Below are 60948 nucleotides of genomic sequence, written 5' to 3' on the forward strand. Positions count from 1 at the left end.
ACACCCGCAAACACGAGCCTAATTAATGAATCTGTTTGTAACGGTCGAAGCGGAGAGAATCCGCTGAGTGGACATAACGATGCAGGCAGAAACACCCGCAAACACGAGTCTAATTAATGAATCCGTTTGTAACGGGCGAAGCGGATAGAATCCGCTGAGTGGACATAGCGATGCAGGCAGAGACACCCACAAACACGAGCCTAAAATTTGAATCTGTGTACCGGGCGAAGCGGATAAAATCCGCTGAGAGGACATACCGATGCAGACAGAGACACCCGCAAACACAAGACTAAAATTTGAATCTTTGTACCGGGCGAAGCGGATAAAATCCGCTGAGAGGACATACCGATGCAGACAGAAACACCCGCAAACACTAGCCTAATTAATGATTCTGTTTGTGACGGGCGATGAGGATGGAATCAGCTGAGTGGACATAGCGATGCAGACAGAGACACCCGCAAACACGAGCCTAAAAATTGAATCTTTGTACCGGGCGAAGCGGATAAAATCCGCTGAGAGTACATAACGATGCAGGCAGAAACACCCGCAAACACGAACCTAAAACTTAAATCTATTTTTACTAGGCGAAGCGGATAGGATCCGCTGAGTGGACATAGCGATGCAGGCAGAGACACCCGCAAACACGAGCCTAATTAATGAATCTGTTTGTAACGGTCGAAGCGGATAGAATCCGCTGAGTGGACATAACGATGCAGGCAGAAACACCTGCAAACACACGCTTAAAATTTGAATTTTTGTACCGGGCGAAGCGGATAAAATCCGCTGAGAGGACATACCGATGCAGACAGAGACACCCGCAAACACGAGCCTAAAATTTGAATCTTTGTACCAGGCGAAGCGGATAAAATCCGCTGAGAGGACATACCGATGCAGACAGAGACACCCGCAAACACGAGCCTAAAATTTGAATCTTTGTACCAGGCGAAGCGGATAAAATCCGCTGAGAGGACATAACGATGCAAGCAGAAACGCCCGCAAACACTAGCCTAATTAATGATTCTGTTTGTAACGGGCGAAGCGGATAGAAACCGCTGAGTGGACATAGCGATGCAGGCAGAGACACCCGCAAACACGAGCCTAAATTTTGAATCTTTGTACCGGGCGAAGCGGATGAAATCCGCTGAGAGTACATAACGATGCAGGCAGAAACACCCGCAAACACGAACCTAATTAATGAATCTGTTTGTAACGGGCGAAGCGGATAGAATCCACTGAGTGGACATAGCGATGCAGGCAGAAACACCCGCAAACAGGAACCTAAAATTCGAATCTATTGTACTGGCGAAGCGGATAGAATATTATGTAAAAACCACATCAAAATTATCCCACTTTTCAGGGCTTCAGCAAGCGATTAAATTAACAAATGATCGAAAAAAATTTTGCAGGTAATACGATGAATTAACCTTGATGATTATATACAAGAAATTGCGAATTGTGAATTGTACTAGTACTTAGTTTTCAACAAACACCAAAGATTTAATAAAAAAAATTGAATAAAATTGCTGCACGAACACAAACAACGAAAACAAGAGTCAATCAAATTAGTGCAGCTGATGTTCTCTCACAACTTAATTCATTGCACAAGCCAATGCTTTTCTACCTTTCAAATTAAGGTGGACACCGTCACTCAGAAACAAATCGCTTTTGTAAACTTCTTGATATAGTTTAAAGAAGGGCAGCTGCGAGTGCCTTAGCACCGCATTGAATCGTTGGATGTTCCAATGGCTGCAATTCTTTTTCAATGCTGAGCACACTATCACTTTTGGGCGATTTTCAAGGCCCCTGATGGCATTGTACAAACTTCTCAGTTTATCAACAACAACTGATGGATCCTCTCCGGGTTCACTCCAATTTGACAAATTGTTGCCACCGACAGCTAAGATGACGTTCCTATATACAGAAAAGGTATCGAGTAACAGGTGAAATTGTTCGATTCGTCCGCCTGACAATGAATATGTGACGCAGTTCCTTATACAAACACTATCAAAGAGTTAGTCCCCTACTATTGCAGTATGCACACTTTCACCAACGAAATTGTTAAAAATGAACTCAGCGTTCCTCCCGTTGGGCTGCAACTTTATTACCGTGCCATTGATTTTATCATCTGCGAAAAGTGGCTTGAGGGCTTTTATGGGAGGTGCATTAGCGGAAGCATAAGGTCTGCCGATTCGTTTACGGTCCATGTTTTCAACAGCAATAACTAAAAACGATACACAAACTATAAACGCTAAGCGACTAATACATCACATTAGAAACTTCCAGCCAATAGTATAATAGTACAGATATAGTATAGTAAGCGCGTATTGGGTGATGCCATATAGCCTAACGAATTTGCCTTGACGAGAGCTTTCCAACGATATAACTTTTGTATGGGTTACAAGGGGGGGGTGGTGGTGAGGGGGTGAGGTCGCAACGTGCTCTAAGGGGACATGCTCTGGTCGCAACGTGCTCTGGGGGACGTGCTCTCGTGTTCTGGGGGGGGGGGGGGGAGGTTCGCCATCCATCAATCTTCTCATTCTACTTCCTTTCGTTCCCTTCGTTCGACGTTCGCTATGTGAGCTTTCGGGAATTTCTATTTCATTTCACCTTCATGTTTATACATGCTTACCTCGCGGAAGTGAGGCATTCAACGACCCTCTCTCTGCTGTCACTTGACGGGACAGCAGACGAATAAGCATGTCACGTGACCGGATGGAGGCGGCAAACGAAAGTTTTACTTTGTCATCTGGGTTAGCCGCTATAACTATGAAGCAAATTTTCAAAGTGATAAAACTAATACATTCGTGATGCTCTATAGCTGACAAATTTAATGCAATCATTCGAAACTCTTAATTCGAACGATAAGTCATTAAAAAAGAATTGCAGATTGGGGGGGGGGGGGTTGGTGGTTATTTGCGGGACCATGGGCCTGGTATCTGTCAGAAAAAGGCTTATATTTCAAAAGCTACTAAACCAATTTTAAAAAATGAATTTGTTTTGGAATCAGCAAGAACTGGGGCTTCAACCTAGTGTTAAAAACAGTTAAAAAAACAAAGGAATCAAAACAATTTGGATAATCGAAAAATTAGGCAATGAAATAAAACCGAAACTTTTCAACCCTTATATATTTGTAATGAGGATTAGATTGGCAAGAAAATGATATAATATACTTTCAAATACGATGTGTAACAAAAAAGTTATTCAACTCAACAACTTTGAAAATTCGAAATTTTTGCGAAAATCGACCCTGATTTCGGTCTCTACATTGCCCTCGCATTCTCTTGTTTGGCAATAGTTCAAAAAGATAATTATATGGCAGTTGGAAGCGTAAATTTTAGTTTACTTTGCTATCAAAATTATGTATGTTTGCCTCTAAAATTTGAGAGAACTTTGTCAAAGTTCGACAAAAATGACTAATTTCTGACCACGAATCGATAGTTTTCTTGACATTTTGCATAGAAATAAGGAGTTTCAAAAACGGTTCTAAAAAGTTCTGAAAAGTACAATGTCACGGCAACAAAATAACCTATTATACATTTTCTAATTCGTCTTCTTCAAAAAGTTATTAACAAACGTTTTTAATGAAGTTGAACATTTTTTTCACATACTTGGAGATTTCCTTAAAATTCCGTATACAAATCAAACTATTGGCTTTTATTTCTATATAATTTCAAAAAGTGCATTATCGAGGCAACAAAACGGGCCAATATAGATTTCTCAACTCGTCTTTTTCAAAAAGTTATTAACAAACGTTTTTGATGAAGTTGTACATTTTCTTCACCTGTTTGGAGGTTTCATTGAAATTCCGTATATAAATCAAACTATTGGCTTTTTTCAAATATTTAAAAAAATGCATTATCGGGGCAGCAAAAGGAACTAATATAGATTTCTCAACTTGTCTTTTTCAAAAAGTATTTAACAAACGTTTTTAATGAAGTTCGATATTTTCTTCACCTAATTGGAGATTTCATAAAAATTCTGTATACAAATCAAACTATTGGCTAATCAAACGATTGGCTTTTATTTCTACACAATCTCAAAACGTTCAGTATCAGGGCAACAAAAGAGCCTAATATAAACTTGTCAATTTGTCTTTTTCAAAAAGTTGTTTACAAACGTTTTTAATGAAGTTCGACATTCTCTTCACCTAATTGGAGATTTCATAAAAATTCTGTCTACAAATCGAACTATTGGCTTTTAATTCTACACAATCTCAAAAAATTCAGTATCAGAACAACAAAACGGGCTAATATAGACTTCTCAATTTGTCTTTTTCAAAAAGTTGTTAACAAACGTTTTTAATAAAGTTCGACATCTTCTTCACCTAATTGGAGATTTCATAAAAATTCTGTATACAAATCAAACTTTTGGCTTTTATTCCTACACAATCTCAAAAATTTCAGTATCAGGGCAACAAAACGGGCTAATATAGACTTCTCAATTCGTCTTTTTCAAAAAGTTGTTAACAAACGTTTTTAATGAAGTTCGACATCTTCTTCACCTAATTGGAGATTTCATAAAAATTCTGTTTTCAAATCCAACTATTGGCTTTTATTTCTACACAATCTCAAAACGTTCAGTATCAGGGCAACAAAAGAGCCTAATATAGACTTGTCAATTCGTTTTTTTCAAAAAGTTGTTTACAAACGTTTTTAATGAAGTTCGACTTTTTCTTCACCTAATTGGAGATTTCATAAAAATTCTGTATACAAATCAAACTTTTGGCTTTTATTCCTACACAATCTCAAAAATTTCAGTATCAGGGCAACAAAACGGGCTAATATAGACTTCTCAATTCGTCTTTTTCAAAAAGTTGTTAACAAACGTTTTTAATGAAGTTCGACATCTTCTTCACCTAATTGGAGATTTCATAAAAATTCTGTTTTCAAATCCAACTATTGGCTTTTATTTCTACACAATCTCAAACAATTCTGTATCAGGGCAACAAAACGGGCTAATATAGACTTCTCAATTTGTCTTTTTCAAAAAGTTGTTAACAAACGTTTTTAATGAAGTTCGACATTTTCTTCACCTAATTGGAGATTTCATAACAATTCTGTATACAAATCAAATTATTGGCTTTTATTTCTACACAATCTCAAAAAATTCTGTATCAGGGCAACAAAACGGGCTAATAGAGACTTCTCAATTCGTCTTTTTCAAAAAGTTGTTAACAACCGTTTTTAATGAAGTTCGACATTTTGTTCACCTAATTGGAGATTTCATAAAAATTCTGTATACAAATACAATCTCAAAAAGTTCAGTATCAGGGCAACAAAACAAGCTAATTTAGACTTCTCAATTCGTCTTTTTCAAAAAGTTGTTAACAAAAGTTTTTAATGAAGTTCGACATTTTCTTCACCTAATTGAAGACTTCATAAAAATTCTGAATACAAATCAAACTATTGGCTTTTATTTCTACACAATCTCAAAAAGTTCAGTATCAGAACAACAAAACGGGCTAATATAGACTTCTCAATTTGTCTTTTTCAAAAAAATTTGTTAACAAACGTTTTTAATGAAGTTCGACATTTTCTTCACCTAATTGAAGACTTCATAAAAATTCTGAATACAAATCAAACTATTGGCTTTAATTTCTACACAATCTCAAAAAGTTCAGTATCAGAACAACAAAACGGGCTAATATAGACTTCTCAATTTGTCTTTTTCAAAAAGTTGTTAACAAACGTTTTTAATGAAGTTCGACATTTTCTTCACCTAATTGGAGATTTCATAAAAATTCTGTATACAAATCAAACTATTGGCTTTTATTCCTACACAATCTTAAAAAGTTTAGTATCAGGGCAACAAAACGGGCTAATATAGACTTCTCAATTCGTCTTTTTCAAAAATTTGTTAACAAACGTTTTTAATGAAGTTCGACATTTTCTTCACCTAATTGAAGATTTCATAAAAATTCTGTATACAAATCAAACTATGGGCTTTTATTTCTACACAGCTCAAAAAAGTTCAATATCAGGGCAACAAAACGGGCTAAAATAGACTTTCTAACTTGTCTTTTTCGAAATGCTATTAAAAAAAGATTTTCATTAAGTTCTACATTTGCTTCACCTAATTCGCTCAACAGTGTAATAAAGAGTGGAATAAAGAGTGTAATTATGGTGTATTTTTAAAAGTGTAATAAGGGTGTACTAAAAAGTGTAAAGAGTGTACATTAAATTGTAATTTTCTCAAAATTACACTCTTACACTCTTATCCCTGCCAGCTAAGAGTGGAATTGGCTTTACACCCTTATTCTCGCTTAATAACGGTGGAATACGGGTGTACGCCTCGGCCCGGGTTTCTCTTGTGGTTAAACCAGCTAGACCATCAACCTCCCCAGTTTCCCTTTCTAGCCCACATTCGACTAAAAGCTACACTGCTATGGAAGAACCGAAATAGAGTAAGATTAGAGCTACAGTAGTGCTGTAAGCTGTCTGTTGAACACCGACAACATTTTCATCACTTTTTTGTGACTACACAGAGAATTGGCAATACTTTTTAACTGTACTCATCAAATACCTATTTCTGCTGGCTATGTGTTACACCTTTCCAATAATACTCTGCCCAATATTCCCACTTCCATTGAAGTTTTTCCTAACTGTATGTATTCTTAAAGGTGTAATGAACTGCGGTTTTTCTTGCAAATGCATGCGTTTATACATGTAAAAACATGCAGTCTTTTGTTCTGTACCAATTTCAATTATTAATATGAATTGTAACGCTTATTTTTCATTCAGATGTCATAGTTCTCCTCTCGAGCTGATGTTTTAATTGTTTACTTTATCAGTTTTTTAGACTCTAAAACTTACAGTTTCAATATAATTAGATTGACCTTGTAAATAGAAAAAAACTGACGGATAATCTCTGATTACATATTTGTAGATCAGTTTCGCACTGCCGTCTCATGCCTTGCTGAGGTTTTAATTGTACGAGCTTATATTGGAAGTGTTCTGCCAGATTGTTAAAGTAATTTTTTCAGAGGGCACCGCTCTATGAGATTAAAATTCTCATGGTCTGCAAGGTAAGTATTTAGGTGTATGGTTTTCAGTTGTTATTTTCAAATATCTCCGGAAAAAGTTTGATGTTTTTTATTTTGGAAATTGGATCTCGGGTGGCCATTTCTTTTTCCGGAGCGTTTATTTTATTTGAACTCAAGTTTTGTTCTCAACGGCAAAGAACTTATGTTTGTTTGTTTTAAATGTTGTAGAATTTTAATTACATATTTAATTTTATATATATATATATATATATATATATATATATATATATATATATATATGTGTGTGTGTGTGTGTGTGTGTGTGTTAGTGTGTGTGTGTTAGTGTGTGTGTGTTTGTTTGTGTTTTTTGCCTGTTTATAATTGTTTCTTTTGTCTGTATGTGTGCATGTGTGTTTTTGCCTGCGTTCGTGTGTATTTTTTTGCATCACCAGAGGCTAGTTTTATATTTGTTAAAGGTAAAATTAAAAATTTGCAATGTTTTTTGCGGCTAATCACGTAGTCAAAAAGTGACTGATTTAAAGGAAGTGGCACTTTTGTGCTATTGCTCAGACTTTTTCTGATGTGACTTCACTTTGCGTTCTTGCATATTATTGTTTTTTTTCCAAACAAATTGTTGTTTATAGTTTATAGCCTAAGAAGATAAAATTGTTACAGCTCGTTGATACTGGAAACAAACTGAAGGTACATCGCGCGGAGAGAGCTTGAAAGAAATCGATAACATAAAAAGTAAATGACTTTCTGATTAAAAATAGAAGCCTAATTTTGAGAACAGACTACGGAGCAAACTTTTTTTCAAGGAGAGATCTGTAGGCTGTCCTCGAAACTATTTTCACTTGCAAGAATTCTCTCCGTTCATAATTGATAATTTTTCATTTTTAAATATTAACATTAGTGTTCTGTAGTAACGTTTGTAGTACATCTTCGTAGTAACTTTTTTCAATTGGTCTCTCTGAATAGTCCAGAGAAACAGTTGACCTTGCATCAGACAAATTTTTTTACACTTGTGTAGGCAAAATGGAATCTTCTTCTTTTTATGTTTGATTTATAAGTTTGTCGAAGATAAGGAGCGTTGGTGTTCTTATCTGTTTTTCATTTTTATGCCAATTTGGTTTAAAGTTACTTAGAAAAGTCAACCTTCCTACCAAAATCTTATTGAGCTTATAATAGGGAATGCCATTTAATCACGAATTCCTTTTTTGAAACTTGGGCTAATAACAATGAGTGAGGTCCGATCACGATAATATTTGAACTTTTGCAATTTTTTGCCTTCTTGCCAAGAAACACAATCTTTAAATCTGGTATATTCATCACTCTAATACACTCTAAAATATCATACACTCTAAAAAGTTGAGAAAAATATACCTGAAAAAAGCATACACCTTAACAGTTCAGGTAGATTTTTGTCACCTGTGCCATACAAGAACACACCTAAAAAATACCCAAAGTATACCTGAAAAATTCGGGTATGATTGCCTGAAATTCTACAGAAAATTTCAAAAATTAATTATAGGAAAACGAAACTATTTTTTATCAAAAAAATCATTTTTAAAATCACTTATTTCCATGTTTGTTTGATTCTACAACTTTTTAATATATTGACCGTAACTTTGCGAAACCCCTTGAAGTTGTAAGTATTTTGGTTTTAGTTCAGTTGTCCTTGAAAAACATATTTTTTGCTGTTTTATTGCTGAGTGCGATAAAAAGAGTTCAGTTGTTTACATCTGAACTTGTTCGGGTAAAAAATTACATGAACTATAGTTTAGATGTTTTTCAATTGTTTAGACAGCTGAAATGAATCTGAACGTCTGGTTATTTGAATACGGTTCAGGTCAATTGAAGTGAACTTCTATTAAAGTGAAGTGATTTTTCCCCTTATAGCGCCTGTAGGGAACAAAATCATGTTATGGAGTTTGCGCAGTAAGCCAAGAAGGGCATTAGGGCTTATAATGGAAAAGACCCAAAAGATATGATGTCACAAGTTTCAGTAGGTATCCTAAGAAAATATCGATTTTCATTCTACTGCCTCGTATGAGCGAGTGATAATTGAGCTAATTATTCAGTTTTGCCTAGGTTAGCGCAAAAGCGTTAGAAAAATTTTTGAAACTATATATTCTGTACATCAATAGAACTACAATTGATCTGAATTTTTTATTGGAAAGATTTTTGATTATTTTATTGTTAATCTCATAGTACTTTCAGACTATTTACATGATTGTCATTTTTCTGAAGATTTTTTTGAAGGTTGATTTTTTTCTAAAACAAATTTGGAATGCGTTTCCAAACAAATTAGGAATAACTAGGTTGTCCTGGTTTTTTTGCTCTGGTTATTTTATGTTTTGAAATGATCATGATGCTTGTCAGATTAGAGTACAAAAAAAAATAAAATGATTCCGCGCTGAAAATAAATGTGACGTCAGTCCGGGTTGATTCAAAGTTTGATGTTTTACACGATTACTTCCAAGTAATTGATATTTGACACCGAAAATCTGGTTTCATTCCTCGACGCAAATTGAACTGAAATAACGTGGCAATCTGTTTTTTATCATCTGAATTCCTTTAGTTTTGTTGATATTCCTTGAGTTCCAGGGTCATTCGAAACTGGGGATTTTTTGCTTGCTCTTATAAACCAGATTAATGGTAAACAATTTTGCCCATCGAAGATGCCTGATTGAGCAGAGTGGACAATTCACGACGCCTCAGGAAGTGCGGGAGTTTCAGGGACAGGAATTGTGAGATTTCCAGGAAGTTCAAGAGTTTCAGGAATTGTGAAGCGTACAAATTTTAGATATGAAATGAAAAGCGCCGGATTTTTACATAAATTTTACTGCACCAAATAAATTTAGGTATCTCAGTTTTCTTTCTCGGACAAATCATCGGAAGCATCTGAGATCAGAAAACTTTAATAGTGACAGCAAAAAACATCAGTAGTTATTCACTGTTACTTATTATTGTATAAAAAAATTTGCTGGTTATGAATAGCTATAGTGATAAATTTATTGTTAATCAAGAGTTTATATGACATTTTTGAATGATTGAAATTCCTTTTAGTACCAATGTGGTGAAAATGAATTTTCAAAATGCAGCAAATTTGGGGTTTTCCAGAAACAGGAATCATCTGCAATATCTCATCTTGAACAGATAAAAGATCCGCGGGCGTATTTGATTCGCCATCCGGTGCTTCCATTCAGAGCTTTAGTTTTTCATTTAACGTTTGCCCATTACTGCTTTTGCTTCGTTTCACGAAAGAGGGGGCTGACCCACGTATAGAATGCATTTTCTCCGTCTTCTCCGACACTATACCTTGTGAACACTACAACTTTTTATTGAACTGATTTTCTCTATTATTTATTTGTTATTCTTGTAGTAATTTCAGAGTTTTTCCTGCTGAACTTTTTTTCTTAGAAATTTTTCTCGGGTTGATTTTTCTTCTGAGATGTTTTTGGCTTGCAGTTCAGAACAAATAAGGATTATTTAGGTTTTCTTGGTTTTTTGTCGGATTTTTGTCAGTTTTGACTTGATCAAGAAATTTTACAGATTAAAATACCTCTGAAAAGAATTTTTCAGACAGAAACAACGGTAGGGGTGAAGAATTGATATATTTTTAATTTACACGGACCATAAATTTGCGAACTTTCTAGAAATTGTACTTTTTTTGGTTTTCTTGTCCTGAAACACAATCTGAAATCCTGGTAAATTCATCCGAGCAAAGTAACATACACCCTAAAAAAACTCAGAAAAACATATATGAAATCAATTATTGAATTCGCCTGAACATTTCAAGTAGATTTGTCTCACCTGAAAAATATGAAAAGTTTACATTAAAAAATCAGGTTTGACTGCGTGAACTTCTACCCAAATTTATGTAAAAAAACACCTCAATGAGCAAGCAAGTTTTTTGATTAATTATAGTAGAACAACACTTTTTTCAAAATAATCAAATTTAAGACCACTTCTTTCCATGTTTGTTTGATTCAAAAACTTTTTATTATGCTGACCGTAACTTGGAGAAACCCCTTGAAGTTTTAAGTGTTTTTAGCTTCTTTTTTTTGAAAAACAAAGATTTTGTTGTTTCAAGAATTATTGCAAAAAAACAGTTCAGGTGTTTACATCTTAACTTGTTCAGACTTAATTTGTTCAAAAATTTATTTGAACTCTAGATCAGATGTCTTTCAAATGCCTAGACAGCTGAAATTCTAATGAATTTCCGAATATTTGAATACGATTCAGGTAAATTGAAGTGAACTTCTTTTAGAGTTTATAAGACATCCAAAATACATTTTTTTCATGTTGTCTGAAAGATACAGTTTTGGACTAATTCAGCATCTCAATTAAATGAAAAAACGGAATCGCAAAAACGGAGAAAAAGCGGAAAAACATCAAAACAAACTTTATATAAATTTGTGGTCGTTTCGTACAATTGATCCTCTACCAAATCTAAAAAAAAGAACAATTGCTTTCCCAAATACTGTTCATTAACAAAAATACTGAAATTTTAGTTTGCAAATTGGAAAATGAAAACGAAAAACTGCAGGTTGATTGACAAATTCAATGGACTATACTTCACAAAAAAGGGCCCTTAAAATTTGACGAGGGTGCAATAACAGAACTTACTTTCCAAGAAGCTTTCGCAGATTCCATTTGTTTAAAATTTGGTGCGGCGCAGATGAGTAGGCTAGTAGAGACTATAAGTGCCAATCATTAACAGTACTGTTAAAAAAATTCGTTAATTGTACCTATTTAAGTGACAGCTCAAATACGGCCGCAACTCACATTTCATCGAAAGTCAGGCAAGTGATAAGTGAGCTCGTTATTCAGTTCTTTCCATTTGTTTTTATTTTACAGCTTTTTATTATAATGACCGTAACTTGTGGAAACCCCTTGAAGTTTTAAGTGTTCTCTGTTTCTTTTTTCTTGAAAAACAATGATTTTGTTTTTTCAAGAATTATTTAAAAAAAAGAGTTCAGGTGTTTAAACATGAACTTATTCAGAAAAAAGTTTACTTGAACTATAGTTCAGATGTTTTTCAAATGCTTAGACAGCTGAAGTTCTAATGAATTTCCGAATATTTGAATTCTATTCAGGTAAATAGAAGTGAACTTCTTTTAGAGTTTACAAGACATCTAAAATACATTTTTTTCATGTTGTCTGAAAGATACAGTTTTGGACAAATTCAGCATCTCAATTAAATGGAAAAACGGAATTGCAAAAAGGGAGAAAAAGTGGAAAAACATCAAAACGAACTTGATATAAATTTGTGGTCGTTTCGTACAATTGATCCTCTACAAAATCTAACAATAAGAACCATTGCTTTCCCAATTACTGTTCATTAACTCAAATACTGAAATTTAAGTTTGCGAAACAGAAAATGATAAAGAAAAATTGCAGGTTGATTGACAAATTCAATGGACTATACTTCACAAAAAAGGGCCCTTGAAATTTGATGAAGGTGGCAATAACAGAACTTACTTTTCAAGAAGCTTTCGCAGATTCCATTTTTTTAAAATTTGGTGCGGCGCAGATGAGTAGGCTAGTAGTGGCTATAAGTGCCAATCAGTAACAGTACTGTTTAAATTATTCGCTAATTGTACCTATTTAAGTGACAGCTCAAATACGGCTGCAACTCACAATTCATCGAAAGTCGGGCAAGTGATAAGTGAGCTCATTATTCAGTTCTTTCCATGTTTGTTTGATTTTAAAGTTTTTTATTATAATGACTGTAACTTGGGGAAACCTCTTGAAATTTTAAGTGTACTTAGTTGCTTTTTTCTTGAAAAACAATGATTTTGTTGTTTCAAGAATTATTTTAAAATAGAGTTCAGGTGTTTAAACATGAACTTATTCAGAAAAAAGTTTACTTGAACTATAGTTCAGATGTTTTTCAAATGCTTAGACAGCTGAAGTTCTAATGAATTTCCGAATATTTGAATTCTATTCAGGTAAATAGAAGTGAACTTCTTTTAGAGTTTACAAGACATCTAAAATACATTTTTTTCATGTTGTCTGAAAGATACAGTTTTGGACAAATTCAGCATCTCAATTAAATGGAAAAACGGAATTGCAAAAAGGGAGAAAAAGTGGAAAAACATCAAAACGAACTTGATATAAATTTGTGGTCGTTTCGTACAATTGATCCTCTACAAAATCTAACAATAAGAACCATTGCTTTCCCAATTACTGTTCATTAACTCAAATACTGAAATTTAAGTTTGCGAAACAGAAAATGATAAAGAAAAATTGCAGGTTGATTGACAAATTCAATGGACTATACTTCACAAAAAAGGGCCCTTAAAATTTGACGAAGGTGGCAATAACAGAACTTACTTTTCAAGAAGCTTTCGCAGATTCCATTTTTTTTAAATTTGGTGCGGCGCAGATGAGTAGGCTAGTAGTGGCTATAAGTGCCAATCAGTAACAGTACTGTTTAAATTATTCGCTAATTGTACCTATTTAAGTGACAGCTCAAATACGGCTGCAACTCACAATTCATCGAAAGTCGGGCAAGTGATAAGTGAGCTCATTATTCAGTTCTTTCCATGTTTGTTTGATTTTAAAGTTTTTTATTATAATGACTGTAACTTGGGGAAACCTCTTGAAATTTTAAGTGTACTTAGTTGCTTTTTTCTTGAAAAACAATGATTTTGTTGTTTCAAGAATTATTTTAAAAAAGAGTTCAGGTGTTTATACCTGAACTTATTCAGAAAAAAGTTTACTTGAACTATAGTTCAGATGTTTTTCAAATGCTTAGACAGCTGAAATTCTAATGAATTTCCGAAAATTTGAATTTGATTCAGGTAAATTGAAGTGAACTTCTTTTAGAGTTTACAAGACATCTAAAGTACATTTTTTTCATGTTGTCTGAAAGATACAGTTTTGGACTAATTAAGCATCTCAATTATATGGAAAAACGGAGTTACAAAAACGGAGAAAAAGTAAAAAAAAACATCAAAACAAACTTTATATAAATTTGTGGTCGTTTCGTACAATTGATCCTCTACCAATTTTAAAAATAAGAACAATTACTTTCCCAAATACTTTTCATTAACGCAAATATTGAATTTTAAATTTGCAAAAGAGATAAAGATAAAGAAAAACTGCAGGTTGATTTACAAATTCAATGGAATATACTTCAGAAAAAAGGGCCCTTAAAATTGACGAAGATGGCAATAACAGAACTTGTTTTTCAAGAACCTTTTGCAGAATCCATTTTTTTTAATTTGGTGCGGCGCAGATGAGTAGGCTAGTAGAGGCTATATGTGCCAATCAGTAACAGTGCTGTTAAAAAAATTCGTTAATTGTACCTATTTAAGTGACAGCTCAAATACGGCTGCAACTCACATTTCATCGAAAGTCGGGAAAGTGATAAGTGAGCTCGTTATTCAGTTCTTTCCATGTTTGTTTGATTTTACAGCTTTTTCTTATAATGAGCGTAACTTGTGGAAACCCCTTGAAGTTTTAAGTGTTCTTAGTTTCTTTTTTCTTGAAAAACAATGATTTTGTTGTTTCAAGAATTATTTTAAAAAAAAAGAGTTTAGGTGTTTAAAACTGAATTTATTCAGAAAAAATTTTTCTTGAACTGTAGTTCAGATCTTTTTTAAATGCTTAGACAGCTGAAGTTCTAATGAATTTTCGATTATTTGAATTCGATTCAGGTAAATTGAAGTGAACTTCTTTTAGAATTTACATGACATCCAAAATACATATTTTTCATGTTGTCTGAAAGATACGGTTTTGGACTAACTCAGCATCTCAATTAAATGGAAAAACGGAATTGCAAAAGCGGAGAAAAAGTGGAAAAACATCAAAACAAACTTTATATAAATTTGTGGTCGTTTCGTACAATTGATCCTCTATCAAATCTAAAAATAAAGAACAATTGCTTTCCCAAATACTGTTCGATAACGCAAATACTGAACTTTAAGTTTGCGAAACAGAAAATGATAAAGAAAAACTGCAGGTTGATTGACAAATTCAATGGACTATACTTCACAGAAAAAGGGCCCTCAAAATTTGACGAAGGTGGCAATAACAAAACTTACTTTTCAAGAAGCTTTCGCAGATTCCATTTTTTTTTAAAATTTGGTGCGGCGCAGATGAGTAGGCTAGTAGTGGCTATAAGTGCCAATCAGTATGAGTACTGTTAAAAATTTTCGTTAATTGTACCTATTTAAGTGACAGCTCAAATACGGCCGCAACTCACATTTCATCGAAAGTCCGGCAAGTGATAAGTGAGCTCGTTTTCAGTTCTTTCCATGTTTGTTTGATTTTACAGCTTTTTATTATAATGAGCGTAACTTGTGGAAACCCCTTGAAGTTTTAAGTGTTCTTTGTTTCTTTTTTCTTGAAAAACAATGATTTGTGTTTTTTCCAGAATTATTTAAAAAAAAAGAGTTCAGGTGTTTAAACCTGAACTTATTCAGAAAGAAATTTACTTGAACTATAGTTCAGATGTTTTTCAAATGCTTAGACAGCTGAAGTTCTAATGAATTTCCGAATATTTGAATTCGATTCAGGTAAAATGAAGTGAACTTCTTTTAGAGTTTACAAGACATCTAAAATACATTTTTTTCATGTAGTCTGAAAGATACAGTTTTGGACTAATTAAGCATCTCAATTAAATGGAAAAACGGAATTACAAAAACGGAGAAAAAATAAAAAAAAATCATCAAAACAAACTTTAAATAAATTTGTGGTCGTTTCGTACAATTGATCCTCTACCAATTCTAAAAATAAGAACAATTACTTTCCTAAATAATTTTCATTAACGCAAATATTGAATTTAAAGTTTGCAAAAGAGAAAATGATAAAGAAAAACTGCAGGTTGATTTACAAATTCAATGGACTATACTTCACAAAAAAGGGCCCTTAAAATTTGACGAAGGTGGCAATAACAGAACTTATTTTTCAAGAACCTTTTGCAGAATCCATTTTTTAAATTTGGTGCGGTGCAGATGAGTAGGCTAGTAGAGGCTATAAGTGCCAATCAGTAACAGTACTGTTAAAAAAATTCGTTAATTGTACCTATTCGAGTGACAGCTCAAATACAGCAGCAACTCACATTTCATCGAAGGTCCGGCAAGTGATAAGTGAGCTCATTATTCAGTTCTTTCCATATTTGTTTAATTTTACAGCTTTTTATTATAATGAGCGTAACTTGGGGAAACCCCTTGAAGTTTTAAGTGTTCTTAGTTTCTTTTTTCTTGAAAAACAATGATTTTGTTGTTTCAAGAATTATTTTAAAAAAAAAGAGTTTAGGTGTTTATACCTGAATTGTTAAGAAAAAAATTTTTCTTGAACTATAGTTCAGATGTTTTTCAAATGCTTAGACAGCTGAAGTTCTATTGAATTTCGAATTTTTGAATTCGATTCAGGTGAATTGAAGTGAACTTCTTTTACAGTTTTCAAGACATCGAAAATACATTTTTTTCATGTTGTCTGAAGGTAACAGTTTTGGACTAATTAAGCACCTCAATTAAATGGAAAAAAGGAATTGCGAAAACAGAGAAAAAATGAGAAAACATCAAACCAAACTTTTCATAAATTTGTGGCCGTTTCGTACAATTGATCCTCTACCAAGTCTAAAAATAAAAACAATTGCTTTCCCAAATACTGTTCATTAACGCAAAAACTGAAATTTAAGTTTGCAAAACAGAAAATGATAAAGAAATAGTGCAGGTTGATTGACAAATTCAAAGAACTATACTTCACAGAAAAAGGACCCTTAAAATTTGACGAAGGTGGCAATAACAGAACTTACTTTTCAAGAAACTTTCGCAGATTCCATTTTTTTAAAATTTGGTGCGGCGCAGATGAGTAGGCTAGTAGTGGCTATAAGTGCCAATCAGTAAGAGTACTGTTTAAAATATTCGTTAGTTGTACCTATTTAGGTGAAAGCTCAAATACGGCCGCAACTCACATTTCATCGAAAGTCGGGCAAGTGATAAGTGAGCTCATTATTCAGTTCTTTCCGTGTTTGTTTGATTTTACAGCTTTTTATTATAATGAGCGTAACTTGTGGAAACCCCTTGAAGTTTTAAGTGTTCTTTGTTTCTTTTTTCTTGAAAAACAACGATTTTGTTTTTTCATGAATTATTTTTAAAAAAAAGAGTTCAGGTGTTTAAACCTGAACTTATTCAGAAAAAAATTTACTTGAACTATAGTTCAGATGTTTTTCAAATGCTTAGACAGCTGAAGTTCTAATGAATTTCCGAATATTTGAAATCAATTCAGGTAAATTGAAGTGAACTTCTTTTAGAGTTTACAAGACATCTAAAATACATTTTTTTCATGTAGCCTGAAAGATACAGTTTTGGACTAATTAAGCATCTCAATTAAATGGAAAAACGGAATTACAAAAACGGAGAAAAAAGAAAAAAAAATCATCAAAACAAACTTTAAATAAATTTGTGGTCGTTTCGTACAATTGATCCTCTACCAATTCTAAAAATAAGAAGAATTACTTTCCTAAATACTTTTCATTAACGCAAATATTGAATTTTAAGTTTGCAAAAGAGAAAATAATAAAGAAAAACTGCGGGTTGATTTACAAATTCAATGGACTATACTTCACAAAAAAGGGCCCTTAAAATTTGACGAAGGTGGCAATAACAGAACTTATTTTTCAAGAACCTTTCGCAGAATCCATTTTTTTTAAATTTGGTGCAGGGCAGATGAGTAGGCTAGTAGAGGCTATAAGTGCCAATCAGTAACAGTACTGTTAAAAATATTCGTTAGTTGTACCTATTCGAGTGACAGCTCAAATACGGCCGCAACTCACATTTCATCGAAGGTCCGGCAAGTGATAAGTGAGCTCATTATTCAGTTCTTTCCATATTTGTTTAATTTTACAGCTTTTTATTATAATGAGCGTAACTTGGGGAAACCCCTTGAAGTTTTAAGTGTTCTTAGTTTCTTTTTTCTTGAAAAACAATGATTTTGTTGTTTCAAGAATTATTTTAAAAAAAAAGAGTTTAGGTGTTTATACCTGAATTGTTAAGAAAAAAATTTTTCTTGAACTATAGTTCAGATGTTTTTCAAATGCTTAGACAGCTGAAGTTCTATTGAATTTCGAATTTTTGAATTCGATTCAGGTGAATTGAAGTGAACTTCTTTTACAGTTTTCAAGACATCGAAAATACATTTTTTTCATGTTGTCTGAAGGTAACAGTTTTGGACTAATTAAGCACCTCAATTAAATGGAAAAAAGGAATTGCGAAAACAGAGAAAAAATGAGAAAACATCAAACCAAACTTTTCATAAATTTGTGGCCGTTTCGTACAATTGATCCTCTACCAAGTCTAAAAATAAAAACAATTGCTTTCCCAAATACTGTTCATTAACGCAAAAACTGAAATTTAAGTTTGCAAAACAGAAAATGATAAAGAAATAGTGCAGGTTGATTGACAAATTCAAAGAACTATACTTCACAGAAAAAGGACCCTTAAAATTTGACGAAGGTGGCAATAACAGAACTTACTTTTCAAGAAACTTTCGCAGATTCCATTTTTTTAAAATTTGGTGCGGCGCAGATGAGTAGGCTAGTAGTGGCTATAAGTGCCAATCAGTAAGAGTACTGTTTAAAATATTCGTTAGTTGTACCTATTTAGGTGAAAGCTCAAATACGGCCGCAACTCACATTTCATCGAAAGTCGGGCAAGTGATAAGTGAGCTCATTATTCAGTTCTTTCCGTGTTTGTTTGATTTTACAGCTTTTTATTATAATGAGCGTAACTTGTGGAAACCCCTTGAAGTTTTAAGTGTTCTTTGTTTCTTTTTTCTTGAAAAACAACGATTTTGTTTTTTCATGAATTATTTTTAAAAAAAAGAGTTCAGGTGTTTAAACCTGAACTTATTCAGAAAAAAATTTACTTGAACTATAGTTCAGATGTTTTTCAAATGCTTAGACAGCTGAAGTTCTAATGAATTTCCGAATATTTGAAATCAATTCAGGTAAATTGAAGTGAACTTCTTTTAGAGTTTACAAGACATCTAAAATACATTTTTTTCATGTAGCCTGAAAGATACAGTTTTGGACTAATTAAGCATCTCAATTAAATGGAAAAACGGAATTACAAAAACGGAGAAAAAAGAAAAAAAAATCATCAAAACAAACTTTAAATAAATTTGTGGTCGTTTCGTACAATTGATCCTCTACCAATTCTAAAAATAAGAAGAATTACTTTCCTAAATACTTTTCATTAACGCAAATATTGAATTTTAAGTTTGCAAAAGAGAAAATAATAAAGAAAAACTGCGGGTTGATTTACAAATTCAATGGACTATACTTCACAAAAAAGGGCCCTTAAAATTTGACGAAGGTGGCAATAACAGAACTTATTTTTCAAGAACCTTTCGCAGAATCCATTTTTTTTAAATTTGGTGCAGGGCAGATGAGTAGGCTAGTAGAGGCTATAAGTGCCAATCAGTAACAGTACTGTTAAAAATATTCGTTAGTTGTACCTATTCGAGTGACAGCTCAAATACGGCCGCAACTCACATTTCAACGAAAGTCCGGCAAGTGATAAGTGAGCTCATTATTCAGTTCTTTCCATATTTGTTTGATTTTACAGCTTTTTATTATAATGAGCGTAACTTGTGGAAACCCCTTGAAGTTTTAAGTGTTCTTTGTTTCTTTTTTCTTGAAAAACAACGATTTTGTTTTTTCATGAATTATTTTTAAAAAAAAGAGTTCAGGTGTTTAAACCTGAACTTATTCAGAAAAAAATTTACTTGAACTATAGTTCAGATGTTTTTCAAATGCTTAGACAGCTGAAGTTCTAATGAATTTCCGAATATTTGAAATCAATTCAGGTAAATTGAAGTGAACTTCTTTTAGAGTTTACAAGACATCTAAAATACATTTTTTTCATGTAGCCTGAAAGATACAGTTTTGGACTAATTAAGCATCTCAATTAAATGGAAAAACGGAATTACAAAAACGGAGAAAAAAGAAAAAAAAATCATCAAAACAAACTTTAAATAAATTTGTGGTCGTTTCGTACAATTGATCCTCTACCAATTCTAAAAATAAGAAGAATTACTTTCCTAAATACTTTTCATTAACGCAAATATTGAATTTTAAGTTTGCAAAAGAGAAAATAATAAAGAAAAACTGCGGGTTGATTTACAAATTCAATGGACTATACTTCACAAAAAAGGGCCCTTAAAATTTGACGAAGGTGGCAATAACAGAACTTATTTTTCAAGAACCTTTCGCAGAATCCATTTTTTTTAAATTTGGTGCAGGGCAGATGAGTAGGCTAGTAGAGGCTATAAGTGCCAATCAGTAACAGTACTGTTAAAAATATTCGTTAGTTGTACCTATTCGAGTGACAGCTCAAATACGGCCGCAACTCACATTTCAACGAAAGTCCGGCAAGTGATAAGTGAGCTCATTATTCAGTTCTTTCCATATTTGTTTGATTTTACAGCTTTTTATTATAATGAGCGTAACTTGGGGAAACCCCTTGAAGATTTAAGTGTTCTTATTTTCTTTTTTCTTGAAAAACAATGATTTTGTTGTTTCAAGAAATATTTTAAAAAAAGAGTTCATGTGTTTATACCTGAATTGTTAAGAAAGAAATTTTTCTTGAACTATAGTTCAGATGTTTTTCAAATGCTTAGACAGCTGAAGTTCTATTGAATTTCGAATTTTTGAATTCGATTCAGGTGAATTGAAGTGAACTTCTTTTACAGTTTTCAAGACATCGAAAATACATTTTTTCATGTTGTCTGAAGGTAACAGTTTTGGACTAATTAAGCACCTCAATTAAATGGAAAAAAGGAATTGCGAAAACAGAGAAAAAATGAGAAAACATCAAACCAAACTTTTCATAAATTTGTGGCCGTTTCGTACAATTGATCCTCTACCAAGTCTAAAAATAAAAACAATTGCTTTCCCAAATACTGTTCATTAACGCAAAAACTGAGTTTTAAGTTTGCAAAACAGAAAATGATAAAGAAATAGTGCAGGTTGATTGACAAATTCAATGGACTATACTTCACAAAAGAGGGCCCTTAAAATTTGACGAAGGTGGCAATAACAGAACTTACGTTTCAAGAAGCTTTCGCAGAATCCATTCTTTTAAACTGGGTGCGGCGCAGATGAGTAGGATAGTAGAGGCTATAAGTGCCAATCAAAAACAGTACTGTTAAAAATTTTCGTTAATTGTACCTATTTAAGTGACAGCTCAAATACGGCCGCAACTCACATTTCATCGAAAGTCGGGCAAGTGATAAGTGAGCTCGTTATTCAGTTCTTTCCATGTTTGTTTGATTTTACAGCTTTTTATTATAATGAGCGTAACTTGTGGAAACCCCTTGAAGTTTTAAGTGTTCTTAGTTTCTTTTTTCTTGAAAAACAATGATTTTGTTTTTTCAAGAATTATCTTAAAAAAAAGAGTTCAGGTGTTTAAACCTGAACTTGTTCAGAACAAAATTTACTTGAGCTATAGTTCAGATGTTTTTCAAATGCTTAGACAGCTGAAGTTCTATTGAATTTCCGAATATTTGAACTCAATTCTGGTAAATTGAAGTGAACTTCTTTTAGAAATTACAAGACATCCAAAATACATTTTTTTTCATAATGTCTGAAATAACAATTTTGGACTAATTAAGCACCTCAATTAAATGAAAAAACCGAATTGCGAAAACAGAGAAAAAATGAGAAGACATCAAAACAATTTTTACATAAAGTTGTGGCCGTTTCGTACAATTGAGCCTCTACCAAGTCTAAAAATAAAAACAATTGCTTTCCCAAATACTGTTCATTAACGCAAAAACTGAATTTTAAGTCTGCAAAACAGAAAATGGCAAAGAAATAGTGCAGGTTGATTGACAAATTCAATGGACTATACTTCACAGAAAAAGGGCCCTTAAAATTTGACGAAGGTGGCGATAACAGAACTTACTTTTCAAGAAGCTTTCGCAGATTCCATTTTTTTTAAAATTTGGTGCGGCGCAGATGAGTAGGCTAGTAGTGGCTATAAGTGCCAATCAAAAACAGTACTGTTAAAAATTTTCGTTAATTGTACCTATCTAAGTGACAGCTCAAATACGGTCGCAACTCACATTTCATCGAAAGTCGGGCAAGTGATAAGTGAGCTCGTTATTCAGTTCTTTCCATGTTTGTTTGATTTTACAGCTTTTTATTATAATGAGCGTAACTTGTGGAAATCCCTTGAAGTTTTAAGTGTTCTTAGTTTCTTTTTTCTTGAAAAACAATGATTTTGTTTTTTCAAGAATTATCTTAAAAAAAGAGTTCAGGTGTTTAAACCTGAACTTGTTCAGAACAAAATTTACTTGAGCTATAGTTCAGATGTTTTTCAAATGCTTAGACAGCTGAAGTTCTATTGAATTTCCGAATATTTGAATTCAATTCTGGTAAATTGAAGTGAACTTCTTTTAGAAATTACAAGACATCCAAAATACATTTTTTTTCATAATGTCTGAAATAACAATTTTGGACTAATTAAGCACCTCAATTAAATGAAAAAACCGAATTGCGAAAACAGAGAAAAAATGAGAAGACATCAAAACATTTTTTACATAAATTTGTGGCCGTTTCGTACAATTGAGCCTCTACCAAGTCTAAAAATAAAAACAATTGCTTTCCCAAATACTGTTCATTAACGCAAAAACTGAATTTTAAGTCTGCAAAACAGAAATTGATAAAAAAAAATTGCCAGTTGATTGACAAATTCAATGGATTTTACTTCACAGAAAAAGGGCCCTTAAAATTTGACGAAGGTGGCGATAACAGAACTTACTTTTCAAGAAGCTTTCGCAGATTCCATTTTTTTTAAAATTTGGTGCGGCGCAGATGAGTAGGCTAGTAGTGGCTATAAGTGCCAATCAAAAACAGTACTGTTAAAAATTTTCGTTAATTGTACCTATTTAAGTGACAGCTCAAATACGGTCGCAACTCACATTTCATCGAAAGTCGGGCAAGTGATAAGTGAGCTCGTTATTCAGTTCTTTCCATGTTTGTTTGATTTTACAGCTTTTTATTATAATGAGCGTAACTTGTGGAAATCCCTTGAAGTTTTAAGTGTTCTTAGTTTCTTTTTTCTTGAAAAACAATGATTTTGTTTTTTCAAGAATTATCTTAAAAAAAGAGTTCAGGTGTTTAAACCTGAACTTGTTCAGAACAAAATTTACTTGAGCTATAGTTCAGATGTTTTTCAAATGCTTAGACAGCTGAAGTTCTATTGAATTTCCGAATATTTGAATTCAATTCTGGTAAATTGAAGTGAACTTCTTTTAGAAATTACAAGACATCCAAAATACATTTTTTTTCATAATGTCTGAAATAACAATTTTGGACTAATTAAGCACCTCAATTAAATGAAAAAACCGAATTGCGAAAACAGAGAAAAAATGAGAAGACATCAAAACAATTTTTACATAAATTTGTGGCCGTTTCGTACAATTGAGCCTCTACCAAGTCTAAAAATAAAAACAATTGCTTTCCCAAATACTGTTCATTAACGCAAAAACTGAATTTTAAGTCTGCAAAACAGAAATTGATAAAAAAAAATTGCAAGTTGATTGACAAATTCAATGGATTTTACTTCACAAAAAAGGGCCCTTAAAATTTGACGAAGGTGGCAATAACAGAATTTACTTTTCAAGAAGCTTTCGCAGAATTCATTTTTTTAATTTGGTGCGGAGCAGATGAGTAGGCTAGTATAGGCTATAAGTGCCAATCAGTAACAGTACTGTTAAAAATATTCGTTAATTGTACATATTTAAGTGACAGCTCAAATTCGGCCGCAACTCACATTTCATCGGAAGTCGGGCAAGTGTAAGTGAGCTCTTTATTCAGTTCTTTCCATTTTTGTTTGATTTTACAGCTTTTTATTATAATGAGCGTAACTTGGGGAAACCCCTTGAAGATTTAAATATTCTTAGTTTCTTCTTTCTTGAAAAACAATGATTTTGTTGTTTCAAGAAATATTTTTAAAAAAGAGTTCAGGTGTTTAAACCTGAATTTGTTCAGAAAAAAATTAACTTGAACTATAGTTCAGATGTTTTTCAAATGCTTAGACAGCTGAAGTTCGATTGAGTTTCCGAATATTTGATTTCGATTCTGCTAAATTGAAGTGAATTTCTTATAGAAATTTCAAGACATCCCAAATACATTTTTTTCATGTTGTCTGAAGGTAACAGTTTTGGACTAATTAAGCACCTCAATTAAATGGAAAAAGGGAATTGCGAAAACAGAGAATAAATGAGAAAACATCAAAACAAACTTTTCATAAATTTGTGGCCGTTTCGTACAATTGATCCTCTACCAAGTCTAAAAATAAAAACAATTGCTTTCCCAAATACTGTTCATGAACGCAAAAACTGAATTTTAAGTTTGCAAAACAGAAAATGATAAAGAAACACTTCAGGCTGATTGGCAAATTCAATGGACTCTTCTTCACAAAAAAGGGCCATTAAAATTTGACGAAGGTGGCAATAAAGGAAATTACTTCTTAAGAAACTTTCGCAGAATTCATTTTTTTAATTTGGTGCGGAGCAGATGAGTAGGCTAGTATAGGCTATAAGTGCCAATCATTAACAGTACTGTTAAAATTTTTTGTTAATTGTAACTTATTTAAAGTAAACGGTGACAACTCAAACACCGCTGCAGGTCACCTTACTTCGAAAATCGGGCAAATGATAAATGAGCTCATTATTCCGTTCTTTCCATGTTTGTTTGGTTCTACAGCTTTTTATTTTATTGGCCGTAATTTGGGGAAACCCCTTGAGGTTTTAAGTGTTTTCAGTTTTGTTTTCGTTTTTCTTGAAAAACAATGATTTTGTTGTTTATTGATTATTGCAAAAAAAGAGTTGAAGTGTTTACACTTGAATTTGTTCGAGTAAAAATTTGTTCGAACTAATTTTCAGATGTTTTTCAAATGCTCAGACAGCTGAAGTTCTAATGAATTTCCGAATGTTTGAATACGATTCAGGTAATTTGAAGTAACCCTTTTTTTAGAGTTTAGTGACTTTTTGTCCGTTATAGCGCCTCTAGGAAACAAAATTTCCAAGTTATGGTGTTTGCGCAGTACGCTGAAGAGGAGATAAGGGCTTGTAATATACAAGTCCCTTAACAATGATATGATGTCTCATGCTTCATTAAGTATCCTTTCAAGCTGTTAATTTTCATTCCACTGTTTAGTCTCTCCTGGTTTCCAAGACATCCAAAATACAATTCTTTCAAGTTGTCTGAAAGCTACAGTTTTGGATTATTTAAGCATCTTAATTGAATGGAAAAACGGAATTGCGAAAACGGACAAAAAATAAGAAAATATCAAAACAAAATTTACACAAACTTGTGGTCGTTTCGTACAACTGATCCTCTACCAAATCTAAAAATAAAGAACAATTGCTTTCCCAAGTACTGTTCTTTTACGCAAAAACTGAAAATTAAGTTTGCAAAACAGAAAATCATAAAGAAAAACTTCAGGCGGATTGGCAATTTCAATGGACTTTTCTTCACAAAAAAGGGCCTAAAATTTTACGAAGGTGGCAATAACAGAATTTGCTTTTCAAGAAGCATTCGCAGAATCAATTTTTTAAATTTGGTGCGGTGCAGATAAGTAGGCTAGTACATGCTATAAGTGCGGATCAGTAACAGTACTGTTAAAAAAATTCGTTTTTTGTACCTAATTATTATAAACGGTGACAGCTCAAATATGGCTGCAGGTTACGTTTCAGCGAAAAACGGGCAAGTAATAAATGAGATCATTATTCAGTTTTGCCTCCGTTAGAGCAAAAGCATTTCGAAAAGTATTGGATTTCATATGTTCTGCATACGGACCCCAGTCCCAGAAAAATTCAGAGCAGAGTCGATAAAATCCAATAATAACGGGGCAAGTCAGTTCTGAATCAGTATATATACAGTCCATTTATACACCTCGATGAGCATGACAAATTCTAGAACAGGTCTTAAATTATGATATTGTACCTAATGTTTGCCATGGTCAGACGAAAATCATTCAAAAATGAAAATTTTGATCGTGTCAAGAAAATCTACTTTGACAAAATTGCATGAAAACATGAAAAGTGGCATCCCGAGATGTACAGACATGTTACCAAGTTTGTGTTTCTGTATATGAAGATCCATGACAAGCTGGTGATGACGTTCGAACCCCCCCCCCCCTCTCCCCCGAAGCATTGATGTTTAGGCAAGGGCGTAGCCGAGCCTACAGGATCCTCTTTCACTGATTTTTTGTTGCTGCTATCCTATTAGTTTTCTTCAATAGAATCTTGTAATCTTTTCAAAAAGCCAGTTCCGCTGTGAACTACGAACACGCCGGTGTCGTCCACAATCTAGGAGAATGAGCTACCTTTCAAGGCAGTGGTGCAGCTATGAACGGCGAAATGGTGATGTTGTCCGCATTTAGAGAGAAAGAAAAGGAATTCAATTATTTGGTACATCCGTGAAGGGCAAAGACGGTGATGATGTCCACAGATAGGGAATTGCATTAAGAAGGAGAGGTTGGAGTGTTTCACGAGGGGGCCGAAGGCTGACCCTCATACAGGATCTTTTTTCTTCTGCTTCTCCAAAACTCTACTTTATGAGAACTACAATCGGACTGAACTTTTTTATTGGAAAGATTTATTAATTATTTCTTTGTTAATATCATAATACTTTCAGTGTAATACTTTACATGATGAATTTTTTTCTGATGACTTCTTTGAAAGTTGATCTTTTTTCTGAAACAATTTTGGAATGCAGCTTCAAGGAAAAATTAAAAGTAACTAGGTTGTCCTGGTTTTTTTACTCTGATCATTTTATGTTTTGAAACTATCGTGATGCTTGACAGATAAAAACAGAGAATAAAAAATAGTATGATTCCTCGCTGAAAATAAATGTGACTTCAGTCCGAGTAGATTAAAAAATTGATATTTTACACGAATACTTCCAAGTGATTGATATTTGACATCGGATATCTGGTTTTTTCCCCGACGCAAATTGAACTGAAATAACGTAGAAATCTGCTTTCTTTTATCATGTTGAATTCCTTTAGTTTTGTTGAAACTCTTTGGGTCCCTGGTCATTCAAAACTGGGGAAGTTTTGCATGCTGTTTTAAACGTGATTTATGGTATACGATTTTGCTCATCGAAGATGCCTGATTGAGCACAGATGGACAATTTGCGACGCTTCAGGAAGTGCGAGAGTTTCAGGAAGTGCGAAGCGTACAAATTTTAGATATGAAATGGAAGGCGCCGGATTTTTACATAAATTTTACTGCACCAAATAAATTTAGGTATCTCATTTTTCTTTCTCGGACAAATCATCGGAAGCATCTGAGATCAGAAAACTTTAATAGTGACAGCAAAAAACATCAGTAGTTATTCACTGGTTACTTATTATTGTAAAAAAATTGCTGGTTATGAATAGCTATAGTGATAAATTTAGTGTTAATCAAGAGTTTATATGACACTTTTGAATAATGGACATTACTTTTAGTACCCATGTGTTGAAGATTCATTTTCAAAATGCAGGAAAATTGGGATTTTCCAGAAACAGGAAGGAATCATTTGCAATATCACATCTTTGACAAATAAAAGATCCGCGCGCGTCTTTGATTCGCCATCCGCTGCTTTCAACCAGTGCTTTAGTTATTTATTGTATGTCCGGTAGTACAATTTCGAATGTTTTTAGTTCTGGAAGGTTTTAATAGGGAATATGTTTCACCAATTAGGAGTTGATTACAATCTTGATAGCAAGGGAGAAGTCTAAAATGATACAGAAGGTCCTCGATTCGATCTGACGGGCAATTTTTTTATCTGACCGTGAGAGGCTTATTCGATTGAAATGATTCTGTAGCGCACAGCTGTGACAAGTTATTCCTGCAGCTGTAATTTTTTACCAAAATGACACCACAATTGTGACAACTGGAGGATTGCATTCGTGATGCTTCTGGTTGATTTTCAATTTTTGTTCAGTTTCCGACTCAGAGTTGAATCTGAAGTGGCACTTAATTATTTCCTCGCGTAAAATGTTAAAGCACCAGTTTTCGCTTTGTGAAAGATCAATTGGATCCTCCTTCTTTGGATATACGGACTACTTCTCACAACTATCCTTCGTTTCACTCATGTGCTATTTATAAGAATTGAATTTATCAGTATACTTTATCAGAGAAGATAAGCATAAAAAATGAATATTAATTTTTAATTAGTTTCACTCGGTTAATGGCAGTTTATGTTTGTATAGCATCATTTTGAAGTGAGAAGTAACTAAGCAGTAACACGGTCAACAATAGTTCACGGTAGGAGAAAAATGGCGAGAAAGATCTGATAAAAGTGATTGGCAAACGGCAGACATGTTTGTTAATTACATTGGTTTGTAAAATTATGAAGAGCGTGGTTAAACAAAAAGCTTATATTAAATATAAATTATTCAACCTTCCTCTTTTGATAAAAATTAGACAATTGGAATAAAAGCTTTTTGATATACTTGGCCGCAAACGCAGTTTTACCGTGAGCAGAAAGAGCAGAATTCGTGAGAGCATGATTAACTTTAGAACGATGGAAGTGAGTGTATAACTGATGGAGTGAGATACAGAATGATGTAGAAACAGATCAACAGTCAGATTAATCATACAGAGATGCTGCTCTGCATTGATATCCATTTCTGTTGTTGTCACATGTCATCACACACAAAAACTGTCCATCTGATGGATCTTCAAACACAATTGTGTACACAGTTTTATTCCTTTGAACCAGATCATTTTCCCATTCATTCAATTTATCATCTCTTTTGTTGAATTCACTAAACCATGCATGTTCCTGTAGTGTGTTGTTGGATTCTGTCATCACAACCAGACACTCTTTTGCATCCACATTGTAGCATACTGAAGTTATTATCAGTCCTCTACTCTTCTGTTTCTTGATCTCTTTGTCCACATCTTTCTTGGACTGTCTCGTGAATATCTCCTGATCTTTCCCATCGAATTCTGCCACTCCAGCTGTGACCACAAAGTAGTATGTAGAGTTGTACACAGTGCAACTGGTAACAGAACTCTTATCATCCAAAAAGAGACTGTCTGGATCTGTGGACTGAATAATAGTCTGAAATGTTCCGTATTCTTCTACCATATACACAAAGAACTTACCTGTTGTTTGATCGCATGAAAGAGAGGATATTTTGAATCCTTCTTTGTATTGTTGTTTCAGTTTCTGGGAGAGATCTTTGTAACTGGGACTAGTGAAGAAGAGCTTCTTTCTGTTGTTATACTGTTCATGTGAATCAAAGACTGTAAAAATATGTCTGTTGTGAATACTCTGCCATATGAGCATCTTTTTACTGTCATGAGTGTAATATTTGATGAATTCACTATAGTGCACTTTTGAGTATTTTCTAAATGTAGGGAAGTCTTTTTCTTCTCCTCGACTGAAGAGTGGCTCTGTAGTTGGTCTCCCATCTGTCAACTTGTCTTCATTCCCAGTCATGTACAGAGTCAGTTCCCCACCACATTCTGCAACAAATTGTAAATGGGTTCTGAAATAATAGCACGTCAGTGGAGACTTAAAGAAACAATTGAAATTCAATGAGGCCAAAAGCACTATTTTATATGGCATGTGAAAAACTGCAATAGCCAGTTTCTATCACTCAATCATCAATTTGCGTTTCTGTTTATACTATAGATTTTGAAAGGTTTTCTACCTATCCGAAATTTTCTTTGCCACAAAGAGCCCCTCCAGTAGTCTGTCCATACCTGAGTTCGAGTGAGGCAAATAGTTTCCAAAGCTATCAAAGTATTTTAAACAAAACTGCACCAACAAAAAAAAATAGTGTTCTCAGCCTCATTTGAATAAAATTTATAAAATGAAGTTCTGAGGTGAAAATTTCCCCTTTTATTAGAATGTTTTTCTCTTTTACATTACAGGGGTATAATCATTTCAGCCACTAAAATTATTCAGTTTTTTTAGCGCACGCTAATTGCTAAATTTTGTTTATATCTTACCAAACGGACGGCTCGTGCAGGTACCGACAAAATGAAGTCGTCAATGTACACGCGCTGAATGAGTGGTGCTGTGATTCAGAAGCTGGCGAAACATTAAAAAAGGTATATGGCGAAGGAAGATGGGACTGTATATCCAAATAACCGAAGTCAATCCAATTATTGTTTTGGTCAAAATTTGTGAAAGCAAAAAAGAATGAAATTCGTGGCCAATCTGACCTGACTTCAGCTGAAGCTAATGGAAGTCTCTTATATTTGCAAAAATTTGGGTAAAGGCAGTAAGAGTTATCATCGACTGCAAATTTCACCAAAAATGATGTGAAGGCTAGTGTAGAGTTTTAGATTTCAGCCAAGTAGGTTCGTGGGCCTTATCCTCTAAATTCCATCAAGTTTCAAACACGTTTCCTAGGTTTTTCTTTGAGTTAGCCCTCCAGGCGACTTCAAATCTCTTAAAGACCTTCTGACGTAAGTAACTTAGAAAGAAAAAACAGCAAAATTCTATACTTAGAAAAAGTTAACTTACTTACCAGTTAACTTCTAGCACTTATGCTTACTTAGAAAGTTAAATCAGTACACGCATCGGTTTCATTCAAAATCTAGGTAATTACATAGTTTCATTCACAATTTGCCTCCGTAGAAAATTGTACTGACTTAACGAAAAACAAAATGGGTGGCTTGCCGTTTTTTGTGGTGAATTTTCTTTTCACCGCTCTCAACACAATCATCGCTATTCTTGCATCTTTTTGCAGTTTTTTTTGCAGTACAGATATTTGGTGAACTTAGCGATAAATTTTTTTGAAAGATTTACAACCATTAGCGCTGAATTTTTTTCACCTCTTCCAACGCATTCACTGGTGTTCTTACATCTTTTTTGAAATAATATCTACATTGAAGATATTTGGTAATTTTAGCGGTGAATTGTTGTAAAATTTGCGGTTATTAGCAGTGAGTTATATTTTTTCACAGCATTCAACGCTAAAAGTTGCAATTCTTACATATTTTGCCGTATTCACATATTATATTTTTCCTATTTTTGGCGTTGAATCCGCCATGTGGTTTTAAATTGGAAATCGAACAACATTTTTTGGCAAAATTGAATACAGCATTAATGGTGATCGATTTTTCCTAGCAAAATCAAATCTCATTTCAGACATCTCTTGGCAAAACTTATCAATCTTTCTGATGACGACTGAGACATCACTGATGATTTTCTTTTTGTGCCATCAAACGTAATTAAGTTTGAGAACTCAGTTGTTTTGTTACTAACATTATTAACCGAAACAACTGACATAACTTGTGAACGTTTTGTATCGTTATTGCAAGTTCAAATTTGATTAAAAAACTAGCCTGGAAAATGAGCAACCTAAATTTCTTTTTGCCTTGTGAGAGAGTAAATTCTGTCACTCAAAAACGCCGGCTTGGCTTAACAAGTTATGAAAAACATTTTTTTTTCTTTCAATTGTAGATCGATGGAAAAAGTTTGTCATACTCGGAAATTTATGCAGACAAATAACGCATGCGCTTATGCTATCTTAACAAACCAAGTTGAATTGAACTTTGCTACAAGTCCCAGCCGAAAGTTAACTATTGAAATCAAAACTCCATTTTTTTCACAAATTGGAGATAACCGAATCACTGACAGTTTCAAAAGAAATAAACCACAGCACGACAAATCTCGATCTACAAGTCAAGTATTTTTTGTACCAACAAAAATTGGACCCAAAAATGACTCAGTGCGAGCTCTCAAGAGCACTCAGAAAAAATGAATTTTTCTTTTGAAACTGTTTTGACCATTTTAAAACTAGAGTGAAATAATTTAATGCAGCAAAAGCATTCACCTTTTCCCTCCACTTTTTGTTTTGGCATGATCAAAATCTCTAATCTAGTTTGACTTCGAAAATCATCAAATTTTATGAAAAGATGTTAAAAAAGCATACCTCGAAGAATTCCCGAAACACGTGTCGACCAACAATTGAGCCTTCAAAAAATTACTGAAAACAAAACAACTCAAGAGAAAATAGAAAAGCAACTTTGAATTTACAAAATTGGAATCAATCAGTGAACCATTAGCCTCAATCATCAACTATCTGAAATCATAGAAAAACTCGACTATTTCCTTGAACAATTTTAATGCGCATAACAACGAAAATCTCTGTTGAATCAACTGGAGGCTTAGAAATGATGCAGTAACAATAGGAAAGCCACGATAGGTTCATTAAATAATAAAAACTACAAGAAGCTTACATATAAGTTTCAAACTTCCAAGACTTTTTGTCCAATTTTTCAACAAAGATACTGGTATGATATCCTCAATAATGAAATTACACGACATCATAGTTTTTTTAGAAATAAGCGTCTAATCAATCTCAATGAATGCAGAGCAACAAAGCAACGGGCAAAAAACTTCTAAAGTAGCCAGGAAAAACTGTAAAAATTACGAGAAAACTCAGTAAAATCAGTACAACTTTTTTAATACTAACTGAAGCCTAATCAAAGCTTTCAAACAAAAAATCAGCTGAGAGAACCAAAAAATCTGCCTAAAATGCCGAACAAGAACGAATTTTTCGCTGGCTCAAACAAATTTTTTTCACAAATCAAATTCTCTTCTATTAGAAAGAGTGGAAAGATTGAAAAACCATCCTTTTTGGCCAACTCTTCATTTTAGTTCAACTCTCAATCCACCTAAACAGTTTTCACGCATTTCAAATCCTGTTTGAAAATTCACTCCAATAGAATTGATTAAAAGAACATAGCCAGAAAAACACTAAAACGACTCGAAGTCGCCATTGCCGGAGTTTCAAAAGTTTTATACAAACAGGCAGAACGCTGGAAAATAGAGAAAAAGAAAACGTGTAGTCACATAACAAAAAAGAAGAAAGATTATAATTTATCTTAGTTTATGTGCTTGAAAATTTAAATATTTTTGATGCTTTACAAGTACACATACAAATTTAAAATTTTTCCAAAAGAGCGTTTAATAAATTTGGGGCTATTCAATTGCAAGCACGACCTTACAGAAGTCTCCAAAAGCTTAATATCACCCCAAACTTTGGATCAAAGAGAGAAAAATGAGTGAAAATCGCAATTTTTTGTGTATTTTTGAAAACTTTTTCTCCCGAATTTGGTTGAAAGCTTATTAGAGACCCCTAGGAGCGCTGGGAAACAACTTACAAAAACCAGTGGGCAAAGTATTGCTAGCACAGTCTTATAAGTTCGTAAGATATTTTAAACATTTCCAAAATAAGCTAAAAATCGTGTTTAATTATCAAAAAACTTCGAAACATTTCTGAAACAAAGCGAACATTATCCTCCCAGGGGCTATTTTTTGCACAACTACATTTTTTTTCTGTTTCAAAAGAAGGCAAATACAATAAAAATTTCTCATTTGTTCGCTTTGCGAATTTACTCGCCAAAACAAAAACTGTTTGCTCCCTGAATATCCCGGTTCTTTGTTTGCTCACATGTCCTAAAAAGTAGTGTTTTAACTACCAGAAACAACTATAACAGTCCTGCAGAATTTGTCTCACTTAAACGAAAATGTTTATTTTCATTTATTAGAATCTTATTAAAGATTTCTATTTTCACTTATTAGAATCTTATGAAAGATTTCTGTTTTTTTAAGAATCTTATGAAAGATTTCTATTTTCACTTAAGTAATTGAAAAAAAAATAGATTTTTGTCTTTGATTCTAGTTTTTTATTAAAAAACTACAATTTAACTAAGTTTATGTGTTTGAAAATTTATTATATTTTTGATTCATTAAAAGTACACATACAAACTTAAATTCTTCCAAAAAAGAATTTCTAAAATTTGGGGCTATTAAACTGCGCACACGATATTAGAGAAGCCTCCAAAAGCTTAATACCCTATCTTTGAATCAGAAAGAGAAAAATGAATGGAAATCGCAATTTTTTGTGTAATTTTTGAAAGCTTTTTCTCCCGAATTTGGTTGAAAGCTTATTAGAGACCCCTAGGAGCGCTGGGAAACAACTTACACAAACCAGTGGGCAAAGTATTGCTAGCACAGTCTTATAAGTTCGTAAGATATTTTAAACATTTCTAAAATAAGCTAAAAATCGTGTTTAATTATCAAAAAACTTCGAAACATTTCTGAAACAAAGCGAACATTATCCTCCCATAGCAAATTTTTTGTACAACCACATTTCTCTTCTCTGTTTCAAAAGAAGGTAAATACAATACGAAATTCTCAATTTTTCCATTTGCGAACTTACTTGCCACAACAAACTCTGTTCACTCACTGAATATCCCGGTTCTTTGTTTGCTCACTTGTCCTAAAAAGTAGGCTTTAAAATACCAGAAACAACTATAACAGTCGCGCAGATTTTGTCTCACTTAATAGAAAAATTCTAGTTTCGCTTATCAGAATCTTCTGAAAGACTTCTATTTTCACTTATTAGAATTTTATGGAAAATTCCTACTCTTTAAGAATCTTATGAAAAGTTTTTAATTGCAACACAAATAAATTAATTATAATTTTTCTACTAAAATTTTGCTAACATAAAATTTTTGTTGTAATTCTTATTAATTACAACAAAAAAATAGATTGAGTGAGACCAATTTGTTCTAAAAAACAAAGTGAAACTTCAATTACGTTTAAAGAAAAACTTTTAAGGAAAGTTTTTAATTTTACATTTAAGGACAAAACTTTAAAGAGCAGAAAAAATTAACAATTTTTTTTAAAAAAATTCACGGCTACTTTCTCTTCTTGAAACTTTCAATTTTTAAGTTTTTTTATTTAGCTCAATAGAAATATGATGTAACAAACAAAAATCAATAAAATACGGCAACTAAAACAACTTGATAGGAAGATTCTAAATAAACTTTGTATAAGGAAAAGATCAGAAAACATCAATCTTCCGCTTTTCTAGTGAACTCTTATACTTTTCCCTTAAAAACAATTGCGCCTTTTAAATACAATTTAGGTGCTTTTGCCCGAAGCACTAAAAAACGCTCTAATACTTTTTTTGTACCAGAAAACTGTCTGAAACAGTTTTTCTAGAGAAAGAAACCAAGTAAAAGTGGGAAACATTACACAGTTTCTATACCGGGCCCTCTGGTTTCTTGAACACTTTTTTAGTATAAAATGATTCCCTTTTTTAGATACCATTTGATTCAAAAGCGGCTGTTGAAGCATCTTGAAAATCAATTGAAATATCAGGACAAATGGTCAGAGAATAAAAACAAAAGCTGATCCGTTTCCCTGTGTTTTTCAATATTTTCTTGTTGTTTTGGTCTCAAAGATCAAAGAATTGGCAAATCTGAAAACTTCACATCAAAAAACATCAGATTAACTGTGACATGCGATTCTCATGTTTAGCCAAAATGCCCGTAGAAATTGGACAATCTAATTCACATTTTAGAAAACTTTTGGGCCTTCATTTTCCTGAAAAAGAAGCTTTTCCTAAAAACCTCTATTGTCAAAACTTTTTGTCTTTAATGTCTTATCGTCCTATTTGCCTAATTTTTTGTTTTATTTTGAAAGAACAAATTTCAATTGGATTGTGGCAGTTTTTCTAGAGAAAGAAACCAAATAACAGTGGAAAAAAATAAACAGTTTCTCTCCTGGGTCCTCTGATTTCTTGAACAATTTTTTAGTTTAAATTGATTTCTATTTTAGATACCATCTTATTCGAAAGCGTTTGTTGAAGGATCTTAAAAATCATTTGAAATATCAGGACAAATGGCCAGAGAATAAAAACAAAAGCTGCTTCGTTTCCCTGTGTTTTTCAAATTTTTTTTTGTTGTTTTGGTCTTAACTGTCCAAGAATTTGGCAACTCTGATAATTTTTACGGACAGAAAACGTCAGACTAACTGTAGAATGAGATTTCCAGGTTTAGCAGAGGTGCTAATGAAAACTGGCGAAATCCATATTTTAGAAAAAAATGTGGATTTTTTTTCTAAAGAACTAACTTTTCATAATAACAATTATTAACAAAAGTTTTTTGCCGAAAACTTTTCAGAAAAATTTTGGAAATATGATCTAGATTTGTCTTTTTCTCTAGACATTCCAGCTAAACCTATATTTCAGCTAAACTTTTATAAATGATATAATATTGAATACATCAGACAAGAGCAGGAAAGAGAAATTGAAAAGCAAAAGGAGATCAAGAGAAAAGCATATTTAAATTTACTGACAAATTTCCACTTCAAAGGAAAGAAAATAAGAAGCAGTTGCTGGCATTTTTTGCTTTCTTTTAAAAAATCAAAAATAGATAAGCAATTTAGAGGGAATTAAGAAAATCATTTTCAGGTGGTTTAATAATTCGGCCTTAAAATTACGTAACTGTATCTCATCGCTCTATCAAAAACAACTCAGGAGAAGAATTACAACTCGAAGAATGATCGAATTGTATAATGAAAAAACGTTTTTGATTACAGAGACTTCAAAAAATTAAGGATAGGGCTCTACAAAACTCTTTTATTCAAGAAAAACAGTCGCTAGTATTTTCTTTATTTTCAAAAAGATTTTTGCTATAATTTTTTTACGAAGCTAAAAGTCAAAATTTCCTACAAAAGTCTGTACCGATTTTAAAAATTTACCTTGTTGCACTGTGGTTGAAATTTTCAGAAGATATTTTGAAAAAACACTTTAATTATTTTTTCGGTCAAATTTCTTTCAAAAAAATTTCGAGGAAAAAATTTGAATAAAAGTTCTCTTTGCCAATCGTTTCGATTTAAGGTACTCAAAAAAACTTTATTATTTCAAAATTCATGTTTATCAAGATTAACCCAATTACTGTTTTCTCACTATTTTATTTTCGGTTAAATAAGGGTTTCAATTAACTGTTAGCTCTAGAGTGATTATTTATTCAATGTTTGCTACAAAATCAGAAGAATTAAGGGTGAAAAAAGAAAACCAATGATTTTCAACGAAACTACTTTGTCGCATTCAATATTTGATTGACTTTTGAACTAACGTTATCGCTTGAATTCAAAGATGATATAATACTGGAATTATTATAGACAATAACCTGCCATCGTATTTCAATCAATCTTCAAAACGACTAAAAAAAATGTTGAAAAAATTTTATTGTCCATTTTGTTTAGTTTTGGTTTTGATTTTGCAAGAAAAATTTTCAATTGGATTGTGAGAGTTTTTCTAGAGAAAGAAACCAAATAAAAGTGGAAGACAATAAACGGTTTCTCTACTGGGACCTCTGGTTCTATGAACAAATTTTTATTTCAAATTGGTTCTTTTGTTTAGATACCATTTGGTTAGAAAGAATTTATCGAAGCATTCTGAAAATTAGTTGAAACATCAGGACAAATGACCAGAAAAAAACAAAGGATTTTTTTCCCTGTGTTTTTCAAGTTTTTCTTGTTGTTTTAGTCTCAAGAACTCAAGGAAAAACAGTCGATAGTATCTTCTCTATTTCCGAAAGGATTTTTGCTATTTTTTTTCAAAACTAAAAATCAAAATTTCTTACAAAAGTCTGTACTGATTTAAACAATTTACCTTGTTGCACTGTGGTTAAATTTTTCAGAAGATATTTTGTAATGATAATTGAATTATTTTTTCGCTCAAATTAAATTTCCAATTTACCTCTCCGTTTTTGTCCAGATTGCCTCAGTTGCTGTTTTCTTAAAATATTATTATCGGTTAATTAAGGGTTTAATCTAACTGTTAGCTGTGAAGTTTGTTCAAAATCAGAATTAGTGGTGAAAAAAAGAAGCCAATGCTTTTCAACAAAACTAGGTTATCGTAATCAATATTTGATTGACTTTTGAACAAATTTTATCGCATTAATTCGAAGATGATATATTAATGGAATTATTCTATAAAAAACCTGCCGACGTAATTTAATGGATCTTCGAAACGTCTGAAAAATATTGTAAAAGTTCTATCGTGTAATTTGCTTAGTTTTTCTGTTTTAATTTTGCACGAAAAATTGTCAACTGGATCCTGACAGTAAATTACTGTAACAGATAAAGTTGAAAATTGTCTTATGTATTTACTTCAAATTTTTAACTCTTAAATAGAAATTTTTTTTTTCGAGATCTTATACTAGTCATTAGTATCAGTTTCATTTGTTTATTTGTTTGCTATTTTTAGCTTGCCAAAGAATCGCAGTAGTTTGTTTTGCAAATGATTGTGTGTTCCTATAGGATAAATCATCGTCGCGATTGGTTGCTGCTTTTGAACATTCATTTTTCATTCAACGCTATCTCAGATTGCAAAAAATACGACGCCTTGTTTATTCATCTGGTGAAGCTATAAAACTATCTGAAAGTGAGGATTCTGTTTTTTATGATAAGGAGTCGGAAACAAGGTTGCTTTTGAGAAAATGTTATTTGAGCTTCAATGTTTTTGTTTGAGTTGGAAGTCAAAATAGCTGTTGGTCTCTCCGCAAAGAAAGTCTTTTCGACAATGTTGAAACCTTTTTTGGAACAAAACTTTCTGTGCTATGCAAAATCTTGTACGAGATGTCTTCTTTGTTTTTTCGGTTAATTCGTGACTTTACGAACATCTAATTTCTGAAATGAGCAGCTACTGGCAAAATTATCGCAAGGTTACGCAGTATTTTCAAATGCATTACAATAGAAAGAAAAGCAAACTTAGATATCAGATTAAATGCATCTTGGAAATTTGGACGTATATGAAAGACGAACTGCCGATTTAATGCAATCGTATCCAAGAGAATTAGAGAAATAGAGAAGGCCCCAGAAATCTGAGAATTTTTATCGTGTAATATCTCACAAATTTCATACAAAAGTGTCTTATAAGTACTTATAAGATTATGTGTCGCCTGACAAAGACTTTTTGAGACAATTTATCAGATCATACAAAATAAAAAAAATTATCAGGTCTGAAAACATCTGCCACAATAAAAGTTCACTTTTGTTAGATCTTACAAGATACAAATTCTGCCTTATAAGATCTTACCCGATAAAAACTCTGCCTGACAAAAAATGTTTATCGTGTAAGATCTTATAAGAATCTTATAAGATATTGTAAGATAAACATTCGGAAAACTATGACTCATCTTTTTGATAAGGTTTTCATTAGCTATTCAACGATAAAAGTTCTTTAATTATGGCATGCTTTTCATATTGAAAACAATTCAGAGTTGCATTCAAGCAGTAGCCAAGTAGCTAAAGCTTGAAACACTTAAATGTCAGAGCAACAAAAAGAAAAATATCTTACATCGTCTTTTGAGACTTTTAAGATATTGTGAAAAAAAGTTATTCGAATGTTAGGGGCTTTTTCTGAGGCGATGATTACCATACTAGACAAAAAAAATTTCTTCAAAGACCAAAATTATATTGGACTGCTAAGTTTAGTCATGGTACCTAGTTAACACTCAGAATGAAACTGCCGCCAAAATAGAATCAGCAAACAATTTTTTGTTTCAGAACTGTTTAGTTGACCGATTATTTTTTACTTTCCTAGGAACTTGACTGCGTTATACGGTTAACCTGAAATCATTAAAACATGTCCTATTAGATTTTACACAATATAAAATTCTACTTACGTGAACTTTTATTGTGTAAGATCTGATAAGATACTAGTCAGATCTTATAAGATAACAATTCTGCAAAATTGAATTATTATCTTATCAGATCTTACAAGATAAACGTTCACGTAGGGAAGAATTTTTATCGTGTAAGACCAGATAAGATCTTACATGATAAAAATTTTTGATCAGCATCTTATCAGGTCTTACACGATAAAAATTCCAGAATCACCGGTGGAGTCAACGTCGAAATGGAATATTGCAGAATATTAAAAAGAAAGATTGCCCTTCAAAAGCTAAAATAATTAACTCATTCTTACCATGCTTGCAATTGAACATTTCAATTACAAACGTCTCTCTTCTCTCAGAATCATTGCAATACTCAGTGAAACATCAAAGCAAACGAATCAAGGTGTACATTGACACACACAAAAAAACTTAATTGGCTTACCTCAAACTAATGTTAGATTTGCAACTCGAAATTAGACCCTTGACTGAACAAAAACTCTTGAAAACCAAATCAAATTGAAGGGTTAACGCTCAAAAAATGTTCACTGGAGGAAAAAACCGAACTTTTGTTTTTTTTTAAATTTTCAAGAGACAAAAAAATCACACAATTGCGTGCATATTTAATTTTTGCCAAGTGATTCCTATGTGAGTTTGCGTGAAAGTGCGTTTGAGCTTGTGCGCGTGTACGTTTGCGCGTTTGCTGTATATACAACTTTAAAAAAAATGAGGAAGTGGTGATTTAATTGTCTTCAATAATTTTTTTTCCGTTAATCGAATTGCCGGATGTTTCTCGATATGAAATGAACCATTCAATCTTTCGTCCCATGACTTTGTGTGCTTCATACAGTGTAAAGTATCTCAAATATCTAGATAGATTGAATGACGAACATCGAAAATTTAGAAAAAAAAAAGATAAACAATTTTTGCTTAAGACAGTTGATGTGGAGTCAATTGTTCTTAAAACCTCTGTTCCCTAAAAGCATTGAATGAAACTATTTTTCTGCCCACCTTGATGATCAAAAGCAGATTGATTATCTTTACACGCAGAGAGGCATTCAAATCCATTCACTCCTTTTGTGATGCAGTAATCAGCCCATGTTCCACTGTAGCATGAATCACTGCAGATGGTGGGATAGTCACATCCTTCTTTTTGAACACACTCGAATATCTCCTCAATCCCAATTGTCCCATCTGAGAAACACCAGTTACCAGTTGGCATCTCCCCGTGGCCAGTGTAGTACAACATTGGTTTGAACTTATTCTCTTTACAGAATGAGAAAAACTTCTTAATATGCGACTCTGCTTCTGATTTTGTGATTTCAAGATTCTGGATTTTGTTCTTCAAAGTGTGTCCAATGGCCTTTTCCATATTGAACAAATCGAGGTTAATTCCCTGTAAGTATTTCCCAGTTTTAGCCCCTTTCGGTTCCCGTTCTCTCCTCTCTGAAGTGGCTACCTTTGCAGGAGGGTGACTACACCCTGCAATGAGCAACCATCGACGTTCTTTTGAACTGGGACTCCATTCGTCTATGTTGCTCAGTTTGCCCGCATTCTGTTCAATGGCTGATCCCGCATACTTCAAAGACATTGTGATTTGAAACAGTGTCTAGATAATTGTCCTCTTTCTCTAACGCAACATTTCTAAATGTCTTGACAACGACTGAAAACAATTCAACTTTTATTATCAACCACAATTACATCAAGACTGCTTGGCGATATTAGGTTGTAACATAGTTATAGATGTCAAAATATTTTTCAGCCCAATTTTCTACTCAATTTTTATTCTGATTTTTTTTTGGTAATTTTTATAAATAATCTTATATTTTTTGACATTAATGGTGTTAGTAAGTAGCAGCTAGTCAAACTAGTCATGTTCAAAATTGACAGGTGTATACAATTATATGTGTCGTACAAAATGAGAAACTGTAGGGTTTGTTGATCGGCGACGCCAATTAGATTGAATTGCAAGCGAGTGTTTAGCTATAAATTCGCGGAGCGAATCAATGCTAAATTTTGTCGAGTGGAATTTATTTATTTGAGTTACAAAATAAATCCTGATTTGGCGGAGCGAAATCTCACTTCTATTTTGTACTAGTGTTTCGCTTAACGAAATACAGTTTACTTTTGAATCGTAAAGATTAGACTTTGGCGGAACGATTTCGAGAAAAGAATTTAGTTAACTGATTTGAATTATGAATTTCAGAAGAATGAAATTGAAAGAATTAAAATGGTTGAACAATAACTTATTCATATCATCAGACAATTTAAAGCGGCAAATCTTTACAAGATTTATGAACAGACATTCAATCATGCAACAAATTGTAAACAAATTTTAACGACGTGAAATCTTGGGATTTGATCTTCAGAAATCTAACTTTACAAATTGAACAAATTTTAAAGAGCGAAAATGAACTAGATAAATGATAATGGATTATCTTAATTTAGCAACTCAAAACTAAAACTTTTAAGATGAAGGTACTATTATACCACATTTCCCCCTTTGGAGAAGTAAATAATGAGAATTATTTAGCAGAAAATTAGTAAAATATGTACTTGTTAATTAATTAATATCATAAAGTTTTCAGAGTTTAAATGAAGTTTTTGAGTAATGTTTATTTTGAGATATTTTCAATTCAGTCACTCTCGCTCTCATAATAACGTTCTGCCTCACCAACTGTCATCGACACCTCAGGTCCTTCGTAGTTTGGTGAAACGTAGTATTGAACTGGGAAAGCGGGAGTTGGTGAGCATTGCGGCACTGTAAAATTCGATTCTACATGTTGGGTTTGTGAGGCGGCCGTTTGAATCTGTGAGATTAGCGTTTTGTTTTCTATTTGTTGTTGTTTCAATTTCTGCCGTCTTTTTTGTTTTCCTGTTACACTCGAACTGGATGTCGTTGGGGGGCATGTTTGTGACGAAGCTGCCGATTCGTCTGTTTCAGTGACCGAAGTTGATGCTCGTGTTCGTTTGGCGGGCATAAGATTTGCGGAGGCTTTACTAGCGGCTTTTCTTTTGGGTCGACTTGGCGGTTCTGCTATTACAATACTAGATGTGGGGAGGTCTATTGGCGCTGCGGGTTGAGTATCTTGATCTGGTTGTTGATTTGGCGGCGCGATTGGTACATGACGCTTTGGTTTGATCGGCATCTTTACTCGTAGTGCCCGTGTTACATTTGAGTGTATGGATGACACAGTGCTGATATCATCAGCGATTCGACGGTGTTTCATTTTCTTTCCTCCCTCGATTTTTCTTCTCAACTCTTTAGCATGATTATTAATAAGCTCCTCCGTAGTTTTTCCTGTTGGGATCGTTGGTCTCCTATTGGCATAGGCTTGAAGCTCAGTCCCCCTCTCTGCCTTTGTCCCAAATTTAGCCAAATTGGAGTTCCGGATTGTGACTTCACGTTTGCCAGGCTCTTTTATGACAGACGTGTGTTCGTCTGTTTTGATTACATAGGAACCGGGGGCCAATACTTCATAGAGTCCATCTAGACTCTTTTTGGACCTTTTAGTCCTTGGTCGTTTCTTTGCCAGTTTTAATTCTAATGAAGTCTCTGTCCTCGGTAGTGGTTGACATACATCCGGATGCAGGATGAAGCGGGACTCTTTGTTAGTGTCTTCTTGTTGACGTTTTTCCGCATCTTTACATAAGTGAAATTTGTTGTCCTCCACTTCTGTGTCACTCCTTTCTTCGTTCGTCCAATTCTCATCTTTAATTAGTTGATCCCATCTAACTGTCTCCAGATCTAAATATTTATTTAGAATGTTATTGTATGTTAAACTTTTAGGGTCTGGCTTTGTTGTTATGTTACTTAAAGGCGTATTTGCTTTTCGACCAAAATGTGCTTCAAATGGTGACATGTTTATCGTCTTTTGACGACAGATTCGCAGTTGATATATTATTGAATTTATTGAAGCCTTTATATTAAATTGATTTCGTGCCGCCGTTTTAATACATGCTAGACGATTCTTGATTGTTTGAATTAGCCTCTCCACTAAGCCGATAGCTCTGTGATCGTGTATTGGTGCTTCAATTAGCTCTATATTATTTTGATTACGGAATGCTTTAATTCGCTGGCCCGTTTGACATCTAGCTTGATCTAGTCTAATTGCACGGGGTATACCGTGTAATAAAACATATTCTTGAAGGAATTTCAAAATATTATCGGCATTCGCGTTTTCAAATACCTCAGCTGATGGAAATTTCGAAAATCGGTCAATACATGCAAGAAAGTAGACTTCTTGATTTTTCTCATTATATATGGGTCCGCCAAAATCAATTTGAATTTCTTCATTGGGAACTTTACATAGTTTTAATGGTGCCCATTTTTTAATTGGTATTATAGATTTTAAATTTTTACCGATTTTTACACACGGGTTGCACTTCGCCGTCTTTGTGGCCAAATCACGATGCATATATGGCCACCACGCGTGCGATGCCATGTCTGTCATGCCCCATGTGCCCGGATGCGTGGCGTGGATTGCGTCCACATAGGCGTCCTTTATTGTGTGCGGGAGTGCTATTCTATCGTCAATACATACACACCCACTCTTCACATGAAGATCTTTCCAGTAACTGTGTATATACGGCGAGATCTGCTTACAACGGTCCTCGTTACCTGTGAGGATACAGTCACGAATTTCTTTAAGTATTGCGTCTTTTGTCGTTAGACTCGCCATTAGAGAGCTGGAAAATATTTTCGATAACGCAAAATTAAACGAGTCTAGATATAAATCGTCGCCTGAAGTGGAAGTGCCTGTTGTGTCTGTTGTCGGTGTTGTTGGGGTACTGGGTGCGGCTGGGACAATTGGAGCGGTTGATGCAATTGAGGGCCCTGCATCCGCGAAGCGAACTCTTGATGGAGTGGATTGCTTAACAGACATGAGTGTTTCGTCGTCGGAATTCGGCTGGGACATCATGTAAACTTGTCTAAATTTTTGGGCTATTCGCTGGAAATTGTTTAAATTACTATGCGACTGATTAGCTGAGCGATTGTAGGCAGAAAGCGAGTTTGGAATGTTGGCTATTTCAATTTTGGGTTTGGTATTTGCATTAATTGGGCTTAATTCGCTAATTGAATTGTCAGTTAGCGTAATATTAGAATGTTCTGGATTTCGCGGTGCCAATTCACTTCCAAATTTGTTAATGGAATTTAGATTATGCTCGTCGCATTTTGTGGGTGGATTTCGCGCTGCGAAATCAACGTAATTTTCAGCATTTAATAGAAAGCGTTTCGCGTCACGCTTAATTACATCCAATTTTGCTACTATGAATTGTTCATCGTATGTAGATATATTGGCAGCTTGTTGATGTGGGTCGCGAGAAATGTAATCCACTAAGCCCATTTTTGAGCCAGGAAGATGGTCAATTGAAAAATCAAATGGCAATAATCGGTCCACCCAACGTGTTAATCTGCTATTGTATGACTTATTAGATCTATTTTCTCGCATAATAGATAAGAGGGCTCTATGATCAGTGATGACGGTGAATGGTTTTCCGTAGAGATAGTATTTAAAATGTTCGATAGACCACACCACACCTAGGAGTTCGAGTTCGTTAACACTGTATCTATCTTCTACTGAATTAAGAAATCGCGATGCGAATGCTACAGTGTGCCAACCATTAGGCGTTCGTTGCTCCAATGCGCATCCTAATCCTTTACGTGAAGCATCGCATTTAATGCGTCTTTCTAACTCTGGATTGAAATGTTTATTTTCCGTTGTTTCCGCAATTTTCTCTTTAATTAAGCAAAAGTGTTTTTCATGCTCGTCCGTCCAAATGAACTTAGTGTTTTTCTTTAACAAAGGTCTAAGAGGGTAACATAGTTGAGACAGGTTCGGAATGAATTTTCCTAAGTGATGAACTGATCCCATAAATGATCTAAGTTTTTTGAGGTTAGTTGGTGCTGCTAATTTTTCAATTGCGTCTGTTTTGCTCGAGAGAGGTGTTACACCTGACTGTGTAATGTTGTGACCGAGCCATTCAATTTTGTCTTTAGCAAAATGACATTTTGCCAAATTAATTCGCAGATTTTCTTGGTCAAGTCTTATTAAACATTTTCGTACCAAATCCAAGTGTTTTTCAATTCTTCCTCTGCTTACTATTAATATGTCGTCCAAAAAACAGAATGTATTTTCCAAACCCGCAAGAGTACAGTCAATAGCTTTTTGAAATTCTGCTGGCATATCTGTTAAACCATAGAATCCCGTTTTAAATCGATATGTTCCTGTCATATCTCCACTAACAATATTAAAGTTACAATGGCGGGCCGTATCGTTATGTAAATTGAGTTGGCTGTACGCGTACTGCAGATCAAGCGTTGTAAAATATGCGGTCTCTTGCGGCGCCGATGACAGAGTTTGCGAAATAGTTTGAATTAGTGAGTCAATGTTCGGCATTTGGTACTTGTTTTTATGAATCGCTTTGTTGAGAATTTTTGAATCCAGTGCTATTTTTATTGACTGATCCTTTTTCACAGTGATGACTATTGGGGATATGAAAAATTGATCTGAGCAATTGTTTAGTTTTTCTATGTGTCCTTCATTAAGCAGTTTTTCTAACTCAATTTTTACTTTTGGTTGGAGGTGTATTGGTACTTTTCTACCTTTTTGATGTACAACTCGATAGTTTCTGTGAAATTTGGAGTTTACTGTATGATTTTTTGATTTGCCAATTCGTGATATTAGTTCAGGAAACTCTTTTGCTAGTGATTTTTTTATTACACACGTTTGATCCACGTTGTTAACTTCGATTTTTGGACAAGGTTTTTGAGTGATTGTAATACCTAATTGGTCAAAAAGGTCTCTTCCTAATATTGGTCTAAATCCGTCAGGTACTACTGTAATTCTTGCTTTCGAGATATACCAGTCGTTGCATTTTACAGGAGTTTTCAATGTTCCAAGTGGTTGAACTATATCATTCGAAAAAGACTTCAATTCTTGCGGCTTTTTCTCTGACCATTGGGATTGGATACAGTTGAACATTATTTCTCTTGCTAATGACATGTTTATTATGGTACAGCCACTACCGGAATCAAGTAGTAAGTCACAATTTGTGTTACCAATAATAATTGATAAATTTTGCAAAGTTGTGTTCGGTGAATCGACGTTTTCGATAGTAGCGACATAGTTATCGTCAGAGGAATCGTAGTCTGAGTGGGTTTCCGCATTATAGTTTATGTAGTTAACATTTTGGTTTTCTTGACTTGAGTTTTGATTTGAAGTGTCTACATTTTCTACTGTATTAATACGATTATTTTGTTGATTAGTTCTCGAGTTATTAAGTCGTCGACGACATACTTTTGCAAAATGATTTTGCAAACCACAATAATTACATTTCTTACCCATGGCGGGGCAAACCTGACGATGTGTAGGTGTCCAACTTTGACCACAGCCACGGCATTGTCCAATGGAGGTGCAATTCGTTGTTATCCTCGTCGATTGATTACCACGCACACCCGCGCCGCGAAGTCGACTATTCTGTTGTATCACGTTTACTGCGTTGCCGTTTCCTCCATTGTTGGATGAAATCCGTTGTTGATTTTGGTTGCCCATTTCCATGTTCACTGCAATACTGAGAGCCCTTTCTGGTTCTACCGTATCTCGAAGTAGCTCTCGTTGGATGTCGTCGTCTAACATGTTTGTAATGAAGATATCCCTTATTATGGCCTCCTCACGGTTTTCAAAATCGCAGTTTTCTGCAAGCTCCTTAAGGACACTGTAAAATTGCTCAACTGACTCGCCCTTCTTTTGTTTTCTGGAAAAGAAGACATATCTATCGAATGTAATGTTTCTGGGGCGAATGAAGGCGATCTCCATCATTTCCCACAGTTTGAGGGTTGACAAATCATAGATATTGTCATGTGGGAATTTTTGTGTTAGCAGACGTCGTCCTTCCGTGCCTATACTCAAGTATAACAGAGAGACGCATTTTTGGTCGCACAAGTTCCATGGTCGTTCTCCACAAAGTATTCCTGCCTCAATTATTTTCTGACATTTGAGCTCCCACTGCAATTTCAATTGATTATTTCGAATTCGTCTGTCTCTTTCTGTTTCCTCTGTCGCATCTTCGATTGATGCCTCATATTTCGGTTCTGCCGGCAAACGAACTTCTGTCGGTTTAGGTTGCAACAATGTATCAATTGTGATGTTTTCCCGAGCGAGAATCGCTAATTTCACTTGTATTCTCCATTTCTCCCATCTGATCGGTGGGTCTGAAGTCGGCCGTTCCCAAAATGGCTCTATCGATAGAGGTGTTTTCGGGATTCGCGAGCTGACTGCGCCATGTCGTACAAAATGAGAAACTGTAGGGTTTGTTGATCGGCGACGCCAATTAGATTGAATTGCAAGCGAGTGTTTAGCTATAAATTCGCGGAGCGAATCAATGCTAAATTTTGTCGAGTGGAATTTATTTATTTGAGTTACAAAATAAATCCTGATTTGGCGGAGCGAAATCTCACTTCTATTTTGTACTAGTGTTTCGCTTAACGAAATACAGTTTACTTTTGAATCGTAAAGATTAGACTTTGGCGGAACGATTTCGAGAAAAGAATTTAGTTAACTGATTTGAATTATGAATTTCAGAAGAATGAAATTGAAAGAATTAAAATGGTTGAACAATAACTTATTCATATCATCAGACAATTTAAAGCGGCAAATCTTTACAAGATTTATGAACAGACATTCAATCATGCAACAAATTGTAAACAAATTTTAACGACGTGAAATCTTGGGATTTGATCTTCAGAAATCTAACTTTACAAATTGAACAAATTTTAAAGAGCGAAAATGAACTAGATAAATGATAATGGATTATCTTAATTTAGCAACTCAAAACTAAAACTTTTAAGATGAAGGTACTATTATACCACAATATGTCTTCCAATTAAGTAAGCAGTATACTTAATTAATCTCACTACTCCAAATGTGAAAAGAAAAAAAGAATTGTTTCCACAGTGAGAAAACTGAGCCGCCATTTTAACAAAAAACTCTTTTCTGAAGCTCAAACACTTAACTTTTTAACGTGTGTTAATTTTCTTTCTTTAGCTGATGATTGTTCAAATATTGCTTTAAAACTTGTACTTAATCTCTCGGTATTCCAAATTGTATCAAAACATTGTAACAGACGATGGCGATTAAACAAGTTTCTGTTTTAAAATTAATACGATGCCCATCAGAGTCAATAATGGCGAAGCAGAATGCAAAAATTTTGCCTACATTCTCGGCTTCTAAAAAGATAGTTTTAAGCTAGGAAAAGTATAGACTAGTGTCTAATGATTTACTCTAGTGAATATGTTCTTTTCATTTATTTCTTGTTCTCATCATTTATTTCTTTAAGTAGATTAAGTAGAACACCATCATTAATTTTTTGTAACTCACATTTCCAGAAGAGCCTACTTAATTTTTTGCAGTGAAAAATACAAAAATTAGCATTTCGATCCGAAATTTTTTAAACTATTCTTTTTTACTGTAAACCTAGTGTCTTGCCATAGATAAAACACGATCCCTCAATTGTTAACTGCATTGTGTTTTTATATGCATCGATTGCTGTTGAAGCAGTATGCCTTTATTGATTTTCTGATGATCACAACCTGAGACCCGTATGCTTCTCTCGCCTCAAAAACGCATAACTACTCTTTTTCCGGTATTAAAATTTGACTGTTTCTTTTACTGTATGGCGTCTTTTCTTGTTTATGCGGCCAGATAGAGAAATGATCCAAATTTCAGTACTTCTATGGTCAACCGGATTTCTCGTGGGCTTCCATTAAAGTTTCTCGGAACAAATTTTTGCTAGAGTTTTCAATTTTTTCTTTTCTAGCACTCGCTTGCTACAACCTGCCTATAACTTGTTTCTCTAGAGTGTCTCCGGTACTGATGTCTTTTATAACACGCTCCCGCCTGAAGAGTCTTGAACTATTTTGAGACAAAATTCGTTGCAATTTTTCGCCGCAAATAAATCAGTTTTTGCATTGAACCAAATAATATGAAACGAAATAATACGAAAGGTTCACGAACACAATGCAAAATGTTGGGTTATGGACTTTCGCAAGCGGAATAAAAAGCGTTTTTAACTAAGTAAAAGAATTAATTTCTCATAAAAATGAGAGAATAACAAAATGATATTTTACAGAAGAATTTAGAGATTTACAGGAGAGATCTGATTATTAGATCAAGATGGTGATTTGAATTTGGAGATGAAAAAGGACTCAAAAATCAGCTGTATATATACCCATTATCAGTGTGAAAAAGTCAAGATACAAAACTAATCTTAGCACCGTGATTTATAGTGGGGGTCGCAAAGGTTACCCAATATGGTTTGCTTCTGCAAATCAGTCGCAAAGGGAACCATAAATGGAATGCATTTGCACTTTTCTAAGAATTCATTCACACTTCCGGAGATATCATCATCATTTAATACATGCTGGGAAGATTTTACATCAATTAATCTAACTCTAATATTAGTTATCTAGATTCACCAATTTGAACCGAATATTGATTCTCAGCACCATTTCTTGACGATTCATTTATATAATTTCTTTGATTGAAGTCATATTGCTTGTCTTTCTAATCTGGTAAGTCAAACTTTCTTTCTTATTCTCACTAAGTTTAAGACTATAGTTTGATCGATATTCTAACACCCCCACTCAGACTTGAGCTGATTGCGTAGAGTCTGCTCCCATCAAAACTGCTCTGAATGTTTCCACTTTCGAAACGGGTAAGGACTTTGTGAAGATGTTCGCTGCCATTTTGTCTGTAGGGACGTAATGAATTGAAATAGTCCCATCCTCAGTCTTGTCACGAATGAAGTGAAACTTTGTTTCGATGTGCTTGCTCCTTTTGTGCATGAATGGGTTTTGGCAGATTCTGATACAACTTTGGTTGTTCTCTCCAATTGCTATTGGACGTTTCTGTTGGATGCCAAAATCCTCTAGAAGTTGTTTCAGGTAGAGTGCTTCCTGAACTGCTGCTGCCATGCCCTGATATTCTGCTTCTGATGAAGAAAAAGCAACGTTGGCCTGCTTCTTGACACCCCAGCTGAGTGCTGCGCCACGTCCGTTGAGCTTGAAGTAATAGCCCGTTGTTGATTTTCTGTCGTTCACGTCTCCAGACCAGTCTGCATCAGTTTTCCCCACTAAATCATAACTAGCCTCTTTTGTGTAAGTAAGTTTTAAACCTTTTGAACCTTGAAGATGTCGCAGAAGTCGTTTTCCGCACATCCAGTGTTGATTGGTAGGTGCATTCATGTGTCTGGACAGAATGTTGACTGTGAACATGATGTCTGGCCTCGTATGTTTGGCCAGATACAGAAGTGATCCAACCAAGTTTCTGTAGATCCTCTGGTCCACTTCTTCGTCTCCGTTCTGTGCTGTCTGAAGTTTCAAATTCAAATCAGCTGGAGTTCTTGAGGGTTTGCATTGATCCATTTGAAACCGTTCAAGCATTGTTTCTATGTAGCGTTCTTGGTCGACTGTGACTCTGCCCTCCTCTCGTCTGATTCTTAGACCCAGAAACCAGTGTAGTCTTCCTCTGTCTTCCATGTGAAAGGTTGCCTCTAGTGACCTCTTGACATCGGAGATCACTGTCATACTCCTTGATGCTACTATGATGTCGTCAACCCAGACCAAGATGAAGGTGTGATCCTCTGCCTCTGATCTTGCGAACAAGCAGTGATCGTTCCTGCTTCTGGTGAACCCCTGTCTCAGTAGGAAGTTTGCCAGCTCTTTGTACCAGTTGTTAGCAGCCTGTTTCAAACCATAAATTGATTTATTTAGTCGACATACTAACTTCTCCCCATCTGATCCGCGTTTTACAAACTCCTGTGGCTGTTCCAGATACACTTCTTCCTCGATTGGTGAGTGCAGGAAAGCAGTCTTGACATCAAATTGGTGCATCACATGGCCCTGCTTTGCTGATAGCTGAAGTAGAATCCTGAATGTCTCTGGCTTACAGGTAGGCGCAAAAGTCTCAAAGTAGTCCAGTCCTTCCACTTGTTTGAAGCTTTTCGCCACATAGCGCGCTTTGTATTTGTCCACTTGACCACTGGGTCCCAATTTCACTTCGTAGACCCATTTGCCCGGTATGACGTCCCTGTCTGTGGGTGGACTCACTAGGTTCCAAGTCTCGTTGTCTTGGAGTGCCTTGACCTCGTCCTTCATTGCCCGGTGCCACTGGTCCCAATCGTCACCTTGCTTGGCTTCGTAGACTGTTTTGGGTTCCACATAGTCGCCCTCAGTCACAGCAAGATGGGTCCTGACTTCTCCAAAAAATTGCGGAACATTCCTTGCTCGTGTCCCTCGTCTGGGCTCTACTCTGTCCGCGTGTTCAAGTGCATCTTCATTGAAGCCAACTGTCTCTAACTGTGAGAAGTCTTCTGTGTCACTGTCTTCCAGGGACTCTGAGTCTCTGTGACTCCCTCTTGTTGCAGTAGATCCTTCATCTAGTGCTGTTTCTCCAACATCCGAGGCCTCTTGTCTCAGTGTTGTTTCTTGAGTATTCACGCTCCCTCCGTCATGCCACTCCTCCTTTATTGCAGTAGATGTGTCCTGTCGTTCTCTGTTGTCATCATCTTGATGACCATCATCTGGGTGCCAGATTCCCAGTTCCGACCCATCATCTAGTAGGTCAGCCGTTTCTTTGTTGTCAGGGATTGAGCCCACTTCAGACTCCTTGATGATCACATCTCGAACTGCCATCACCTTGCGTGTGTTGGGTATGTACACCAGGTATCCGTTTTCTCCTTCAGTGTAACCCACAAACTTTCCTTCCAGTGCCTTGGGTTCAAGTTTGCTGACTTCTCTGTCCCTCTTCCTCATGAAGACTGTTTAACCAAAAATAGATAATTTACTAATTGAAAGCTTAGGTTTTATACCTCTCATCAGCTCTGCTGGGCATTTTTCTTCTCCTCGTCTCACAACCAAGTCTCTGATCCTTGCTGCGTGAAGAATTGCTGCTCCCACATCATCTGGGGAAGTCCTGAGTCAATGAGCAAACATCTTGCCATCTCCAGCAGTGTCCTGTTGCACCTCTCAGCTAACCCATTCTGTTGTGGCGTCTCTGGTATGGTCTTTTCCTGTAGAATGCCTGCATCTAAGCAGTACGTCTTGAACTGCTCTGAGAGAAACTCCTTCGCATTGTCTTGCCACAGTTTCTTGGGCGTCCCCACACTGAGAACAAATCTCTTCAGGCTGGCCAGTGCTTCACTCTTTGCCTTAAGCAAGTCCACAAACACAAACTTCGTGTACTGGTCTGCAAACACTATGCAGAACCGGAACCCTGACAGTGACTCTACTCTGAAAGGTCCCATCACGTCTGTGAACACCCTCTCCAGCTTCTCTTCTGCTTGGGTCTCTGCCACTCTTGGTACTGGAGTCTTTGTGATCTTGGCCAATGCACACACAATGCATACATCATCGAGTTCCCCCACTGTCTCTGGTGCATTCCTGACCACATCCGCTTGATTCAAATGACCCAATCGTCTGTGCCACTTCCTTGCACTGTCAAGTTTTACGCTGTTGGAACTCATCTTGAATTCTAGAACGCTGCAGGGTAAGTAAAACAAATTATTTTCTTGTGTTAGTTTTACCCGAGTTCCCTTTTGGAGTTTCATGCAGCTGTTTCCTCTCTCGAAAGTGAAGCTATGTCCCCACTCCGTGCATCTTGAGACTGATAGGAGGTTTGAAGATTAGTCCGGCACACACAGAACATTTTTGAGTTCGCATTGGAATTTCCCTTTGTTTGAGGGTATGCTGATCCTCACACAGTCTCTGCCCACCACTCTGGAAGCCTCTCCGTTGGGATTTCTGACCACTGATTGAATGGGCACAAAGTCCAGGTACGCATCGATGTTCGTCACTATGTGATCTGTACAACCACTGTCCACTAGCATGCCTGCTTTCTTCCACTGGGTAAGAGCTGCCCAGCATTCCTCGTCTGGTGTAGCCAATGTTGGACCCATTGCCACCGACTCATGTTTGCCTCCATCTCTTTGTCTCTTGCATGCCCTGTCTAGGTGACCCTTCTCACCACACTTGCTGCATTGTGCTGTCTCCTTCCTCCTGCAGTCCTTGGCAAAGTGTCCAGGGATCCCACACACAAAGCAGTTTCCTTTCTTGGGTCCCTTCTTGAAGTCACGCTTCACTGCCAGTGCCACTGAACCACTTTGTCCCTTGTGTCTCTGCACCGTGCTCTCATGAAAGTTCTGCAGCCTTTTCCTCAGCTCTGTGAAGTTCGTTGCCGGGTTGAAGCTTTCCTGTATAACAAAACTTTCATACCTCATTGGCAGACCATTGAGGACCAAGGCGTTGAAGAGGGTCTCTGAGACTGCTTCCCCTGCTTCTTTTAGCCTTGTGAGCAACTCCTGTCCTCTGATGAAGAAGCTGTCCAAATCCTCAGAATCCTCGAGCTGCAGTCGAGCAAGCTGTGCCACTAAAGTCACCACTGTCGGCGTCTCCACACTCTGAAATCTCTCTTGCAAAAGCTTCCAAGCCTTTGCTCCATCTCCAATGCCTTCATCTCCCACACAGTCATGTCTCATCAGCATGAGGGTTGTTGCATCTAGAGTCAGTGCCAGATGGCACCACACATTGTTCCGTTTCTCCTTGATGTCTGCAACTTCCTTCTCTTATGAATCCTTCAGCACCTTGTGGTTCTTCTTTTCATCATTGGTTGCCCCATTGGCCAGTGGCGCAGGCTCATTGGGTTGCTCCTCTGTCCCCAGTAGTGAATTGTAGAGTCCCTTCGTCTGCATCATCGCCACAAATCTTGTGCTCCAGATTGGAAAGTCCTGTGCCTTTCCTGTGTAGGTCAGCAGCTTCACTGTCTGTTGATCCATTGAAGTTTGAGCGGGCAAAACAGTTGTGAAAAGAAAAGGTACTAAGCAGAAAATGATTATGACTGTCAACAACAAATTAGTTTTGTTTTGGAAATTAATTTTATGACTTAGAAAATTGCTGGGCCCATAACCTGTTGGGTTATGGACTTTCACAAGCGGAATAAAAAGCGTTTTTAACTAAGTAAAAGAATTAATTTCTCATAAAAATGAGAGAATAACAAAATGATATTTTACAGAAGAAATTAGAGATTTACAGGAGAGATCTGATTATTAGATCAAGATGGTGATTTGAATTTGGGGATGAAAAAGGACTCAAAAATCAGCTGTATATATACCCATTATCAGTGTGAAAAAGTCAAGATACAAAACTAATCTTAGCACCGTGATTTATAGTGGGGGTCGCAAAGGTTACCCAATATGGTTTGCTTCTGCAAATCAGTCGCAAAGGGAACCATAAAAGGAATGCATTTGCACTTTTCTAAGAATTCATTCACACCTCCGGAGATATCATCATCATTTAATACATGCTGGGAAGATTTTACATCAATTAATCTAACTCTAATAATAGTTATCTAGATTCACCAACTTGAACCGAATATTGATTCTCAGCACCATTTCTTGACGATTCATTTATATATTTTCTTTGATTGAAGTCATATTGCTTGTCTTTCTAATCTGGTAAGTCAAACTTTCTTTCTAATTCTCACTAAGTTTAAGACTATAGTTTGATCGATATTCTAACACAAAACTGTGAACAACTGTGAACCGATGGCTCAACTGTGAACAATACTACCATGTCTGTAATCATTCACTCAAAATGTCCTTCCAATTGGTCCTCAATCGCTCTTTGTACCGGGGTTTCTTGTGCCGCAGAGTTTCGCTACTTGATTTTAGCACGTGCTGTTCCTTAACTCCTAACATGCATGCTGCCAGCAACAGCGTACCAGCTTCAAAGTTCTACCAATGTCATTATATTCGATCCTCTGCAATTGAATAATGTTTTTGCATTCTCTAATATCGTCTGTCTAACTATCAGTCCTCGCCACGCCCTCTGGTGACTTTTATTTTAGAAGTCTTCTGCAAAGTAAGCACCTGGGTGGGAGGGGGGGTTCACACAAAAAGCAGCTTCGTTCTCCTGTAAAAGTCTCTGTTGATTTCTATTGCCTACAATCGCTTTGGTACCTTTTTCTCCTTCTGCGTATACCCTTGGAAAGTTAGCAACTTATTCCAATTAAAACAAACTTGTTGTCGTGTCGAAAGTCTCTTGTAAAATATTTTTTTCACTTCATTCATATCATTGAGGACCATATTGCTGAAGAATACAAAGATTTTTTTTGTATTCGGCCCAGCTCTGTCATTTGCTCTGAGCTCTGAACTTTTGATACATTTCTAGTCTGTGTCATCGCTAAAAATCTTGTTCTCCACATCAAAATCTCATCCATTTTTTTTGTGTAGTGCAGAACTTTCAATTTTTTGAAATATCCGATAGCACTTCTGCGAACAAAACATTCGTGATGAGAAAAGGATTGAACAGAAGATTATGGCGACACCAATTGTTTCTTATCAAGTTAACTTTTCTGTTTCAAGAGGCTGCTGAGCGCCTAATCTGCTAGGACAGGCTTTTACAGGTGGAATAAAAGTTTTTAAGAAAATCAGACAAAAAACGTTAAAAGAAGAACACTTACAAAAAGTCTTAGGGACATTAAGCAGACATTTATTAGATCAGAATTTTTCTTTTGAATTGCGGTATGTAATAGTTGTCTATCCATAGCCATAATAAATTGCAATAACCACGACACGAAGTGCATTATTGCAATGTAAAACATAGCGAATATAAGACTAACAAAACTTATTTTGCTTCCGAGTATGTTTTCATAGTCATTTTATGTTTGCCCGTAGTGCGAAAACATTAAAGTTAGAAATGAGTAGGTGAATAACCAGATAACTTCCCGGACCTAAGGCCACGTCAATTTCAGTACTGGGCGAGTCTAATTACAAGTCTCATTTGATTACCGATTCAGAACCATGATCATGTCACTTTTTAAATTTGGCAGTCGAAATCCGAGTCTGATCTAAGACTTGGCAATTCCAAATACAAGTCTAATTTAAGACTTGGCAAGTTTAAATCCAAGTCCTAGTAAGACTCGGAAAACGTCAAAAATAGGGGAAAGTAGGTCCGGAAAACAACAAAACTGGCCAAAAATAGTCAGAAAATAATCCCAAAAAGCCGGGGAATTGTCCAAAAATATTCGGAAAATGGTCAAAAAAGCCGGTAAATCCTTCAAAATTGACAAATGAAAACATGTATCAACAATTTAATTTCATTAATAACGGTATTTTAGGATTCGCGTTCAAGTTGTCAACAAAACCTTGCAACACATTTCAACTGATTTTTACGTCCGGATAAAAGTACCCGCAGTTGTTATGCTGGTATAGACGATGTGATAAATTGAAATATTAGTACCCGCAGTTGTTGTGCTGATATAGACGATGTGATAAATAAATTCAAATATTTTTAATCTATATGAAACATCAAAAGAAATTGTGTGCTTTTCTTTGTTAAGTGTGACTTTTAAAGTAAAACCTTTGGATTCAATAGGTCTTTGAATGTATGGAAATGAATTTCTGTATAAAAGAGGCACTTGTTGATATCTTTTTTTCTCTTCCTCCTAATTCGAATTTCTCTATGTTTTTTTAACCTTTTTATTTATCTTTGCCTTTTGTGAACATTTTTAATAAATATCAAACGCCCTAATTAACAAAACAAACCTAAATTACTCTATGCACTTTATAATCAGCTGTGTCTTGATATCAGTAGCTGCTCCCATTTGAGAAATTAGAACTTAGAGATTCATTTTAAAAAAATAGGGCTGAGTTTTATCCTAGCTTTTTGAAAAGGTTTTAATTGCAATAAAAGTGAATCAATTAAATGTTCTTGAGGTTTTAAATAAGTATCTAGTTCCAAGTTGTTTTTTAAGGACAATCAGCTGCAGTTTCCAAATTTATTTTGGAACTAATTTTTCAAAGAAGAAGCCCAGTTTATTTGATAAACTGGAACGACTTATGTTTCTTCTCTGTTAATTTTTCTTTAACACTTCAATCTCTTATTCTTCTTTGCAATGAAATATAAGTTTTTCGTCGGATATGTTTGAGTAGCAAAATGACTTACCAGATTTCAATGCGTGATTGGCGAAGTAACGTTATAGAAAAATTGAATGAACGCTGGACCAACAGTTTTCAATATAGTGATTTTATAACAAAAGCTGATCTTCAGTTAAATTATTTATATGAAGTCTGAAGAGTGTAAAATTGTGCACGAGAAAATAAATTTCAACTCATTTTTCAAACAACATTTTTAATCAGAGATTCTAATAAAGTAGAGCACGCGCTTTAAGTTAATAAAGTTAATAGAGTTTTCGTCAGACCATAGATGCAAGAGTTTGAAAAAGTCACACTGTTCTATGTTTTAATGTTTTATAACCATTCACTGTTTAAAAGCAATTTTGAATGTTTACTTTAAAAAGTATTATTATGAGCTACGAGAAAAAGATAACTGCCGATTTTTGTTCCACGCCCTTTATAAAGTAGCAACTGAAAAGCTTTGATACATGTTCGGACTACCAAAAATAGCTCAGAGCAATTAAACATTACTCAAGAAGTCTTGTGACTTGAAGCTGAACAAAATTGTAGCCAAAAAACTTGTGATAATACGTACGAAACTAACAAATTCGAGCTTTTAGCTTAGCGCCTGCATTTTGCCAATCTAAACCAATGCATAAGATAGACTATTTTCATAAGTTTGTAATTTTATCTCGAAGTGTAGAAAATTAGCCGTGTTTAGCCGTGATCTACTTTTCTCTCATTTCAAGTTTCTTTTAATCTTCGCTTTTGGTATTAGCCAGAATAATTGCCCAAAAAAATTAACTGTATGCATTTATATCGTTTAATGTCTCTTTTGTCTAACCTAGTCCTGAAGACCGAACAAAAATGGTGTAGAACTGTTCGGTAAGTTCGGTTTTCATCATAAGAAGTCGTCAGTATATTTGGCTCCACACGTAACAAATCGCCGATGTGTTCAGTTTTCGAAGGAAACGAAGAAGCTCGGCAATGTGCACATAAAGTTCAGACCCCGCTGATCTACATTTTTAACTTAATTTTCTACCAAATGAGGAGGAGATTAAAAAAATAACATATCGCCTATTCGTTCAGCAAATTACTAAATGAAAAAAAAAATTACCTTAGAGGGCTGATGAGACCTGTGACTGCCATAATATGTCTATCAGGAAAGACGGATATAAAAATCAATTAATTACACATTTTTATTACGATCAAAACTTGTTATCTTTTTCGAACACCATTAATAGCCAAATCAAAACGGCATCAGGTAAAATTTATACAAGAGCAGATTAACCAGTACTTCATTAGAAAAAAACATGAGAAATGTTCTCAATGCGATTTGGTAACAAGTTGACAAAAAAATGAGCAAAAGGGGAAACATTAAAGTGGCATTTTTTAAAAAGAGTTAATGGCAAACTGATTAGAAACATAATGCATAAAGTAAAATGATCGGGAGATTCTACCATTGAGAGGTTTTTTACCTGCATAGGAAGCAACTGATACCTTTCATGGTCCAGAATATGTCGTACGACTACAAAAAAAAGGAACAATACAGACTCAAAGAAACAAAATGCACAAAAAATGCGCACGAAAACATTGTAAAAACATTGAAATTATTAAGCTATTCACTAAAAACATTGAAAGTTTTAGATTGCGTCTATCTCAACTGACCACAGGACCGCTCATTATTGTGATAATGTTAAAAAAAAACTATATATGGCTGAAGATGCCTAAATCACGAAAATTTTATGAAAACTGGGTGCACCAAGAACAAAGACCATTTGAGGAAAAAAACAGTTATAAATAGCAAATCGCACTCCAATAGATAATGGATGTGACTGTCTATAGAGATGCCTAGCTACAAGTTGACAAAAATAAGCTTGGTAAATCTTAGAAATCCATTTTCCTTTTTTAAAGCTATTCCAGAGGTCTTAGCCAGCATAAGTTTTTGACTAACAGAGTAGACAGTATATTTTAAAACTTAATTACCTAATTACTCGAAAAATAATTACTTCTGTTATTAGTGAGACTCTGTCATAAGACTGTAGAATAATGATAAAAACAAGCTGAACTATCAGATATCACAAACAAAGTTACAGAACCACAGTGTTGAACCCATTGAATTAATAAAATTTTAACCGCAAGGAAATTAAATGTCCATTTGCGTCTTCTTTAAACATCATAAATTCTAGAACCACAAAAGTTTTTCAGTAACTAAGTTTCATCAAATTTTTCTGAAGCAAACTGTCTAAGCCCTGAAAATGAAACACCATTGTAAAGTGAGATAAAAAACGCAAAACAGAACAAAGTGGGATAACTTGAAGAACACTTTTAATTTCTTATTGAAAAATATTGTTTTCACAATTAACAAAACCATTAGCCATATACCGACACTAATTATCAAGTTCATTTATGTACCTATAGTTGGCCAGTAAACATTTTGACTACCTAAAATTTGGCATACGACAACATAAATTTACAACAAATACAGGTCAAAAAATTCTACCAAATTCTGCAAGTGAATGGTGTTGCAGCCCTTTGCATCATATGTTATGAAAATATTAAATAATCTTCTTTCAGTTAGAGTGCTAGGTAATGTGATAATTTATCAAATAAAGAAAAACAACAAAATGTTGAAAATTAAGAAAAACATTTTGTATGAAACTCGCAAAACCATACTCAAGAATCCGTTCTTGGAAATCAATCCGCCACAAAAATAGTTTGTTTTATATAGAAAAGTAAATTTGACCTGTATTTGCTTAATAATCGCTGAAATGTTTTTTAAACAAAATTATTCAATGACATATGAGACCTTAGCTAACAACAAGATGCGTTTTCGAGGTTCATTTACATGAAAATTTGGAAAGTTCAATAATCGCTGAAGTGTCCTTAAAACAAAACTATTCAATGACATAAGAGACCTGAGCTAACAACAGGATGAACTTTGAGGTTCATTTACATTTCTTGAGGAAGCCATTGGAAACTTTGGATAGTTAGACTTAGCAATAGGACTGCAAAAAGAATAACAATTGAAGGCAAAACACAAGAATTAAATTAAGTTTTACTTAAACTCATCTTCAAAGTAAAAAAAAACCATTAGTTTCTCTAACCAGATCTACATTCGGCCCCAATTTTACGTTAATGAGAGCTGTCATTGATGAGGCTATGTATAAAAAATTTTGACAGTAAATAACAAAACCGCCCAAGCGTTCCAAATCTTTGCAAATTAGTTCAATTGTTGAATGAAATACTTCAAATATTAAAAAAAAAACAGTGATGCATTTTGTGAAACGTTCGATTTAACTTCGCAAAAACCGGCATAATTTTTTCTTCCGGAATATTTTTATAGGTCGCCGATATCAACTAGCTCTCTTTTATTGAGTTTATGTCGGTGATTTCTAGGTCTCCATTTTAAGGCAAACTTAAACAAAGTGGACCAAAAAGCCTATTTTTTGCATTTTTCGATAAAAATTTCTGAATTTTGAAACTTTTATCAACATTTTTAGCCTAAGAATTTCAAATTAAACAAATTCTTTCTTTTCTATCTCTAT

At 34.5% G+C, this 60948-nt stretch overlaps 1 protein-coding gene across 1 annotated transcript; it reads right to left on the reverse strand.

Moving 5' to 3' along the window:
- Positions 1-28099: 28099 nt before the first annotated feature.
- LOC142350594 (uncharacterized) lies at positions 28100-57768 on the reverse strand. The gene is made up of 3 exons (XM_075402480.1): positions 57450-57768; positions 40460-41111; positions 28100-29479 (listed from the first exon to the last, which is right to left on the reverse strand). Exons 2-3 carry the CDS (start codon positions 41037-41039, stop codon positions 28596-28598), a joined length of 1464 nt encoding a protein of 487 aa, XP_075258595.1. The 5' UTR covers positions 41040-41111; positions 57450-57768; the 3' UTR covers positions 28100-28595.
- Between the last annotated feature and the right edge of the window lie 3180 nt (positions 57769-60948).

Source organism: Convolutriloba macropyga, chromosome 12, assembly GCF_964194025.1.
Source record: "Convolutriloba macropyga chromosome 12, txConMacr16.3, whole genome shotgun sequence".
NCBI classification, from domain to species: Eukaryota; Metazoa; Xenacoelomorpha; order Acoela; family Convolutidae; genus Convolutriloba; species Convolutriloba macropyga.

Excerpts from the sequence above, each read along its gene's own strand:
- LOC142350594 (XM_075402480.1), bottom strand. The coding sequence starts at position 41,039 with ATGTCTTTGAAGTATGCGGGATCAGCCATTGAACAGAATGCGGGCAAA. Across the intron at positions 29,480-40,459 it reads ATCTGCTTTTGATCATCAAG|AATGTGGTGGGGAACTGACT; the intron begins GTGGGCAGAAAA and ends AATTTGTTGCAG.